This window comes from Trematomus bernacchii, unplaced genomic scaffold (assembly GCF_902827165.1).
Source record: "Trematomus bernacchii unplaced genomic scaffold, fTreBer1.1, whole genome shotgun sequence".
In the NCBI taxonomy this organism is placed as follows: Eukaryota; Metazoa; Chordata; class Actinopteri; order Perciformes; family Nototheniidae; genus Trematomus; species Trematomus bernacchii.
Window position 1 is genome coordinate 1,415,317 of NW_022987709.1, and position 72,089 is coordinate 1,487,405.

At 41.6% G+C, this 72,089-nt stretch overlaps 1 protein-coding gene across 2 annotated transcripts; it reads left to right on the top strand.

The window, feature by feature from the left end:
• The first annotated feature begins 9,693 nt into the window (after positions 1 to 9,693).
• tprg1 (tumor protein p63 regulated 1) lies at positions 9,694 to 48,988 on the top strand. 2 transcript variants are annotated; one of them, XM_034140913.1, is made up of 6 exons: positions 9,694 to 9,803; positions 9,991 to 10,237; positions 11,306 to 11,397; positions 33,009 to 33,185; positions 47,665 to 47,818; positions 48,364 to 48,988. In XM_034140913.1, the coding sequence occupies exons 1-6, from the start codon at positions 9,736 to 9,738 to the stop codon at positions 48,556 to 48,558; spliced, it is 933 nt and encodes a 310-aa protein (XP_033996804.1). In that variant the 5' UTR covers positions 9,694 to 9,735; the 3' UTR covers positions 48,559 to 48,988. The 2 variants fall into 2 exon arrangements, with proteins under 2 accessions (XP_033996804.1, XP_033996805.1); XM_034140914.1 differs by lacking the exon at positions 9,694 to 9,803 and having other exon boundaries at positions 9,816 to 10,237.
• The last annotated feature ends 23,101 nt before the right edge of the window (positions 48,989 to 72,089 follow it).

Below are 72,089 nucleotides of genomic sequence, written 5' to 3' on the forward strand. Positions count from 1 at the left end.
TAGGCAGCCAGCCAAATTCCCAAATAATCGACACCAGAGTCAGGATATAGCATTAAGCTCCAGCTTTACTATGGACTCAATGGACATGCCGTTACAGCAAAGGAGTAAAACCAGTGGCGGCGCCAGAGTATTTTTGTTGGGTAATCTATGGTAGGGCTAACCCATACAGTGGTGGGGCTCAAGTCGGTATTTGCAATGTAATTACATACACGCTATATCGCCCCCCTTGACAGTGAAACACCACGCATGAGGTTTAGATTATTTCCCTGTCTCAATCAGAATGGAACTGTATGAAATAAAACTGCACATTTGTCTTGTAGTAAATAAAAAGGGATCACTGTTAACGTGACGTATCATAGTACACGTTGAAGATCCAATGGGGATACTGAATGGCGGTTCCGATTGATCTCTTCAGTTTTGGTTGAAGTGCAACCAAATGCTGCTGCGTTTTCGCATTTGGCTCATTTTCCATCCGAAAAACACGTCGTCTATCTGTCCCGTACCACTTGTTATGACTTCTCTCTCTCTCGTATTCCGTTAAGACCAACCCCACCTAACTCCTCGTGCTGAAACCTACCAATCAGAGTAGGGGCGGGTCTTCACAGAATACGTTTGGGGAACAAAATCAAGCTTTTTAAAAGGCGAGTGGATTTTGGCAGGCAGTGAGTGCGGACCAACGATTGAACGATAACAAGAACGGCTCTCACCAAGTACGACTCGGTTCCCCTCGTTCGTACCAAAGAGCCGTTCAAAATAATCGGCTCGTTCGCGACCGACACATCACTAACAGGGACTCTGCCTGCTCAGTTCATCCGGGGGAGATAACTTGAACTCGGCCGTGTTTGTTTGTTCTTCATGCTTATATCGAACTATTGTGACTCGCTCTGCGGTTAAAACAGACGGTGCATTAATGCGGTTTTGTGGTAAGTGAAATTCGAGTACTTTATTTATGTGTTTATGATTTCAATCAGCTACGTAATGAATGTTAAGGCTTGGGTTAGCGCAGTGGTTCTCAAACTTTTTCTGTCAGGCCCCCCCTTTGGAGAAATAAAACACAAATAGTTACGTAATGGGCCAAGTTAACATTTATTAAAATACATCAATATGAACGTGAGCATTCCTTTAAAAAAAATAAAATAAAAATCACTTTGCTAGAACAGTGATAGTAAAACAATGCTCCATAAGTCTGTGTGCTCAAAAAAATAAATACAATTGTGCAATCCCTTTGCTAGAACAATAAGTTATAATACTTTGCCACTTTGCAATCTGTGCAAAAAAATGAAAAGAAAGAAAATGCTGATATTTGGCAGAAAAGTGTGTCTTATCACAGCATTAGTGGCTGCAATGAGCCTGTTTTGCACTGCAGACTTCTTCAAAACGGGGTTGCAGGCTCAGTGGCGGCGCCAGAGATTTCTTTTGGGGGTGCTGTGGGGTAGCTTGAAGTTTCATAGAGGGTGCTCAAATATGAAGGTAGATATGGTGCAAAATGCGAGAGCTTGTAAAACCTGATGTGAGCACTTGCAGAAAAAAAATCTGAGCTTGTGTGCATAAAAATGTACACGTGAACCAAATTTGAAGCCACAGAAGAAAAAAAAAGTTTTGTAGCTTGTAGAAAAAAAATGAAGTTAGTGATGAAATGTTCACTTGCAGAAAAATATATATTTTTTAAATATATTTTCCATTACAACTGCAACTTGGTTATTACAACCTCTCAAATCAGTCATTACAACTTCACGAATCTGCTCTGTGGCAGTATAAATCGACAAATCTGCGGCCTTGACTTTTGCTACACTTCTTGCGATGAATGTGTCGCAAAAGTAATTTTCACCTGTAGATGTGGGGGGAGGAACATGGGGAGGAAGGGGGGTTGGAGCGAAGGGGCGGAGCTATCAGAACGAGGAGGCGCAACCTCGGATCAGTCACAGCCATGTCAGGTCGAACCGGATGACTGCGGGGCCCTGCATGTTGCCCCTTTCACACCAACGCCATTCCAGGGCCGGTTCGGAGCTTGAGCGTGATAAGCACCAGTTTGTCCTGTTCACGCCGCAGCGGAGACGGCTCTTTTCCCCGAAAACCGGTTCTTACCAAGCTCGAAAAAAGTAGCATATGCAAGAACCGCATACGTCACGCTTACGTCGGAGGGGTGCGAGATTAACCTGAACTAACAGTTTATGGAGAGTAGCCTACTTCAAATAAAAGTTTAAACAAGCAGTAGCGCTGAGCAAAGTGACTAGAACGCATTTGTAAAATAAACACACTTTATAAAGTCAGGCCACACTAACCAGTAACCAGGCTTCGTGTGATTCTGTTTATTTGACCATCCGTTCGCTGTTATTGATCATTGTGGAGGGGGCAGATGTTTTGTTTTGTATTATAGCAGCAAGCATCAATCTGGTGCACTTTGAGAGCAAAATGAAGAGATCTATGGATACATCTCTCAACACCCATCTGAAACAGAACTGTAAACAGATTTACTTTTTCTTTATGGATATTTTACAAATCACTCCCCTTTTGAACTGTATTCTTGTTTTACTGTCATATAGTATTTCATACCTGTTTTTCATTTATTCTCTTATTTTTTTATACCTATAATGATCATATAAACGTGTGCCTCGGAAATAATTGTTTACATTAATCGTGACCAAACCGTTTGAGACCCACTGAGATAACTTAGACTAAAGTTAACTATCTAAACACGCAGAGAGTCCTTTAGTTTAGTTCACTGAGACTCTCAGTCTGACAGGAGAGGACTCTCCTCCACCTTGTTGTTGAAAAAGCTCCTTATATCCGTTAGCGTAGCTCGCTAGCACCAGAAGCTAACAACAACGATCTCCGGTACCGGTGCGCTTTCTCTCTCTCTCTCTCTCTCTCTCGCGCATGCACACAAAATGGTTCGTTCCACACACACACACACACACAGAGCCGAGCTTGAATGAAACACAGAGACCCAGACGTTCCTGTACTGCAGGGCTATTCAATTGGCGGCCCGCGGGCCAAATCCGGCCCCCGGGTGATATTTACTGGCCCTTTGAGTATAATGTTAAAAAGTTTAATTTTTAAAATAAAGTTTAATTTTTTTTTTTTTTTTTTTTTTTTTATAAATGTTTTGGGCCAGAGTGACTTTATTCCAGAGAGGGTGTTAAATTGAGAGATAGAGGGGAAGACATTGCTTGAAAACTTTGGCGGGCTCGGGTTTCGAACCCACCTACTAGCTACTGTAGTGACAACTCCTGTCATTTATTGCGTCTCTGCGCGCGTCCTCGCGGCTCGCGTTGCCCTTCACTACAAGCTCGCGCACCTTCAACGGTTTCGCGCCAATGGTACGATTCATCAAACCTGGTCAGCATAGTTGGATATCAAAATGTCTCTTTCTACGTTAAAAAAACGAAAGGTTGACACCGAAAACCGGCAATTCAACAGCGAGTGGAAAGAGAAGTACTTGTTTGTAAATGTCAGTGGAAGGCCCGTGTGTTTAATCTGCAATGAGTGTTTATCGGTGTGTAAAGAGTACAACTTGAGAAGGCATTTTAAGACAGCTCACGCCAACTTTGACGCCACTTTTCCAGCGGGCTCTGATGCTCGCCGCCAGAAGATTTTGGGGTTAACTTTGTGCTATGACCAAAGACGTAGCTCCCTGTTTCGGGCTTGCACTGACCAAGAGAGAGCTACCGCAGCATCCCTACGAGTGGCCTGGATATTAGGCAAAAAGAAAAGGCCTTTTACGGACGCAGAGACAGTCAAAGAGTGTATGCTTGCATCAATTGAGGAAGTGGTTGCAGATGAGAAAATCCGAAAAAGCGTTATTGACTCAATTAAGAACATTCCGATTTCTGACACGTCAACATCAAGGAGAGTGGAGACCCTTGCATCGGACGTTTTTGAGATTCTCTTGGACAAACTGAGAAAGGCGGAGGTTATGTCGCTAGCTATTGATGAATCCACTGACAGCAGCGATGTTGCACAACTGTGCCTCTATGTTAGATTTTTTGATGGTGAGTGCTTTCGGGAGGATCTACTTGGATTAATTCCTTTGGATGGACACACGACCGGTGAGGTGATGTTCCACAAAGTGGTTTCGTTTTTCAAGGAGCACAAGTTGGAATTGGATCGTATTAACATGCTTGTAACGGATGGGGCACCTGCGATGTCGGGCCGAACACAGGGACTGTCCGCTAGGCTGGCAGATGTGGCTCCACAGCTGAGATCGCTTCATTGGCTCATCCACCAAAGCCTCCTGTGCGCAAAACTAAGTGGTGAGTTAAAAAACACAATGGACTCTGTCATGGCGATTATTAACTTTATTCGTTGTAACTCCAGTTTACAGCACCGCCTTTTCCGCCAGATGTTGTCAGACATGTCAGCTCAATATAATGATTTGCTCATGCACAGTGACATTAGATGGCTAAGCAAAGGAAACGTCTTGAAACGATTTTGTGAACTTAAGGAGGAGATCATGGCGTTTCTCCGCAATTCAAAACACAAAAAAGCCAACGCCTTTCTGTGTCTGATAGAGAATGATGAGTTTTACGCTGCCGTTTGCTTTTTGAGCGACATTTTCCAACATCTGAACCAACTCAATTTGGAGCTGCAGGGCAGAGATAAAATGGTCACACAACTTGTGGAGAGACTCCATGCGTTTCAAAAAAAGCTCACACTTTTTTCTACGGATTTATGTCCAGGCAAAATGCTCCATTTTCCAACACTGCGCACTGCAGGTTTACAAATCACCGAGGTGATGACTGGATTTATGGACGCATTGAAAACCAACTTTGCCGCGAGGTTTGAACATTTCAGTCTCCCGGCTGAAGTGATGAGATTTGTGAAGGACCCTTTCTCTGTGAATGTAGAGGGGGAGTTTGCACTGAAAGCAAAGGAGCTGATTGTGACATTAAATGAGGCGTCTTTACAACTCGAACTCATTGACATTCAGTCATCAGATGACCTGCGACAGTCATTTCAGCTGGCAGGTTCTGAAAAGTTCTGGACTCATGAAGTCAGCCACGAGAAATTCCCTCATTCAAGGGGTCTTGCACTTTTTGTCCTCACAATGTTTGGCTCGACTTACACGTGCGAATCGGCATTCTCACACATGAATGCCATAAAAACTAATAATCGCGCATCCCTCACTGACCAGCATCTGCATCACTGTATGCGTATTGCCATGACAACGTATACTCCCGACTTCCCTGCTCTTGCTAAATCGAAAAAATGCCATTTCTCTCATTAGATGGCACATATCTGCCAAGTTGGTTGCAGACTGTATGTCAGTTATCACTATGTTAATCAAAAAAGGTTTGAGTTTTAAAAGGCTGTGTGTTGTGGTTTTGTAATTAATACAAGTCTTTTGATAATTGTTTTTGCTTTTAATTAAGCAATTGATGTGGTATGGCTCACATGTCTTTATTTTTATTATACCATAATATGCACTGTTGTTTGTGTATGGCCCTAAATTGCTATTTTGTGTGAATTATTAGATCATTTAATCTAAATCCAATGATGTTGATGGTTATATTAGCTTCACATGTACTGAGTTCTGAACTTGCCATTTATAAAGGCCTTGGGGCTATGTTTGATTTAATTAAACAAAATATATGCACTCCACTATGCTGTTGTAGTATTTACTGTATCTGAAGCTCTTAATATGATTGCTCATATTTCAAGCCATTTTTTTTTTCAAGCCGGCCCCTTGCTTTCGATCATTTTCATCAACCGGCCCCCATTCTAAACTAATTGAATAGCCCTGTCCTATACCATTAGGTATATTTTTAGGGGCACTGATATATGTTAACTTCCTATTCTTAAATACACTTGCAACAAATATATGTGTTTTTGATACAATACACCAAGTCGTATTTATCTTTTAATGACTTAGAAAGGGTTATTAACGCCTTTGTAACCTCGAGACTGGACTATTGCAACGCTCTGTATGTGGGTATGGACCAGGCCTCAATTAAACGCCTGCAGCTAGTCCAAAACGCAGCTGCACGTTTGTTGACTGGCCACAAAAAGCATGACCACATCACCCCTATTCTGGCCTCACTACACTGGCTTCCAGTTCGGTTCAGAATTGATTTTAAAATAATTAAAATTAAATTAATTAAATTAATTTAAATAAAAAAATTAAAATAATAAAAAAATTAAAGCACTAAATGGGCTGGCTCCGGCCTATATAGCTGAACTCCTCCAGCGCTACACCCCAGCCAGAGCTTTAAGGTCTGCTGACCAGCTGCTGCTGGTAGTGCCCAAGACCAGGCTTAAAACCCGAGGGCACCGAGCCTTCGCAGCAGCTGGCCGTAGGCTCTGGAACACTCTGCCCCTCCATGTGAGGTCGGCCCAGACCCTAGGGGTTTTTAAATCTACACTAAAAACACACTTCTTCTCTCTGGCTTTCTAGTTAGAGCGGAGCACGACTCCTGACTTTTCCTTGTGTTTTTTTTTATTTTATTTTTTATATATATCTGTTGTAATTTATTGTCTTTTATTGTGATTGTAGTAATGTGTTTTTATTACATGTACAGCACTTTGGCTCGACCAAAAATCGCTTTTAAATGTGCTATATAAATAAAACCTGATTTGATTTGATACACTTACAATACAAGAACATTTACAATATTTTTAGTATCACTTATAATAATATGAACCTGTCTACATTATATTAATTGTTAAGCCTTCATCATTGCCTATTTTGCCTCAAGCGCCTTGGGCCCATGGCAAGTTGTTGTGTCAGCTGTTTAAATGTTTCCTACTTAACAATTAAACAGAGGCAGAAATAAGAAAATTGGTGATGCGGCCTTCGTTAATTATGCCCCAAAGCTGTGGAACACAATACCGTTAGACATCAGGGAAGCCTGCTCGGTCTAAATATTCAAGAAAAAGCTAAAGCTTTAGATAGCTACTTGGACTGTACAGAGGGAGCTGAGGTGGAAAATCAGAGAGGGGAAAAACAGCTACAAGAAGAGGATGGAGGAACAGCTGCTGCAGAGGAACGTCAGCGGAGTCTGGAGAGGCCTGAAAACCATCTCTGGCTACAAAGAGCCAGACTCCCAGGTCCGGGGGGACCGCCAGTGGGCAAACAAACTGAATATCTTCTTCAACAGATTTGATCAGTCATGCGCCTCCCCCCCCCCCCCCCCCCCCGACCCATTGTCCCCTGCTGCACCCCCCATTGTCCCCACTGCCTGGAAATGGCCCTGTCACCACTCGCACCTCTACTCAGCCCCCGGCCATCAGCTCACAGACACCTCTCACATCAGCCCCTGGTTCTTCTCCACCCGCTGACAACACCTTGTCCTTCACAACCAACCAGGTGAGGAGGGAGCTGCAGAAGTGTAAGGCGAGGAAGGCGGCGGGTCCAGATGGCATCAGCTCGAGGCTCCTAAAATCCTGTGCGGATCAGCTGTTTGGGATTGTGGAGCTTCTATTCAACCTGAGCCTGAAGCAAGGGAGGGTACCACAACTGTGGAAGAAGTCCTGTGTGGTACCTGTGCCAAAGACCCCTCATCCCAAGGAATTCAACAGCTACCGGCCGGTGGCGCTGACATCACAGCTGATGAAGACCCTGGAGAGGCTGGTCCTTGGACACCTTCGGCCCCTTGTGAGACCATCAATGGACCCGCTGCAGTTCGCCTACCAGCCTGCCATCGGGGTGGATGACGCCGTCATCTACCTGCTGCAGAGGTCCCTCTCCCACCTGGAGAAGGCTGGGGGCACTGTGAGGATCATGTTCTTTGATTTCTCCAGTGCCTTCAACACCATCCAGCCCCCGCTGCTGGGGGACAAGCTGCAGCTCTCGGGGGTGGATCACCACCTCACCTCCTGGATCCTGGACTACCTCACCAACCGCCCACAGTACGTGAGGACTGTGTTGTTGCACATCAGATTGTCCTGATTTTATCTGAGTGACTAGATGGGGTGTCCTGCTATCACCCTGAAGTTATATTAGTCTTTGATACTGGAGGGTTTTTGTTTTATTCTTATCTAAAAACAGAGGGATGATAGCTCATATATGAGACTTCAAAGATCTTTTATTTTGAAACTGTACATCAGATTGTTCTGATTTTCTCTGAGTGACTAGATGGGGTGTCCTGCTATCACCCTGAAGTGAAATAAGTATTTGATACTGGACAGTTTTTGTTTTACTGTTATGTAAAAACAGAGGGATGATAGCTCATATATGAGACTTCAGAGATCTTTTATTTTGAAATTGTACATCAGATTGTCCTGATTTTATCTGAGTGACTAGATGGGGTGTCCTTCTATCACCCTGAAGTGATATTATTATTTGATACTGGACAGTCTTTGTTTTATTCTCATCTAAACACAGAGGGATGATAGCTCATATATGAGACTTCAAAGATCTTTTATTTTGAAACTGTACATCAGATTGTCCTGATTTTATCTGAGTGACTAGATGGGGTGTCCTTCTATCACCCTGAAGTGATATTATTATTTGATACTGGACAGTCTTTGTTTTATTCTCATCTAAACACAGAGGGATGATAGCTCATATATGAGACTTCAAAGATCTTTTATTTTGAAACTGTACATCAGATTGTCCTGATTTTATCTGAGTGACTAGATGGGGTGTCCTTCTATCACCCTGAAGTGATATTATTATTTGATACTGGACAGTCTTTGTTTTATTCTCATCTAAACACAGAGGGATGATAGCTCATATATGAGACTTCAAAGATCTTTTATTTTGAAACTGTACCTCAGATTGTCCTGATTTTATCTGAGTGACTAGATGGGGTGTCCTGCTATCACCCTGAAGTGAAATAAGTCTTTGATACTGGACAGTTTTTGTTTTACTGTTATTTAAAAACAGAGGGATGATAGCTCATATATGAGACTTCAAATGTATTTTATTTTGAAACTCTACATCAGATTGTCCTGATTTTATCTGAGTGACTATATCGGGTGTCCTGCTATCACCCTGAAGTGATATTAGTCTTTGATACTGGAGGGTTTTTGTTTTATTCTTATCTAAATACAGAGGGATGATAGCTCATATATGAGACTTCAAAGGTCTTTTATTTTGAAACTCTTTAAGTTTTACATTCAGTCAGTTATAATGTGGTAGTTATACGTAGTTTGTCTTACATTATTATTGATCACATTAGGCCTATATAGTACATATTTCAATATGTTTGCTAAAATTGTTATTGACCGAGTAAGCACTTTTATTTTGAAGGCAGTTTTTCCAGACCGCTACCGTAATGCATAGGATATTCGCGCACCGCAAAACAACGCGGATGCTGGCTTGACTGTGTTTTCCGAAGTGGAGGCTGGCTTGACCGCAGTCCAAATGAGTTCAATTTATGGAAACTTCATTTTTAGGAAACCTGGCTGCTTTAAAATTCTACAGATGGCCAGTCCGCCCCTAAAAAATGTCTATGCACACGTTATTATTAAAAATAATAATTAAAAAAAAATTCTAAAAGAAAATAAAAAAATTAAATGTTTTACATTTTTATTTTGTAATAAAAAAAAAGACCCCCAGTTTGGGAACCCCTGCCTTAATGTACCTTAATGAACTGTGGTCTAAGCCCCGAATGTTTCCAGGTCCAGGAAACGCCCCTGAGACTGTATGTCAGGTTAATCACATAGACTATAAGGGTAATAATATATAAAGGTAGTAACAACACAGACTGTATGTCAGGGTAATAGCAGCTGTGTGCCTCACTGAGATGAGCACGCCCATTAAACAAACGTTGGAGTCGGAACAGGAAGTTAATGCTACACCTGTCGCTGCTTCCTTTAAATCTAGCTTTCAACACCTTCTGCCACATCGATCATTTGTTGTAAGTAAATACTTTGTATTACAATAAGTTTGAACCATGTTGACTCAAAGGGATTGAGAGATTAAATACATGTGGAACGACTGACGTTTCGATACTAGGGACGTCACAGGAGGAACTTGACAGGTCGTTATAAATCCTGCCTGCTGTTCAGTCAAGTGTTCTGAAAGAAGTGAGCCGTCTGTTACAGTGCTGTTGGGGTCTTTACGCCCACCATGCCAGCAGTCGCGGAGGAAGGAGCACCCGGTGAGGAGGAGCAGCCCCCGCTGATCTGTTCTCCCGTGGGCCCGGAGCCCAGTCTGCCCGCTGCCCCCACAGAGGGCGCGGAGGAGCGGGCAGAGGAGCGGGCAGAGGAGGAGGCAGCGGCCCGCCCCCAGCACACCTCTGCGGAGCCCCCTCTGGACCAGTTCCGGATCAGAAAGTTCTTCGTGTTGAGGGTAAACACTTCTACTGTATGGTCTTGTTGGTGAAATGAAACAAGTTTTAGAAATGTCCCATCACGTGCAGCTGACATGTGTGAAAAGTCTAGAAGAATATTACTAAAGCTAAGCAACGTCGCGATATACTGTACCGGAGCTAGCTTAAAGCTAATGTTTTATCTGAAGTGCACGCACGCACACACGCTCATTTTTCTGAAAAATACTTCCTTTACCACTGTTTCAAATCCAAAGTGATTGCTCTTTAAAATAAACCTACATTGCATTTTATATATTCAAAGACAGAAAGATTTAACTTTTCCCGCAGGAATTGCCCATTGTTTATTTCGAAAACCCTGATAAAACATTGGCAAAATACTGTAGTCTACAATGCAAATGTCTATGCAAATGTTTTACAACTTCCCTTTCCTTCAAATCAAGTTACCTAGCACTGCACCTGGATTCATGCAGACTGTAATGTCTAAAGAGATAAACCTCTATATTACATAATATACAGTTAGATATAGACCAAAATATCCATAGTGATTAATAAACACCTACAGTATATGACACATCATTAACAAATGGAATAATATCAGCACCTCACAGTATGTTAGTTTTGGGGTCCCGTGTTTCCGACTCAGCTCCATGCTCACATTGCTGTTGAACTGTCAGCAGCCCTTATGGACTCCTAATATCTTTAACTTGCCATTAAAATAATAAAACGTGCAAAGATAGAATCTAAAATGACAGTTTGAGTGTGGATTGCATTAGAAAATGCTCAAAGCTGACAATTGGATGTGTAATGTATTATGTACAGAAGCTTTCTCTTCTTCAGTAGTTTCTCAGATTTATACACAGTAGCTGCACACTCAGCTTTCTTCATTTGCAATCATTTTCATATGCAGCAGAGGCTTTGTTTTTTGTTTATTGTCATTTTGTTTGACACAAAGACATGCTAACATTTTGTTGGAGTACGAGTTCCATCTGCCTTTCTGCCTCAAAGATTGCCCCTTAAGCGTTCTGTGCACTGATTGTTATTGTCACAATGGAAATGTAGACAGTGACACTGTGCATTTGTCTCCTCAGCCTGGAACTCTGAGTCAGGGCGTGAGAGACGTGGAAGCTCTGGTGGATGGAGAGGTGGATGGCAGTGTTCGTGGCATCTGGCTGATGGCAGAGTGAGTTTTTAGCATTTTATCCTTATAGAAATTCGTATTACACCATTATCAAATGAATTGAAATTTCATTTTTTCCGATCAACTAATCGTTTGAGTTCTAGTTAACGTATAATTGTACAAAAAATATTCAAATCATAATTTTGATTCTGTGACATTAATTGTCAAAAATGGTAATAATCCTTTATTGATCTTCATCAACTGCCTATACTAAATGAGGGCAGTGGTAACATACATTTATTTTTATTTAACTGTTCAAAAAACCTTACAAATCTGGGATCATTCAGCTTAAAAAAATAAAATGCGCTTACCTAACCGGAGTTACAAGGTTTTCACATGAGTGATGACCATAATTTCACAGTTTGTATCATATGTTGCTCATCCATAATCCATCATTAATATATGTACTATATAACCGTGGAAACCCTCCTGCACATAAGGAGAGTGGTCCCTTCTTCTTAAAATCTTCACATATGTGATTTTACAGGCCATTTTGTCCAGCATGATGATAAGGCTTTCTCATTAATTAAGCTTAATATCAATGTTTTTATAAACTCTAAAATCCTAAGAATATTATATAAGTCAAAGCAGAGGAAGTGAACTCTCTGCCTCGAACGCAGAGCAAGTTGAAGTGACTACAGGACATTTACCAAGTGCACTTACAGATGTCGGATTGTATCACTCCTGCACAAGCTTTCAGGAAACATTTAAAAGGCTGGCCATGTGAGGATGAATAATACATCCCGTTTATGCAGCTCCGTCCGACTCACGTTAAAGTTTGTCCTACATTTGGTCGCAGTCACTGTCGCCACAGAGGCAGCCGCAGGATGGCTGATGTCAGGAAAGCACAAGGAAATCCTCGTGGTTTTGCTGGTGACTGCCGCTGACTTTAGAAAGAGCAAGATGATCTGAATTGATCTGCTTTTCCAGCTAGCAGGGAACATTCTCACAACTTTGGCTAACGTTACCTACAGGTTCTAATAATGTTTTAAAGAAAATGTTTTCATCTGATGTTCAAAGAACCTTTTGAGGATGTTTATTATTTCAAATAATGTTTCTATATGGTTTAAGGTTAACTAAGAGATAACGTTTTAACTGCAACATTCAGAGGATGTTTTGAGGATGTTATTAACCTGTTAAGCCCGAGAGACCCCGGTGCCGGGGTACTGCCGCAACATCTTGCAGGAAACAGTGTCTGAGGGCATGTTCATTTAATAAAACTATGAATGTTTTATATCCATGTAATGGGAAGAAACTCATCTAACTGATAATTTTTTTTTTTTTTTCAAAATAAAACCCACAATGCTAACACTGAGCCTCTGAATTAGCAACGAGCGAAAAATGCTAACACCTTACTGCACCGAAAATCACTCACAAAACCTTATTATTTATCTTTTCACCACATCCAACACATCATTTCACATCGTGAGGTGACACAGAATCGATTGACACCGACATTACCACTGAATTATACGTATTTGTGACATTATAAGCAAAAACGGACATCAAAACAGGTGACACTAGGTAGCTAAAAATGCTAACATTTTTACCTTGGCTCTGTAGTCTTCAATGGCATTAAAACGATAAAAACGCTGCTGAAGTTAATCCATAGGTTAATCTAATGTGTCTGTGTCCCTTTGAAATTATTTCTGATAATCCATAAGCATTAAAACTGCTTTTCCGTTTCCAGATGTCAAAGCTAGAGATAGGTTCACTCTGATGCTAAATTACATGCGCGAAGCCCCCACCTTTTCTCTTCACAACGTGTTTGTGTGGGGGACTCCCCCTTCGATTCTATTGGCTCTAACGGTCAGAAAGAGGTGTCAACCATCAAAATCGAGCAAGGGGGGCCAGAGATATGGAAAATCCACCCAAATGACCCCAGAAGTGGTTTCTTTTTGCTAAATCTCTCTAAAAAGGTCAAATGTCACTTGTTTTGCATCAATCTTGATACAGGGTACTTATTATATGTTGTATTTTGGATTCCTAAAGCTTTTAGTCTACTAACCCATCATCCAAGGGTGGTTTTCACTATAAGTAAAAAATAATTTTTGGACGGACACTATAATTTACAGTTTTTTACTATGTAAAATCTGAATTTTCTTTAAAATAAAAAACATCTATATTGATTCTGACTTCTCTACATCCAACTCACAGGTTTATCATTACTTTGAGAAAAAATATTATTAATTTAACCCTTTTAGAAGGGAAGATATGGTCATTTGTTCTGGGAATGTCATTTTCGAGCCTGAAACCTGAAAAACAGGCTCAGGGCTTAACAGGTTAAGGCCTGAGATGACAGAACGTTTTTTATAAAACTTTCCTTTATTGTGATATGTTTACAAAGGTGGAACGTTTTGCCTGCAACATTCTGAGGATGTGTTTTGGACGTTGTTGGGGTAACAGATTAAAGATGTTCTTTATAAAACGTTCCCTCAATGTTACATGATAACAAAAGAAGAACATTCTCCAAGCAACATTCAGAAAATAGGATTTTTATTTTAGATTCTTCAGAGTAGCCCCCTTTTGCCTTGATGACAGCTTTGCACACTCTTGGCTTCTCTCATCAGCGTCATGAGGTCGTCAGCTGGAATGGTTTTCAAGTAACGGGTGTGCCTTGTCAAGAGTCAATTTGTGGAATCCCTTGCCTTCTGAATGTGTTTGAGAACATCAGTTGTGTTGTGCAGAGGTAGGGTTAGTGCACAGTGGAAAGCCCTATTTGACTACTGTTGTAGTGTCAATATTTCGCATCACGTTCAAGGTTTTTATTTTGTCATACGAACATAGCTACAGTGTAGTATGACGATGAAAATCTTAGGTCACAGGCTCCTCCAACAGTGCAACATAATAAAACAGATAAACAGAAAAATATAGTGCAAGTAAATAGTAAATACAAAAATAAATAGTTTAAAAAAGTGAAATAGTGCAATAAGAGAGTATATGCAAGTTATTCGAATATGATATATTAGATAAATAGATAAATAATTTCTAAGTAGCAGCCAGATGAATGTATGGATGTTGTCACAGGAACATTTATAAAAAAGAATAGCCTCCTGAAAACATTTTCTGAATGTTGCTTGGAGAATGTTCTTCTTTTGTTATCATGTAACATTGAGGGAACGTTTTATAAAGAACATCTTTAATCTGTCACCCCAACAACGTCCAAAACACATCCTCAGAATGTTGCAGGCAAAATGTTCCACCTTTGTTAACATATCACATTAAAAGGAACATTTTATAAAAATCTTTCTATCATCTCAGGCCTCAATTACATCCTGAAAACATTTTCTGAATGTTGCTTGGAGAATCAATCAATCAATGTTTATTTATATAGCCCAATATCACAAATGTTACATTTGTCTCAGTGGACTTCACAGTTTGTACAGAATATCAGTATGACAATACGACACCCTCTGTCCTTAGACCCTCACATCGTACAAGGAAAAACTTCCTTGAATGTTCTTCTTTTGTTATCATGTAACATTGAGGGAACGTTTTTTAAAGAACATCTTTAATCTGTTAACCCAACAACGTCCAAAACACATCCTCAGAATGTTGCAGGCAAAATATTCGACCTTTGTTAACATATCACATTAAAGGAACGTTTTATAAAAAACTTTCTGTCATCTCAGGCCTTAATAACATCCTCAAAACATCCTCTGAATGTTGCAGTTAAACTGCCACCCTAAAAAATAGCCTTGCCCCCCCGCCTGCCACCCATCTTTGTTTTGAAAGAAAAGTTGTGGCTCATCGGACATTTATGAGAGAAAATCTCTAATGTCCGAGTGCAAGTGAATGCAGCACAAGACGCGAGTCTTGTAACCCCTCCCTCCCTCCTGGCGCGAGCTTGGAAATATGATTGGCGGCGTTTTCATTTGAACGGGGGGGGGACGGCGCAAAACGAGAAGCATTCGGACTCAAGTAGACGGAAGGAATGAGGTATTTGCGGTCTACAATGACGGAGAAGAGACTGCCAAGTTTGGCTGTACTCAGCATTGAATCAAAACGCACTAAAGCTGTTGATCTTAATAAGTTTGTGAGGCGTTTTGCTGAACAAAATGGTAATCGCCGCATTCAGCTGTAATAGGCATGCCAACTTGATGCTCTGCTCTCGGATGACTCGATGAGCATACAAAACGGTTAAGATGATGACCTTGTATGTGTGTATATATTTTTTTTCTTTGTGGGGGTCTGCCCCCAAAAAACAGTTTTAAGTCCTGAGAAAGTCAAATAAGACGGTGTGCAAAACTACACTGCCCAGCCAAAAAAAAGTAACCACTTTGATTTAACTAGGCCAGTAGGTAAGGACTTTCCACTGGATAATAACTTACTGCAGCGATGTATATGTTTTAGCTGAATACACGTTTTTTAACCCTAACTGATGCAGTTAGTCACTTCTTTAATGTTTGTTCTTTCTGATGTAAAGTCAAGGTTGTAACTGTTTGCAGTAAAGTCGTGGGGCGCTGAACTGTTCCTTTGAATCTTTTGAATTTTGATACATATAATAATAATAATAATGAATTACTATACAATACAATACTATACTATACAATAATTACTTGTCGTTCAAATTTGAAGGAGGGTGAGCAAGCATCTTGAGGAACATTCATCATTAACTCCTCCAAAAAATATAGTTTATTCAATAATAAATGAATATGTGCATCATAACAGTGATTGACAGCTGATAGGAATAATATGATTGTTAATAGTATCATATTCATTCAGACAAACATCGATGAGACAGTTAATTAATGTACTTATTGCAGCAGTCTTCATAGATTTGGTACCCCTGCTGGTCTAAGAGTGAAACAAACTCATTCAGTTATTGTTAAGTTAAAATTCATTAAATTATGTCTGCCACCTTTATATATTTATATGTAAGGCTTTACTGATGTGCCACAATAATGTCACCTATGTTATTGAATTAAAATATTAATATTGTGGCTTTCCAAGTTAACATTGATTGATATGACTGCGATTAAATCAGCATATACTTCTGCCAGGGGATGCCACCCCTCAAAATCTCCTGCCACCCTCTTGCCACCCCATGAATATTTGTCTAGATCCGCCCCTGGTCTTAGTTAACCTGTTAAGTCCTGAGCCTGTTTTTCAGGTCTCAGGCTCGAAAATGACATTCCCAGAACAAATGACCATATCTTCCCTTCTAAAAGGGTTAAATTAATAATCTTTTTTCTCAAAGTAATGATAAACCTGTGAGTTGGATGTAGAAAAGTCAGAATCAATATAGATGTTTTTTATTTTAAAGAAAATTCAGATTGAACATAGCAAAAAACTGTAAATTATAGTGTCCGTCCAAAAATTATTTTTTACTTATAGTGAAAACCACCCTTGGATGATGGGTTAGTAGACTAAAAGCTTTAGGAATCCAAAGTACAACATATAATAAGTACCCTGTATCAAGATTGATGCAAAACAAGTGACATTTGAGCTTTTTAGAGAGATTTAGCAAAAAGAAACCACTTCTGGGGTCATTTGGGTGGATTTTCCATATCTCTGGCCCCCCTTGCTCGATTTTGATGGTTGACACCTCTTTCTGACCGTTAGAGCCAATAGAATCGAAGGGGGAGTCCCCCACACAAACACGTTGTGAAGAGAAAAGGTGGGGGCTTCGCGCATGTAATTTTGCATCAGAGTGGACCTATCTCTAGCTTTGACATCTGGAAACGGAAAAGCAGTTTTAATGCTTATGGATTATCAGAAATCATTTCAAAGGGACACAGACACATTAGATTAACCTATGGATTAACTTCATCAGCGTTTTTATCGTTTTAATGCCATTGAAGACCACTTTGGAGAGACTACAGAGCCAAGGTAAAAATGTTAGTATTTTTTGCTACCTAGCGTCACCTGTTTTGATGTCCGTTTTTGCTTATAATGTCGCAAATACGTATAATTCAGTGGTAATGTCGGTGTCAAACGATTCTGTGTCACCTCACGATGTGAATCGATGTGTTGGATGTGGTGAAAAGATAAATAATAAGGTTTTGTGAGTGATTTTCGGTGCAGTAAGGTGTTAGCATTTTTCGCTCGTTGCTAATTCAGAGGCTCAGTGTTAGCATTGTGGGTTTTCTTTTGAAAAAAAAAAAAAATGATCAGTTAGATGAGTTTCTTCCCGTTACATGGATATAAAACATTCATAGTTTTATTAAATGAACATGCCCTCAGACACTGTTTCCTGCAAGATGTTGTGGCAGTACCCCGGTACCGGGGTCTCTCGGGCTTAACAGGTTAACCTTAAACCATATAGGAACATTATTTGAAATAATAAACATCCTCAAAAGGTTCTTTGAACATCAGATGAAAACGTTTTCTTTAACCTGTTAAGCACCAAGCCTGTTTTTCATGTTTCAGGCTCGAAAATGACATGCCCAAAACAAATGACTACAACTTAACTTCTAAAAGGGTTATATGAATAATTTCTTTTATCAAAGCAAGGTTACATCTGTGAGTTGGATGTAGAAGTATCAGAATCAATATAGATGTTTTTTATTTTAAAGAAAATTCAGATTTTACATAGTAAAAAACTGTAAATTATAGTGTCCGTCCAAAAATTCTTTTTTACAGATAGTGAAAACTACCCTTGGATGATGGGTTAGTAGACTAAAAGCTTTAGGAATCCAAAGTACAACATATAATAAGTACCCTGTATCAAGATTGATGCAAAACAAGTGACATTTGACCTTTTTAGAGAGGTTTAGCCAAAACCACCCCACCTCTGAGGTGATTTGGGTGAAAATGTTTTTTTTTTCCATATCCAGGGATGCAAACTTGTCACCTTTCGGCGAAATTCGCCGTTTTGAATCCAAAATAGGTCGTTTGTGTGATTCATGTAGATCTGCAATAAAAATATTTTTGGGGTATGGGGGGGGTCTGGGACCCGGAGTAATCTGCGGCCGCGAGCTGTTATGTGCCATCATGACACGCATGGTGTTATTTTTTTATATATTATAATGAAGCGAGAGCTGTGTGCTCGAGTCTTCCTGCCTGTCGGCTCTGCTCATGGATGTATAATAAGGCTCTGCTGCTCCGGGATGAGGGTCTAGCTTCAGCAGCTACATTACCTACGGGTGCGTTCGTTAATATTAACTGTGCGGTCCGGAGTCACTGTGGCACAGACTGGACCGCTGGTGAACAGCTGTTAGAACGGGCCGTTCAGGTGTTCAGAGCAGAGCTCCCTGTCGGAGCGACAGAGCGTGATGTGCACTGAAAAGTGTTCCTGTCGCAATATTATTTAATGAATCGTTGAGCTAGCTAACTAGCATACATTGTCACTATCTGCTAACGTTAGCTTTAGCCTTCGTTTTCTAATAGTTTTTTTCATAGGCTATAAACGGAGGTGGTATAAGTATAGCTCTTGTACTTGAGTAAAAGTAGAAGCACTCAGATCTTGTACTTGAGTAAAAGTAGAAGTACCAGAGTGTAGGAATACTCTGTTACAGTAAAAGTACTGCATTCAAAATGTTCCTCAAGTAAAAGTATAAAAGTATTATCATCTAAATATAGTGAAAGTAGCGACAGTAAAAGTAGTCATTGTGCAGATTGGTCCATTTCAGAATAATATATATGATATGTTTTATAATGATTGATCATTGAAGTGTTATCAAAGCTGGTAAAGGTGCAGCTAGTTTGAATGACTTTGTATACTGCAGGGTAGCTTGTGGATTTACTCCAGGTGGAACTAAAGTCTGATTTAACACTTGATTAGATTTCACATCATTCATCCACATCTGTAAAGTTACTAAAGGTATTAATACATGTAGTGGAGTAAAAGTACACCTTTTACCTCTGAACTGTAGAGGAGTAGAAGAACAAAGTAGCAAAACATTGAAATACTTAAGTAAAGTACAAGTATCTCAAAATTGTACCCAAGTATAGTACTTGAGTTTATGAACTTAGTTACTTTACACCACTGGCTATACAGATAGAAAGACTAAGCCTTACACAGAGGCATGAAAATACATTTTCAAAATGCTCAACAGTGCTGCCAAAATTATACATGTAAACTGACTGCTACACAATTAAAATAAATGCTTTTATATATTTCTATTAAATGTGACTCTTTGGCGTTTCTGTTATTATTAACTGCTTTAGTTGTTCTGACTGCTAAAATCCTATGTTATTCCTCATTTTAAAGCCGATATTCCGTGGGGTCGGGGGGCTCGGATCCTTGTCACCTTTTTCATACCTGATGAGTTTGCATCCCTGCATATCTCTGGCCCCCCTTGGTCGATTTGGATGGTTGACACCTCTTTCTGACCGATAGAGCCAATAGAATCGAAGGGGGAGGCCCCCACACACACACACACACGTTGTGAAGAGAAGAGGTGGAGGCTTCGCGCATGTAATTTTGCAGCAGAGTGGACCGATCTCTCGCTCTGACATTTGGAAACGAAAAAGCAGTTTTATTGCTTATGGATTATCAGAAATCATTTCAAAGAGGACACAGACACATTGGATTAACCTATGGATTAACTGCAGCATCGTTATCGTTTTAATGCCATTGAAGACCAGTTTTGACCAAGGTAAGCCATGTTAGCGTTTCTAGCTACCTAGCTCCACATGTTATGATGTACGCTTTCGTTTATAGCGTCGCAAATGTTTATCACTGAGTGTTGAGGTGGGCACCCCCAGATTCTGTGTCTCCAGGAGATGCAAAACGAGGGGTTGGCTGTGCATCTAGGATAAGTAATAAGGGAGTTAGGAGTGAGTTTAGGTGCAGAGATAGGTTACATTTTTTCGCTCGTGGATAATTCAGAGGCTGAGTGTTAGCATTGTGTTTTTTTTTTTTATTGTTTTTTTAAAAAGATCAGTTAGCTGAGTTTCTTCCCGTTACATGGATATAAAACATTCATAGTTTATTAAATATTAAGATTCCTTAGACGTTGTTTCCTGCAAATGACGCGTTTATCCGCCCGGTACCGGGGGGGGCGGTGCGTAACAGGTTAAAACATTATTAGAACCTGTAGGTAACGTTAGCCAAAGTTGTGAGAACGTTCCCTGCTAGCTGTGTACAAGCTTGATGTTTTTCCTCTAGATCAGCGGTTCCCAACCTTTTTCAACTCAGGGCCCACTTAAGAATCTAAACATTTTTCGTGGCCCACATTCAACCATAAACAATGCGGAGGCTAAATAAAGTACTTTTTATTTTAATTAGAAAAGGAGCTGGCCATCAGTAACAAACTGACATTTGTATTACATGGTTTAGTTGAATACTCGATTCTGATTCAATTTAGAAACAAGTTTATTTATGTGACACGTTTTTAATCCAGTAGTACAGACCGCTGTCAAGGACTGTAATCCCAGTTTGCAGGGAACGTTCTCACAACTTTGACTAACGTTACCTACAGGTTCTAATAATTTTTTTAAGAATCTGATGTTCAAAGAACCTTTTGTGGATGTTAATTATTTCAAATAATGTTCCTATAAGGTTTAAGGTTAACTAAGACATAACGTTTTAACTGCAACATTCAGAGGATGTTTTGAGGATGTTATTGAGGCCTGAGATGACAGAAAGTTTTTTATAAAACGTTCTTTTAATGTGATATGTTAACAAAGGTGGAACGTTTTGCCTGCAACATTATAAGGATGTTTTTTGGACGTTGTTGAGGTAACACAGTACAGATGTTCTTTTATAAAACATTCCCTCAATGTTACATGATAACAAAATTAGAACATTTTCAAAGCAACATTCAGAAAAGGTTTTCAGGATGTTATTGAGGCCTGAGATGACAGAAAGTTTTTTATAAAACGTTCCTTTAATGTGATATGTTAACAAAGGTGGAACGTTTTGCCTGCAACATTCTGAGGATGTTTTTTGGACGTTGTTGTGGTAACATATTATAGATGTTCTTTTATAAAACATTCCCTCAATGTTACATGATAACAAAAGAAGAACATTTTCAAAGCAACATTCGGATAATGTTTTCAGGAGGTTATTCTTTTTTTATTAAACGTTCCTGTGATGGCAAATATTAACACGGTCATGGTCAACGTCAGATTTATTTGTAGAGCGCTTTAAAAAACAAACTTGTTGCATTTGTTTGAAAAGGATGTTTTAAAAAATCTGATGTCACCACATTTTCCTTTTGAAAAAAACAAACAAGCACGTAATGTCATGATAAGCTGTAAGCAGATATTGCATGTTTGCGGTGGCATGTGTGAGTTCCCAGCTAGACATTTTTGGTTCTAAAAACATTCTGAGAATGTTACCATTCATTGTTCTAGGAATGTTTTCAGTGGGACGTTTTATTTTGGTTCCCAGAATGTTCTTCTGAAAGGTAGGATAACGTTCTCTAAAAACATTCTTAACATTTTTGGTGATAACTTTCTTAAGATGTATGAGCGCATTGAGACAATGAATAGGACGTATAAAAACACATTTGCATGCCAATCAGGGCTCGAGCTTAAGGGCGTCCCGTCGTCGAAAAAAATAGGGTCGAGGAGGATAAAAAAAAATGTTGGGACGAGAGTTAAAATAAAAATACCCTGCTAACTCTACTACGAACGGCGATGAAAATGAAACTGACTGCACGTTTTGTGTAGCACACAGTTATTAAACCTCCTTGTCAACATAAACACACACGCACAAAACATTTAGCAACCCGCGAAATACACACACACACACACACACACACACACACACACACACACACACACACGTACAGCGGCACAGCTGCCCACAAATTCCTGGCCCGCGAATAATGAGAACTCTCCATCGCATTCAGTCCTTAGCAATATGCTGCGCCTCTCCCCATGTATCATCATCCCCGGTATCAAACGGGCCCCGGGCCGGAATTATTAAAGAACGTGGTACCGTTAAGCTCCGACGTTATGGTACTGGAGACATTTAAAAAATATAAGTCTTATGTATTATTGCTACATAAACATTATCTCGCAGTTTTAGTTTCGCCAACTCCGTTTCTAATATGCAATAAGACTACAAAATGCGTCTATGACAGGGGTGGGAAATTATTTTTTCCATGGGGCCACATGAGAAACTGAAAATATTGTGGAGGGCCGGGCCAAAAGGCTGAACTCAATTCTGCATAATATTAATTGTATTTCTTTATAAAAAGCAGTACATAGCATTGTTTTGACAAGCTGGTAAGAGTATATGTTATAGTTAAGCAATGAAAAAGTGAGGTTGCCTTACAAAAAAATGTAATTTATTAAATCAAATTTCCCAAAACAATGGTAAACAAAATGAACGTTTTTCACCATTTGTGACTCATATTAGTGAACATTTTCAGTCACATTCACTCAAACACATTTTGAGTTTCATTTACTGTTGGAAAGAGGTTCTTAGCATTCTAAAGACATCACAATATTGTCTTTGTACTCCAAATATTAAGCAAGATACATCATATTGAACTGTCACTAAACATCACTGAACTGTGATTTTGAGAAAAAGGCTTCCAAAGAAAGTGTCCCAGTTCACTGCTAGTTGGTGCCTTTACATGCCAACATTTGTAGTCTAACCACCTCATTTGGTGTTTTTAAGTTCTCTTTTCTTGTTCAGTGAGAGAAATCTAGTCTCTGCTGGGCTTTAACGAGTGCATCAAAGTCAGGTTGAATGTCTGAGGTGGAGATGCGAAGCACAGCTGACAGATGATCATCAGTGAGAGAGGATCTATACCTGGATTTCGTAAACTTCATAATTGAAAATGTTTGTTCACATATGTAGGTCGAGCCAAAGAGAACCAACATCTTCTGAGCATGTCTCCTCATGTTTGGAAAGTTCTTCTCCTTGAGAGAAGAGTAGAAATCCAGCAGAGATCCTGACTTAAAGTGCTCTGCCAGTACTGCATCAGACTGCAGGTCGATGAGTTCCAGCTGAACATCACTGGGTGCATTATCCACACTGCAGGTAAAGGGAGAGGAAATCAGGTGCATTTCATCCTCGATTTTTCTGAGATCTTCAAATCGCCTTGAAAACTCACCATGCAATGCTCCCAACATGGATGAGTACCTGCGGAGGTGATCAGCTGATGGTGTGACTTCTTTCAGGGTTTGCATGTGAGTGAGATTGTTGCTCTCCAGTTGGCTTGAAAGAAACTGCATCTTTGTCATGAAAGCCTTCACCAGGCTGTGCATTTCATGAACAAAAAGGCCCTTGCCTTGCAGTTTGGTATTCAGTTCATTCATCAGTGCAGTCACATCAACAGCAAATGCAAAATCTGCCATCCAGTCCTCATCTGAGAGCTCTGGGAAGTCTTTGCCTTTCTTCTCACAAAACTCTCGAATCTCTGCTTTCAGGTCCCAAACTCTTTTTAGCACTTTGCCCAGGCTGAGCCATCTGATAGCTGTGTGGTAGCCGATGTCACGATGCTCAGTCTCATGCTCCTCCAAAAGTGCGATAAACTGTCTGTGGTTCAAAGCTCTTGCCCTGATGAAGTTTACTATTTTAGTAACAACATCAATAACATGGTTAATTTTTAGCACTGACTTGCACAACACATGTTGGTGTATAATACAATGCAAAAATACCAGTTTCTGATCCGCGTCGATTTCAGTCACTTTATCTTGCATACGTTTCAAAAGTCCGACATTTTTTCCGGTAAGATTTGGACAACCGTCCGTTGTGACACCTGCCAGTCTGTCCCATTTCAGTCCCAGCGTGTCCATGCACTCGTTTACCTCCGTGAACAGATCGCTCCCTGTAGTCGTCCCTTTCATCGACCGCATTGCTGCCAGCTCCTCCGTAATCTTGAAGTCCGGTGTTATCCCGCGGACGAATACGAGTAACTGGGCTGTGTCGCGGACATCACAGCTCTCGTCCAAAGCCAAGGAGAAAAAGTCGTAACTTGCCACTTCACGTTGCAGCTGAAGCTCCAGATTCCCCGCAATGTCCTCGATCCTTCTAGTCACGGTTCGCCTGGACAGCGGGACTTGCTCAAATGCGGCTTTTTTTTCAGGGCATATTAGTGCTGCAGAGTCCACCAAGCACTCTTTGACAAACTCCCCCCTCCGAGAACGGCTTACTGTTTTTAGCAATTTTGTGGGATATCACAAAGCTGGTCATGGTTGCTGCATCACTGGATGTGTGAAGCTTGGTAAAAAAGCCTTGCTGCTTTTGCAGCTTAGCTAGCAAAGCTTCCGATGTCCGCGCCCTTTCAGCGTCAGTCAAGTTTTTATATTTCTCCGCGTGTTTCGTCTCGTAATGTCGACTCACATTGTACTCCTTAAACACGGCGATCTGCTCCCCGCAAACTAAACACACGGTTTTACCTCCGACTTCAGTAAATAAATACTTAGCAGTCCAATTTTTGTTGAAAACCCTGCATTCAGCATCTACCTTTCTTTTTTTAGCGGACATTTTTTTGAGGGCTAAAGTCGTCTTGTGACAAGGATCCAATAATGTGCACGTCTTGATATACGTATTGCGACATTATGCACGTGAATAAAAAACAACTTCAAAATAAAAGCAATGCAGCTTTAGTCCATGCATGAGGTAAAGTTAGAAAATATGTTTATTTTGTAATTTCCAATTAGCCTTACACGGGCCGGTCAGAGTCAACCAAAGGGCCGTATGTGGCCCGGGGGCCGTACAATGCCCAGGTCTGGTCTATGATGTATTTTCGATCTTTCCAATCCAGACGAGAGATCTCTCTCTCCCGTCTGTGTGCGAGGGGGCGGGGCAGTTTGTAAAGGTCTCCTGACTGTGTTATAGACTGTCATCCTGGTTAGTGGTTACTCTGGGTTCTGTCTTCTGTCTTCAGGACAGAGTGTTGGATTTTTTTTGTTAGTTGGATGGGACTTGATTGGATTCAATATTAGAGTAACTTTCTCGTTTGTGTGTTTTAAAAAATATATATTTGGCCTTTGTTTCTGTGTTTGACTGATTTCCTCAAATAAAAAGGTTGATGAATTATCATCTAGATTTGTATGATGTTTTATTTATGTTAAAGGCCACTTTGAATGATTTTAACTAATGATAATGTAGAAAAACTAATATTTTAAATTCGGGACGGTCCACATTAATTTTGGGATGGCTTAGATTGTATTTCGGGACGGTAACGGGAGGATGGTGAAAAAAGTTAGTCGAGAGCCCTGATGCCAATATTCACTCACATGCACTTATAATCACACAAGGCCCACAGTATTCATAATATCATATGTGTAAAATATCGTAAAATAGTCACACTTATTTTCTGACTATAAAGGTTGTGTCTCGTATGTAGGTTCTAACTGTTAGATAAGCTATGCCGTGTGTGGTTTGTGAGGGCTGCGTATAAACAGTGTCCGCCGTTTATGCATAGTGGATAAAAATCGTTATTGCACCCTTTTAGATTTGAGACCGACAGACATATAGAAGAACGGACTGACTGGCCGTTTCTCAATGTCGAGTAAAGCTGCTCCAGAGCGTCATATGAGAGGCCCCGCCTTACATTTTCCGCCACAGATTTGGGGAAATTGGTCCGTGCGCAATGTATTGTGGGGATTTTAAGACCGCGGAGTCTACACATGTGCAGCCTCGAAATTTCTCCAAACGAAGTACGCCGGGCTCGGTAGGATTCCAAGTATGCTGGACATTGGAACAGTACTTTGGCGGCACTCGATGACGTAGTATGCTTGAAATAGTGGCTCTGGAGCAGCTTTACTCAAGATTGAGAAACACCCCCTGTGTGTCTCTCTCTCTCCCTCCCCTGCCTGCTGGTCTGCTCTACACGGCTGGGAGCAATCTCCAATCAACCACACCTGCAACCTGCTCATCAGCCACACTATGAAAGCCTGCAGCCTGCACTTATTCCCTGCCAGATTGTTGTCGTGAAAGGTTTGTTGCGTGCCGCTCTAGCTTTTTGCCAGCAGATTTTTTGACAACTTTGCCTGCTTTTGCCTCACACTCATTTTTATGTATCTCCCAGGAGGAATCCAAGGCCTGCCACACTCTCAAGACCAGCCAGGCCTCTCTACCCACCCTGGAACAACTGTTTCCCACTGCTGCCATAACCAACCTCCACTCCCAGCTCCCCTTTTCTAATAAACAAATGTTACGCTCACCAGCTGATTCCGAGTCATCCTTTTACATGTGTTAATAGTCAAATTCCAATAGTTAAGTAAACTATCATTACATTTTTACATTTACATTTAGCTGACGCTTTTATCCAAAGCGACTTACAATTACCAATTACAGGGACATTCTCCCTGGAGTAACTGAGGGCTAAGTGCCTTACTCAAGGGCACACTAGTGGTGGTGTTCCAGGCGGGATTTGAACTCACAACCTTCCGATCTTCAGCCCACCTCACTATCCATTAGACCACCACTACCCCACTACTATCAAAATCATCCTAGTGACCACAGTGGTCAGTCCACTTACCCAGGAATTTTGAGTTGAAAAATTACTGGAATATTATGTCTTTATGTTCTAATAATGTTAAAATATTTTTGTAAATTGTTACCACAGAACATTTGCATAATGTTTTAGTAAAGCACGTTATCCTGGCAACATAAACAAATCTAACTTGCAGCTGAAAACGTTTTAAGAACAGTAGGGCATAATGTTCTAACAATGTTAACAAAAACATTTTAAGAAGGTTATCACCGAATGTTTTTAGAGAACGTTATCCTACCTTTCAGAAGAACATTCTGGGAGCCAAAAGAAAACTTCCCGCTGAAAACATTCTTTTCTTTCAGAATGTTTTTAGAACCAAAGATTTCTAGCTGGGTTATCACTTTAAATATTTTTCCGTGATTGTGTTTATCAGAAAGGATACTTTTTTACTTTATTACAAGAGACCGGCTTGTTTAGTTAAAGGGGACCTATCATGTAAAATGCACTTTTGTACGTCTTTTATACATGAATATGTGTCCCCGGTGTTCCAGGGAACTCACCAAGTCTCAGAAAACACAACCCTCTGTATTTTCCTCCATACCCAAATCTCTAAAAAAGGGGCTGCACCGGATCTGATAAAAACGGATCCAGATTTGAACACTGTCTTGACGTCAGGACGGTGGCGCTACGGCTATTGGGCCAACTCTCCACCTATCAGGGGAATGTGGGGTTGGGCCACGGCCACGGCCATTGCCCAACCTCTCATTCGCATATAGGCTGTCGGCAGGCTCCCCCAGTCACATCTATGTTTTTGCGTACTCTAACAATGATGTCGTCCAAGGGAGTTAAACGTTGTGCTGTTGTTGGCTGCAATAATCTGGACAAGGGCAAGGTACTGCATGCACTGCCATCTCTGGAAAAAGACAGGAATCTGTGGCTAGAGTTTATTTTCCAGGGACATGTGCCAGAAGACTACAGCAGATTTCTGCTTGTGTGTTCACAACATTTTGCCCCGGACATGTTTATGAACGTCACTCAAGTCAAAGAAGGATTTGCCTCCAAACTAAGGCTAAACCCGGGATCAATACCCACCATCCGGGACCAGGCCAGTGAGGCCACATCCAATTTGGAAGCTGTAAGTTTTTATTTAGCGGTGTTTTTCCTGATAAAGCTATTCTAGCTTGTAGCATGTAGCATGTAGCTTCACCGTATCAATGTCGCCTCAAACCCAAACAGTAATCGGTTAGGTGTTTATATGTTTTTGTAACATTTTATTTTATTTTGTACGCTCCGCTGTCTTTGCTTTTATTTTAATTATCAGGCATTTGATAACATGCTCAGACATACTGCCGCAATGGCGATCTGTGTGAAGGCTGTAAAGCCACGCCATAGCAGATAACAGAAGTATTTATTCTCGTATTTATTAGTATTTTGTATCCTCTAAAAACATATAAAGTAAGTTACAATAACAAACGTAATCTTCTGTAGCTAAGTGCCGTTTTTTGCAGCGTTATATGTACAAGCTTTTGTGATTGTAGTCTGTAAGAATGATCAGATATCATCGGATCTGTAAGCTACGCTACGCTAATGAGACACGCCGTTTTTTGCAACGTTATATGTAAAAGCTTTTATGTGTTTACTTGTTAGCACACATGAATTTAAATGGTTGTGTGTGTGCACGACTGTTAGGATCTATGGGGGAGGGGGGAGACACACCACGAGTAAAACCGAGCTAAAGCACCGTTGGTTTGTTGTTGTTGTTGTTGTTGACGGGGCCTTACCTCCAGCATCAGGCTAATTAGTGGCTAGCACTCATTACAGTCAGTCTACTGAGCTCAGCCCCTCTCCAACACATCATCTGTATCCTGTCAGAAACACAGCATGCACGTTACGGTTCCAAACTAACTCGGATTGGAAAAGGCTAAGCAAAGAGCTTTGCTAAATAGACAGTTTTAGCCCCCATCTTTTGGGATTTCAGACTATAATTATCCAAATAGTATTTTCTCATCCTGAATACTAAGTTGAGATGATTTTGTTCTAACTATGTTTTCTTCTTTACAGGCCAGCACCTCACATGCTACCAGCAGATTATCTGTGATGATAGATTCTGCATGTCAGACTGACTCACCGAAGCACCGTACTGTTCGTACACAGCTATCCTCGAGGACTCTTCAAGGTTCATGTCGAAGTACAGGTTAGAAGCACGTTTTTAAAATGTTCTTTGGATACATCTTGACATTCTGATGTTGTAGCCTTGAATTTGTGTGCTTGTAATTGTTGTACACATTCCGTAAGTTTTAAAAATATTTATTATACAACTATTTACAACCAAAGAGTAGACTTTCATATAAATTCGGACGCAAGCACATGAAAAATAAATCTATACATCTATTGAAGTGCCAGTAATATTCACATTTTTAAAATGAAGTATGTATTCCACAACAAATTATAAAATAAAAAAAATAGAAACAACTTTCAGTGTTTTACATGCATATAAAAATCTAAACCAAATATTTGTTTTGCTTTTTTTAACAATGCACAGGCTACGTGGCCAACTTGATGGACCTCATCTTCGACCAAGTCTTTGTGGACCCTGCACCATTCACACAGGAGCTTCTGAAGATACCCATCCCAGAGGACCTGTGTTCCCAGTATGAGCGACCTGACAGGGAGGAGGTCATCGCCGGTTATGCTACACGGTTCAATTTGACTGTCTGAACCCAACATAGTTGTTTTGCGGATCAGGAAACTCCCTGTGAATCCTGAGGACAACGCAGGCCGGAATGACTACTCTGATCTTGCGTCCAAGGAAGCCCCAGCACCAGCTCACAAAGCTTCTGTAGGCTAGATACCTGTGACGCCTGAAATAATTGCAAATAATATTTAGTGAAAAGCCTATTTAATTTATGTAAAATACCGTTGATTTTGAATAAAGTTCCGACAGTTTATATCAAATGTGTCATGATTATTCATGTTTGGATGGGTAAAGTATATGCTGCTTTCAAAAGCATAAGGTTGTGTGTGTGGACTTTTTTTGTCGTACACATGGGTGTGTTATGCCATTGCTGTGTAGTATATCATAATAGTAACGCCATGTACAATGACAGAATGAAATGAAAGATTGCAAAAAACCATATACATCAGTATTTATTTTCATGAACAATATTAGCAGACGTTTTACAATTTCAGTCAAAACAAACAAACCACTCACTGCTGTATTTGCCTCATCTGTAGTCTCCCATGTTCAGCTCTGTATATATTGAAAGCATTCTGCAGGGAGAACACATTTAGGCACAAATGCTCCAAACCAGGATGGTCCACCATACAAGGCACAGAGTGCTCAAGTTCCTGCATCCGTCTTGACACCTAGTGTGATAAACATATTGAATGACATGTGAAAAATGTATTCTCTAAACAGAGAACTTAGTGAAGCTATCAAAAATGTTACCTGTGGTATCTCCATGCAGCACACATTCTCTGGTTCAGACGGCATTGCAGCGCAATTTGCACATGTACACCTGTAGAAAGAAGTCAATAACTGAGCTTTTAAAAACACATATGAAAATACACACATTGCTGACAACTGAGGTGTTTAAGCATCTGGAGTTATACTTTTTATGACCCTAAGTTATTGAACTTTCCAACGGTAACAGTTGTTGCACGATGTTGGAAGAAAAGGACTGTATATTATTAATAAACGCAATGAGGCCATATGCTGAAAATATGAATGTCTCCCTATGTAAATATATATATGTACCGCTGTTTTTGCGTTACAAACTCTATGTTACAAACTGTACACATTGCATTCTTGCTAATTAGCCAAAATATGAACGGAAACGGATCAGGTGGTCAGCTGCAGCTCACAGAATCAGACCGTAGACAGCAAACAGCACATAGAGCGAAATGAGGCATGGCTAAAATGCATGATCTGTTTGGTATTTTGAAAACAGAAACGTATAAATATACCTTATATAGGTATGGCCCTACAATATATTATTCAAATATAGCATGATAGGTCCACTTTAAGTTGGAACTAAAAGCCGATCGCGTTCACACCGGAATAAGTTCCCTGAGGGAAGATTACGCAAATGAAGCCGCTGACGTCACTTCTTCTTCTGCTTTGGGTTTACTGGCAGGCCGCAAACCACTTCACGGCGAGTACAGTAGCGGTATGCACCTTAAAGTTGTTTGCAATCCGCCAAAAAACAGAGAGAAGAAGAACTTCACGGCGTATACTGCCACGCCCACCCACCCGCTGTACATAAGGCGTCTGTTTACATTCCGACCTCAGACATGATGGAGATGGAGTTGACTGAAGTTGTGGTTTTTGTGCTCATGTTATACAGTTCTCATCCCGTGCCCACTTTCCTAAGAGGAAAAATAAGCAAGATACAAGATCTGTTTAATCGCCATGTAGTTTTACAACATACTAGGAATTTGTTTACTAGTAGGTTGTCAACGGAGACAACATTGGACAGGGTAGAGACAGTGTACAAAATGCAGGTGTATAGTAGAAGATAATATTGGATCAAATAGCATAAAATATATATATATATATATATACACTTTGTGTGTGTGTAGCTGACACTCAAAGTGCCCTTATTGTTTTGTATTTTTGAAGAGTGCTTAATGTATGCTTGAACATTGTTAAAAAATTACAAGTTTTCTTACCGGAAGTTATGTGACCTCTAGCCCGGATGTTTACAATGTTTGTGAGAGAGTAAAAAGGGCGCTAAAAGTGTAAACGCCGGTCTAGGCGAACACGTTATCACGGTGTTTCATAATTGTACCAAGAAGGAAATAAACGTGATTGTGCTATTCAATGCGTAACGTTCTCTCAAGACCAAGTTACACAGTGTGTGTGTGTGCGTTTGGTTGGTGGAAAGGGAGACGAGCAAGGGCTGGTGTTGCGATCTGGAGGGGAAAGCTCACTCGTTTCTTATCCAGATAGTTGTCCCGCCTGAAACACACGATGAGTGCCATGAGTTAGTGAAGCAAATTACCGAAACATTACACACTTATTCACAAGTCAAAACGTTTTCATAGCGGCCGAGAATAGCTAGCTAGCTAACAGTGTTAGCCAGTTCAGCCTAGCATGGCTAGCTCGATCTACTGAGCAAATAAAAATACATCTGAGATCAGTATTGTGCAGATTAAAACCCCAGTGCATGTAGTTTATTTTACCTTCATCGTCGTCGTCGTCGTCGTTGAACTGTTCACAGGCCACTGAATCCGCCGTTTCAGCGGCCTCCCACACCAGCATGCCCAAATCGAGGGTCGATGCTGTGCCGGAGAATGAAGGTCTGTGGCCGAGCAGAGCATCCAAGCGCTCGTACCATTTGCTGGTCTTCCAGTCGTTACCGCTCTTGTTATTGTGGTCTTTTATTTTTTTGTAGTCCTGCCTGAGTTGAATCTTCCTGGGGGGGGCATACCCCCGGACCCCCCTAGAGGAGGTGATGTCCACCCCCCAATTAAAACATGTTAATACGATACTGAATACATTTGAAGCCATTTTGACATCTATTACCTATGTCAATAAGTTTTTGTTTTTGTAGTGAATTTGTCTTTTGTAGAGATTTTTCATTTATTCTTTATATATAAAATCTCGCCTAGGGCAGCAAATTGGCTAGAACCGGCCCTGGTACTAGGCCTCAAGAGCCTTTCTTGTGCTGGCAGACACATAGAAACAAATTGGCGGGGCGCACTTCGCACACACTAAAAAATTCCATGCGCTCACCTTATGCTGGGCCCACGTGCCTTAGCACCGCTGCTATGACTCCATCCTAGGGGAAACACTGGGCTTCACAAAACCTTTCAGAGTTTTACGGGGCGTGGTTTGCAATTCGCCCAGCCAATCAGAAATTGGAACTTTTTTCTCCCCAGGAAAGTACCACCTCTCTAGCAGGCACTAAAAAAGGGGTAAAAGTTCTCATGAACTAAGTTCTCTTTTTGGTGTGAATGCAAAATCCCAGGAACTATCGGAACTAAACGGGAAAAGTACGGGGAAAAGTACCCCGGTGTGAAAGCGCCTAATATATGCACTCCACTATGCTGTTGTAGTGTTTACTGTATCTGAAGCTCTTAATATGATTGCTCATATTTCAAGCCATCTTTTTCCCGGCCCCTTGCTTTGGATAATTTTCATCAACCGGCCCAAAGAGAGTATACTCATATTTTACAACAATGTGTGTTCATTTATGGCTCTGTAGTTTAAGAGGAAATACGGCATGCCTGTCTCAAACCGTTTCAGAGTGAATCAATATATGATGACATGATTTTCCCCCCTAGATCTAACAAACTCTGTCTCTTTTGGTGTTTCAGGGTGGATCACTGGAACAATGAAAAAGAGCGTCTTGTCCTCATCACAGACAACTCTCTCCTTGTCTTCAAGTACGACTTTGTCATGTTCAACTGTGAGCAAATCCAGAGGATCGCGCTCAACTTTGTGGACCGCATCTCCTGCGGCAAATTCAGCTTCCCAAAGCACTCCCTGCTGCAGTAAGTCCCCCCCCATTAGCTTTACCCTCACAGGTTAGTATTGTCCTGTAATGTGTGGTGTTTACCAGGAAACACTTAAACACTTATAGAGACATGTTCATTAACATTTTAAAAGTGTGCAAAGCTTATTGTGTTCTAGTGAAACCTTTAGATCTCTGGTGTCCCGTCTGATTTTGAGTAACTGCTGGCAAGTTATTTTCATGGAACTGTTAAGTTTTAATAGAAAAATCTCTGATAATTACAAATGTTAGCCCAATTTTCTGCGCTGTGCCCACATTTGCTTCATAAAAGGAAAAATCCCTTTAAAAAATCCCATTCAGCTCTAACACAAAACCTGTTCAATCGCCTGTTAGTATGTTATTGCTTCATAACTATTCTAAAGAAAGGTATCATACAACGCATACGCAGGGTTTTTGGAAGAGGTAAATGTGTAATGAGGACTGTAACATGCAGTCTTTTTAATGACTTGGTTCAAATGATGCATAAAGTATGCATGGTTTACTTCACAGTATTGACAGTGATTGGTGTTGTCAGGGCTGACAGTGACACGATGCTGAGGGCAGCGCTGTGCAGGGACACATGCGGGGCTGGGGGGGGGGGAAGTTAACTGGGGACACATGGAACAGCCTGAAAAAGGCACGGCAGCGGAACACGTTTTTTGGGGGTAAGTAGTGCATAGCTGTCACTTGGAGCTGTCGCTTAACTGATTAGTGGCAAAATTAATGTAGTCCTTTCATCCAAACCTTTTAAAGACGGCTCAAGGGATACCAAACGAACTAAAACTAATTTGATGAATAAAACGTAATGCGCTGTGAAGAGCTTAGAGAGCTCGGCCTTTATTGGAGGCTTTATCTCTGCACATTACGCTGAATTATACATAAAACGCTTGTGAAAGCCACCCGGGAGTCCCAACAGTGAAGAGACAGATTCAAATGAGAAAGAGTCAAACATTTCCTCTCTCTGTCTTCATCTCCTCCTCCTCTCTGTCTCTCCCTCAGGAAGTGTCTCCTTTTGTGCGTCAAGGTCATTCTGTCTAATTTTTTACAGAAAGTGATATGCAGGAATTTCATGGTTATATTAAAACGCATCCCCCTCGCCGCTGTAATAGTGCATATCACTTCAAAAGGCAGTGTGAAAGAAAAGTAGGAGAAGTCAGGCTGTGAACTTTATTCAGCTGCTATCTGTCATAATCTGTCAGGGTTTCCTGTTTTATTTAGAAAATCGTTCTTTTTCACTTCCTGTCTTTGTGTTTTCCCGCCTTTGTGATTGTCGGATTCTTTCCACCTGCTGCTTTCTGTTTCGCCTTGTTCTATTTCGTATATGGCTTCGCCCTCTAAGGCTATCGCTATTGGGTAATCCCCCTGCGCACCCGCGCAGCACTGAAACACTTGTAGTCCACGCCCGCCCGCAAGGTGGGCCCCACCCTCGGGCTCCCTTCCGGTATAAATAGGAAGGAGGCCCGACAATCTGCTCCCTCTTTTTCTTCAGCACCCCGTTACTGAAGCACAAGAGACACTTAGCGATATAACAGAGAACATGAGCAACAATTGCGTGAGAGACTGTCCCTCATGTGGATCCGGTTATATTATGAGCTACGATCAGCACACTGTATGCGAATCCTGCCTGGGGTCAGAGCACGCGTACGCGGCTCTCAGCCAGCAGGTCGCATGCACGCACTGTGCCCGTCTCCCCTCGGACGACAGGAAGCGTAGAGCGGACGCTCTCGCTGCTGCGGCCGAGGAGGACGATTGGCCCGTCCAGGTTTTCGAGCCCGTGGACGGCAGCCTCGTGTCCCTGGAGCCGAGTGCCGGGCAGGAGTCGGACGACTCCTACCCCGTCTCCCTCCACGGTTCACCGTATGGTTCTCCCCTCCCTCCTCTCCCCCGGACGGGGGAGACAGAGTCGGAGCAGGGTCCCGACTTGGCGGCCGAGCACGCGGTCCCCTTCTCCGTCACCACGGCGCTGCCGGCGATAGGTGGCATCTTGGGGGACCTGCCAGGGATCATTTGCAAGGCGGCCGCCTGCAGAGGTCTCCCCGTTCCCCTAGCTCAGGAGAGGTGTGTGTTTTTTCGCGGGTGCAGACGGTCAGGAGTGATCCGATCTGGCCACGCTTCCCCGCCATCAGGAGGTACCAGGAGGGGGCGGCGGCGAACCCAAGGACCCTGAAGGCTCCGGTGGCCACATTTGTTCCCCTCACCAAGGTGGAGGGATTTACAGATGCTGGATTCCCAGCCACCCCTTCCCTGGAGCCGGGCCTGACGGCGTTTTTTGGGGTGAGGCAGGCCAACATGATCGCCGGACGGCGCCCTACGTTGGCCTCCCCCAGGGACCAGAATGTCGCCCGCCAGGCCGACTGGGTGCACCAGTGTGCCTTTCAGGCGTTGGCGGCGGCGAACAACATCGCGCTGCTCTCTAACTCGGTGGTGACGCTGGTGGAGCGGTCCACCACCTTGGCCGCTGATGAAGCGGAGGAGATCGCCAAGGCGGCCAGCACGGCGCTCACACTGTGCGCGTCTGTCGCTGTCTCCCAGGCAAGGATCGCCGCGTGGGTGACGCAGATCCAGCGCCACCTCTGGCTGCAGCAGGCGTCTGTTACAGAGAAGGCCAGGAAGGTGTTACTGGACGCTCCAATCAGCCCGGACGGGCTGTTCGGACCCCAGTTCCACGCCATGGTGGAGTCCATGAAGGCGGCTGCAGAACAGGCGGACGACATCCGCCAGCACGTCAGCTGGCTCTAGCAGGCAGATTTAGTAACTGTTTTAATGTGACTGTTGAAACTCAGGTCAGAGTCCATGACTACACCTAGATTTCTGGCTTTATCTGTTGTTTTGAACATTGCAGACTGAAGCTCAGCGCTAACTTTTATACGTTCTGCCTTGGCTCCAAAAACCATTACCTCAGTTTTATCTTTGTTTAATTGGAGAAAGTTCTGACACATCCAGTCATTGATTTGTTCAATGCACTTACTCAGTGTTTGAATTGGAGCATAGTCTCCTGGTGAAATTGTTACGTAAATTTGTGTGTCATCCGCATAGCTATGGTAACTTATTTTGTTGTTCTTCATTATCTGAGCCAGTGGTAGCATGTAGACGTTAAAGAGAAGAGGCCCCAAGATGGAGCCTTGAGGTACCCCACATGTCATATTTGTCAACTCAGATGTGTATTTACCTATAGAAACAAAGTTGTTTCTGTCCTTTAAGTAGGATTCAAACCAATTTAGAACTGTTTCCGAAAGTCCCACCCAGTTTTCCAGTCGGTCTAGTAATATGTTGTGGTCAACAGTGTCAAACGCAGCACTGAGATCTAATAATACTAACACTGAAGTTCTGCCACTGTCTGTGTTTAAGTGGATGTCATTGAAGACCTTTACAAGAGCAGTCTCAGTGCTGTGGTTTGGACGAAAGCCTGACTGGAACACATCCAAACAGTTATTTAAATGCAAGAAGTTACTCAACTGTTGAAAAACAACTTTTTCAATGATTTTACCTAGAAATGGCAGGTTTGATATGGGCCTGTAATTGTTAATTACACCCGCACTGCCTGGGGTCTGCCTGTCAGGAAGTTCAGGATCCAATCACAGAGGGCGCTGTTGAGCCCAAGGTCTCTGAGCTTGATGACCAGCTTGGAGGGCACAATGGTGTTGAAAGCTGAACTGTAGTCAATGAACAGCATTCTCACATATGTGTTCCTCTGGTCCAGGTGTGAGAGGGCAGTGTGGATGGTGAGGGCTATGGCGTCGTCTGGGAGGTGATGAAGGTTTTGACTAACCGCTCAAAGCACTTCATGATGATGGAGGCGAGTGCTACTGGGCGGTAGTCGTTGAGGCTGGTGGTTTTAGTCTTTTTGGGGACATGAACGATGGTGGAGTGTTTGAAGCATGTGGGGACTACAGACTGCAGCAGGGACCTGTTGAAGATGTCTGTGAACACCTCTGCCAGCTGAACTGCACACACCCTGAGAACACGGCCAGGGATGCCATCAGGTCCAGGAGCCTTGTGTGGGTTAACCCTTTTAAAGGATTTGCACACATCTGTCCTGTTTAAAACAAAAGGGCAGGGCTCCTGATCCTTCTGTGCCTCCACAGCCTGGCTGCTCTCGAATCGTGCAAAAAACCGATTCAGCTCATCTGGGAGAGATGCGCATGCAGACAGTCGCGCATCACCCCCGACAGCTCCTTTGTAATCTGTCATTGTTCTTAGTCCCGCCCACATGTTCCGGTTGTGTTACAGCTTTTGAAGTCAGACTCCACTTTGTCTCTTTGCACTGCTAATTGCTCTCCGGAGTTCATACCTAGATTTATTGTACTCATCTGAATCTCCACCTCTGTGCGCGATAGTGCACGCTTTCAGCTTGGTATGCACCTCGCTGTTTATGCAGGGCTTTTGATTCGGGAATGTTCGTACAGTAACCTTCGGTACCACGTCATCGATGCATTTCCCAATGTAGCAAATGACCGTGTCCTCTGCAGTTGGTGCGGTCGGCTCGCATGTTTCGGACCGGGTTAAAAGCACACTGCAAAAAGTAAATAAACAAAAAAATGTAAAAAAAATGTAAAAAGCAAAGTTGGAGAGGAGCCAAAGACAATGCAGCCATCTTCACCGGGGCACCATTGTGATTACCATTGTGTGTATTGAGTCCTGTCTTCCATTGAGCTTGTTGTGTGATCGTCGTCGATGTCACCTGTTCCTGTCTGTGAGTCTGCTCCTGTTCCTTGTGTCTCCTGGTTAGTGTTTGTTATTTTTTCTTTGTGTTTTTTTTTTTTTTACCTTACCCGCTCTGGTCCCTGTTTTGTACCAGCTTTTGAATAAAGCTCGCTTTTTGTTTACACTTTGATACCCGCCTTACCTGTCTCTGTACTGCATTTGGGTCCTATTTACCCCAACCTTGACATGCCTGGTATATAACAAATTGTAATGAGGTGATAAGCAGCTATATACTTTAGCAACTAAATAACAACTACAACTCCTGTAGGGACCCTTAAGGCGAGACACGGCAGGCAAAAACATCGGTTTTCCTGCACTGGTCAATTTTGAGATTTTGTGCTATTTTGATTCCATAACATGTTTTCTTTCAGGCTTTTGGAAGGAAAACGTACAAAATACACATTTAAGTGTTTATTTTACTATAGTTTGTCTATTTGCGTCTGTAGATTTCTCCTAAATTCACCAAAAGTTAGCATTCTAACGTAACATAAAGTACCGCGACCGCTGTTTGCACCATGTCATCAGAAGTATCGTTGGAAAGCTCCGTCTCTCCTGCACAATCTCATCGGATCCAAATATGGTCATTTCCTTTGTATCAGCAACCAATCGTGAAAGTGCAAAGGGGTCTTAAACCAAGAAACAAAATCTCATTGGCTGGTGTCAATTTCTGACAACGTGATTCGTTCAGATGCGTCACGTGGTGTGCTAAAGCACTTCCTGGTTAGCTTTCCGCTAGAAATTTAAATCTGAAAATGGCAAAATAACGGCGAAAAAAACGTTCACAGAGAAGACAACAACAATTGTCACTTGCACAAAGCAAGGTTATACAAAAAACAAATGACCCCGAACATGAAATACCTTCACGGAGTGCGTCGATGCGCAAGCTATCATCCAGATAACAGGAGGGTTTAGCTAGCGTCACACTGCAATCGTTAAAGGTCGTTTTCTCAAAATGAGTTTTTTCTCCTACTCTGAGTTCGAAATGTCCACTTCAGTAGCAGTTACATACACCAAACCTTCCAGTTATATTCCTATCAATATTATGAAGGCTTTTACAGAAGGGTTTGGTCATATATAATTCATAGCCTGAATTATATAACGTTTTATACCTAAAAACATGGTGAAAATTGATATTTTCTGATTTATGGAGTGATACAAAGAGATATCCAAAATCCCTTGTGTAAAAGCCTTAGATACTAATATGACTACAAAATGAAACAATAATTTTGATCCTGGCTTTATCCAAAGTTCAGATTTCGGTTCCTGAAATGTGTTAAAATATGCGCATATTTCATGAGATAATGAGTCATTTGCATATTTAAACATGCTATTTCAGAAAACTTGTAATACAAAAAACAATTGCCTTATTGTAAGTAATTAACTGGAGAAATTACTAGCTGATATCTTTAAGTTAAAAAAAATACCCTATTCACCTGGGGTGTCTCGCCTTAAGTGGAGACTGAACATAAACACATATTGAATTGGACTATAGTAATCTAGTAGGATTTGTTTTATAGAATAACTTGTATTTTTATTTTTTTACCGCTGTACATCAATAAACACTTAAACTGTCCTTATATTTGCTCACAACTACATTGTGTTATAAAGCCTATTAAATGTATATAAGTTATGAATAAATCCCCATGAAGAGTTGCACTATCCAAATGCTGTGGCGACAGACTCAGAAAGGAAGAAAACTAAGGCAAAATAAGGCTCTCTCTGTTTCTCTTCTGTCTGTTGATTTCTTAAATAGAAAGTTTGATTTAGAACCAAGAGAAGCGAGCAGGCTGAGAAGGAGTTTCTGTGTGTGGAGTCAGTGCACGTTCAGTACCATGGACAGCACGCCACACACTTCACACAACGACTGCACACAATGAACCGCATCAATTGTAATTTATTCTCAAACAACAGCTAAGGCGCCGGCCACACGAGGACGTATACGGTAGTTTCCGTTACAGTTTTGTGTCATATAGACCGTTCGGCCACACTAGGACGACAGAATATGGCAGTAAACGACTACGGTAACGATAAAGGGTCCGAGGTGGATAGAACGGCATACGCAACGCTCTGGGGGGTCCAACGGCTCCGTTATTACGCCCTATACGATCATTTTCTGATAATGATGACGCAATAGCCCCGCCTCTCCCCACCTCTGCTGCTCACCCCCGCGTCAAAGTAAACTGCACACTGAATTCAGATTATTTATCTTTCTCTCGATATGGACATAAACGCGAGTGAAGTCTAATCTGACAGGACGGAGACACGCAGCTCTGCTCACCTGCAGCTCCTCCCGCTGTGATGCAGCGGTGAACGGAGCAAAACACACACTTCAAGTCAGATCATCACCCTTAGCTTACCTCTAGCTTACCTCTCAAACTACCTAAACTAGTTATAAATATGTTTATTTTTACTGTCACTCATTACTGGATCAGCTGCTGCATGAGACAGACACTGACGCTGTCAGAAGAGAGGGAGGAAAAAGAGAGGCTCCGTGTATTTTATTATTATATTATTATATAGAGTCGTTATTCATTTGTTTTAAAGCTCAATAAATAACAAAGAAGACATTTGACCGGCACTTTCATAATTTTTTAAAGATTTAAACTTTAACACACGTTGACCGGCGAAAACCTCTTCCCGGTTCCCTCGGCCCCCACCAAGGAGAATAAACAGAAGGGCAACCATGGCAACCATGACAACCATGCTTCTTCGCTGCTTTTGTGGAGGAAGTTACAGCGCGACGTACAGGCTCGGCATATGTACTGCAGCTTTTCCAGCGGTTGGAGCTAAACGGAGCTGTCTCGTGTGAACAGACACTTTCCGGTGTCTATTGCGTGTGGACGGAATTGCGTTTGCGTATGCGTTTTACCGTATGCGTCCTCGTGGGGCCAGGGCCTAAGTCATAGTCACTTGTGTCATAGCCAATTTTTTTAAACAGGGGGATCAATAAGCACAAAAAGAGTTGACTATCAATCGGGGACATCATTAGTATGGTGTTTAGGGAATGGAATGTAAATGGAAGATTGGAATAAAATCCACGTTTAATCCCGGCAACATTTAGACGCTGCTTTTGATGATGTTAAAAATATATTTGTTTTATAAGGGAAGGACCCTAATTACACGTCAAGTTTAATTAAGTTGGACATTCTAAGAGTTGTTTTTGCTTTTAGTCAGGAGTATGATGAAAATCTTGATGTGGCTGTCACATCTTTGCACAGAGTAGGAGCTGGAGCCAGCAGCTGATTATATCATGATCCTGATGTATGTATTTTTCTTTTGTTAGAATACTCTCCTTGGCCGTGTTTCAATTCAGGGGTTTCATCCTTCGAAGGGTGCATTCGTAGACCGCATACGTCACTTCCACCGAAAGAAGGCTGTCCCAATTTAAAAAAAAGACGAGACTCCTCCGAATGCGGCCCGCGAATGCAGCCTACTTTTCCCCAATTTGAAGGATACATCTGATGTACACTGCGTGGCCTACCATATCCCAGGGTGCAATGCGCGCAGGGAAGAGTGAGTTTTTTTCAAATGAAATGGCTTCCGGTCTCCCCAGCAGAGTGGATTTAAAAGCAGCAGCAAGCGGAGGAATCACTAATGAATGTGAGTATTGGGTTTTAACTTACTTTAAATTAACTAACGTCACACACGTCAAACCCAAGGGGCATTAAAACGTACATTTTTGTTAAATAATACGGATAAATATGTGACGCTAACTAGCTAGCTGGACGTACTGCACTATTGTTTACACTAATTTGTAATTCAATTCAGAAGTTTACTAAAGTCATACAGAGATCTTGGCTCTGTTATAGATAAGTTATAATTTATATTACATAAATAGACCAAAGTGAAAACATTTAGACCGGTATAGCCTACCGGTGGGATTTATAAAAGGCTACCCTGACGTGTAGCTGCTGTTAGCTTTATTTATTTCTCTGACATGTTGCAATGTTTTACTGTTTATTAAACTTTGGGACAACATTACAACCTTTGTGTTCAGCTCATGCTGCTTTGAGGTAGGGCTAAAAGAAAAGCCTATTTTAAATATTTCCACCAGATTTGATCATCTTTTATAAGGTTAAAGTTTATTTAATGTATCCTAATCCCATAATAATAAGACAATCACAAATAGACAGCAGCCTTTTGCTTGATGTTAGTTTGTGCCGTGCTGTCAAAGGGATGCACGTGTGACTGTCATTTCATCTCTTTAGTTTTTAAAAAACCAGAACAGTACATCATTTTAAATGATCCTTTAGGGATTGTTTGTCTGAAATGCTTAGAGTTAACATTTTGCAATAATACTTCTGCAACCCTGTGTTTAATATGATTAATTCACTTTTTTCTTTTTCTCTTGTTTTTCTCTGTAATTAGGACAATTCTGGAGAAATGGATCTGCTGGAGAAGAACCCCTAATCTGAAAAGTGCACAGCAGATCATCAGGACAGAGCTGCCATCCACCTGGACCCCCCGTGGTGCTGGAGAAAGCAAAACGGCGATCAAGAACATCCTCCACCCAGACCTCTGCTTACTGCCGTCCCTACAGACTTGTGTCTTAGTTTCAGAATTAGATTTTGTATGTGTCCTTTCTTTCAATAGATATGTAACGATTATAGCTTGAGTCTGTCTGATTCCCCAAACAACTGCTTCTATATACTTGCTGCACATATAATACAAATAAACAACTCCATAAACACACTTTTGCTGATATTTGTTTTACTGCTGATGATGTTAAATAACATGATTGATTTCCTCCGTCTCAATGATGAAAGTTATAATAATAGAAGACATGAAGCTGCAGAGAGAGGATGGATATATTCTTACCTCTACTTTGTGATAAGATGAAAATACAATATTAAATAGTAATTGTTTTCATTTGATTTCATTTACTGAGGTTTTAACCATTATTTCCAACATGTGTACATAAGCAGTGGAATAATAGGATATCTCTAGGTCATTAAACTGTCTTCAGTTTAATTTTATTAATACAAAAAATAGGTCATAGAAAATGTTTAATTGTGTATTTCAGCAGAGCGGGGGGTCACGGTGCTGCTGGACCTGGAGGTGCTGACCTGGGGTCAGTGGGACATCATCTGGGCAGGTTTAGGGGAAGAAGGAGAATATAAACTGTTATGATCACAGCTATTAAGATTAGAACACTAATATTGTTAAGAATCAATCTATACAACATGCTTTTGTTAATTTAAAAAACATATTGTTTTATTAGTACAGAAAAATTAAGACTTATTTTAAATATGAATATATCAGCTATATATAATGTACTTGTGAACTTACTAATGTAACATTACTGGGGGCTAAAGGAACAGCTTCATCTTATTTACCTGGCCATGGTCCTCTTTAATTCATCGCTGACGGTGATCTTCAAAAAATGTAAAAGTAACGTTTCTGGATCCTTTTCAGCTGAGTTAGCTTGTAAGCTATTTTGCTAGCAGGCTGCTGGAGCAGCGCAACCGAACAGCGCGTATCACGTGACGTAAATACGAAGCCCTCCGTAGGCTAGACCATCTCATTTCGTAGGCCGCTCGGTCCAGCCTACCCAGTCTACGTGGGCTGGGTCCTCCGTGGACCGCGTAGGCTGCGTACTCCAAAGGGTACAGCCCCTGAATTGAGACACGGCCCTTGTGTCCTGTCTGATTCCACTTCCTGTCTTTGTGTCTTCCCCCCTTTTGTGATGGTCTCCCCCGCTCTGATTCTTGTGTTAAATGGAACGAGCCCATTGTCTGAAATGTTGAACTTCATGGTGTTCGCGTGCATGTAAAATCTGTGAGCCTCTATATCTCTGTTTGCGTTTTTCACATTGAGGTGTGTGGTTGTATCTACATATGAAGTTAAAGAAGGCCACAGTATGACTTTTCAAATACAAAGAAAGGATATTAAAGATGTCTTCAGGTGATATATCAAAAAGCTCTGACAGTGATAAAATAATCTACAGTACCTTTGCTAATTAAAAGCAAATACATATGACTACAAACTTTAGAATCTCCTTTTCTCTACATCAATATATGCATCTACTGTATATTAAGCTGCTTTTTCCTGACACTTTTCTATGACTTGTGTGAGAACACAAGATATCTTCAGCAGCAGTCACCTGACCGCTCGCTGTCAGTGTGCAGCCTCACTAGAAACGGTTCTGAGCAGCAGCAGCCATCACATTTCTTCATCAGTTTGAAGCATTAATCATTGTTGCTAGAAAGTTGGTGCTCTGTATGGGCTGCATGGAAGATAGAATCTTCACAGTCATAAAAGTGGAGCCATTTTTGGCTTCATCTAGGCATTAAATATAATTAATATTGCACAATTGTTCCGAAGCATTTTTCACTACAGCAGTCTTGATGGACGTTTTGCTAACGTCCGTTGGTTGTAGATCTTTAATCCCTTCAGTTTTTTTAGCAGTCATTTCTTACAATATTTGGTGTGAAAAACATAACATGCATCTATAATCCTTTGTTGTTGTATTTTCTCTTATCTTTGATAATACTGTGCAACACTGTGCAACCAGCACTTTAGTGGATATTTGACCCCAGTGTTCCCTGGCCCATAGCTTCAGATCAAAGAAAAGACCTCCCTCTATGGAGGACGTGATTTTCCGTCAGGACCCTCGTCTAAGCTCCATCAGTCTCCACAACCTGCATGATGCCAACAGAGCTGTTAAGGGAGCGTCAGTATTTTTAGTGCTAATGCTTTGGTTCTCATTGTGTTTTCTCCAGGTGCGCCCATGATGAAAAAGCATCTGTGGGGAAGGATGTGTTTTAAGAGCCTTCTTTCCAAACTGTCTAGACAAGCTAATTACCCAGCACATCATCTGTTTCTTTATTCCTGTCTGAGAGAGATGGTGCTGAGGCTTAAAGAAGCCGCACTAGAGGCTGAATTCAGTTAGGAAATACTGTATATATCTTTACAAAGGTTGGAAATAATCTCATGGTTTTAATATAGCATCAATAGGGTTTAAATCTGTAGTTGAGACAGTCGTGGTATGAGTTCCTTAAGACATGGTTTACAAACAGTCATCCTCCTCACAGTCACTCCAAACACTCACACACAAACCAGAGCAGTTCACACACTCAGACAGCAGAGAGCAGTCAGTACTCAGCAGACTTTATTTCAGTCAGAGCTACATCTGTTGGGGTGTGAAGCAGGAGAGTTAAATGCTGAATGCAAAGGAATCTTTTTCTACCTTTAGCATGTATAATGATTGTCACACACACAACCAATTCTCTTGAAATGAGCACTTTCACTCTTTTCTTAGTTCCTTAACCACATCAAACTCCTAAACAGTATTTGGGTGAGCTCCCAGGTCAGTGGGATGGAAGCTCTGCTGGGTATTCACATTCATTAAACAGTTGCAAAGGTTTCTAAGAGAAGTTTGTCTTACTGTGAGTTTCACTTTACGGGTTACACAGCATCTCACATCTCAACCCCTGCTCAGTAATCTGCTGAAGGAGACACACCCCATACTCTTCTTATATATGGTTTGGACAAACTTTGGATCCTAGATATCCCATAATGCAACTCAATAATATCTTTCAGAGACATCACACATCTTTTTATAAAAGCTGAGTATAGTACTTCTTGATAAAGTAAACTGAACTTTATCTGTAAAGTCAGCACAATGTCCCTTTATTATAAAGTATATTTACTTTGTTTAAAAACATAATAGTTTTAAAACCCTATTAACGGTCTTCAACGATAGTGTGTCATTTTGAACATTTGTCATACAAGGCAATTTTATTAAGTTGCCAATTTGTGTGAGCTTTAGGACTTCTGGTAAATGTCCTTAAGTGATGTGATTTGAGTAAGTGTCTGTTGGTGCTGATGACCACATGTAATAATATAGAAATAATCTGGCGCTGTGAAGTTAGACCCCTGTGCCAGTTCCTTATCTCTGATGATTATTAATTCATAGATTTTCAAAATAGTGGCTGATTCTTTTTCTGTTGTGCAGTGCAGTGAGTGGACGTGATGGTTTAGCTCTACTTGTATCTTTGCTACATGAATATGAGGCCAGTTATAAATATGACTGGATTTGCTTTTCAGTATGACATAGAGGTCGGTGTGGATGTCAGGCAATTATTAAATGTATCTATATGTCCCTATTCTGTTGGATCCAGTGGATCACAAAGGCACAATCAGTAGAGCCACTAAACAAAATAATGTCCATATCCAGTCAGGGGATATAGGAGACTTCTCCTGAAACTGGTACAAAGCACCAAGGTAAAATGATCATTAAGTGTGGTGTTGATATTTTGTACATATCAGAGACTTCTCTCTTATAAATACACATATACTCTTTAGTCTGCGCTACGGTTAACCTGGCCCAGCAATAGATCTCTCTCTGAACAGTGGCTGTATTCCCCACAGATGATACAGGCTCAGAGATATAACAGCTTGATGTCACATGAGTGACAAACAGAAAATAGAGGGCTGATTAGGATCTTCACAGCATACATCAACACCTGCCAGTGATCTGAGGTCTTACTGGGCTGAGGGCATTTTCAATACAACATAAGATATTTACTTTAATATCTCAAACACATTATATATTTAATGCCATTCTTTCATTTTTATTGCATCGTAACCATTGAGGTCCAATACTGTATTTCCCCTTTTGGGGATAACTGATGTTGAAGCAAGATTAATGCTACACTAAGGTATGTTTTTGTTCATACCAGGAAGTAGTTATTCCTCTTCTTTTGTGCACCCAATTACTGTAAGTACTAAAAGGTAGGGACATTTTTACGTTCTCCGGCTTGCACAATACTAGCGTAGGGTGTAGTATACTGTATGTCTCAAACTCAAATAACTCTGGCACTAAGCACTAACTAAGCATTTCCAGCCCATACATAGTTTTCTTAGTACTTAATTGTGATTTTTGTCCTCTGGAAAACTTACAGAGCTCTGGGAGATAAGGATATGGATGCACACTGCTGTTGCTCTGACATTGTTTGCCCGTTAGGCGTGAGGTAAAGCGCTGCAGCTAACAGCAGGACAGTATTTACAGTTTGCATAAGTCTTCTTTGTTTTCCTCCTTCAATGTTCTCTTCCATCCAACTGCCATGATATCCGCACTGAAAACACCCAGTGAGTTTCATCTATAGCAGGTGGTGTTGTTAAACCGTATGCCTCCTCATGGGTTGTACCTGCTCACCAAAGGTTCACAGTGCAATAACAGGCTCATTGCAAATAAATCATTTTTATATCTCTTATTCAAAATTCTAACTATAACTTAATATGTTTATATAAATATTAGAATTTTATTTTATCTTTTAATTGCACATTCTTACTTTAACTTCATGTGTTTTTTACATTTTAAAAACATGTAATTGTAAAAGCACCTAACTAGCGGTCTTACTTTGAGAGGTCTGGTGCAGAGACCTCAGTCTGAGCAGCGTACCTGCAACACAGCTGCACTTTGCTTTCTCTTTTGTAGCTCTGTTTACAATTACATGATGGCTTTCCTTCATGATGCCTGGGATAAAAGCTCTAAGCGAGAACAAATTCAAATCCACATAAGTGTCACTTATGAATGACAGCCTTTAAGTTGCAGCTATTGTGGATGTGGCCGGAGGCAAAGGAAGCATTTATATTCAGTGTTTGGTGAATAATTCTCTGTGGGAAACTGAAGAATAGCTTGTTTGTAGAAAGCAGTGAGCAGTGTCATTGAAGTGGTGACAACATGAACTGTGGAATCTGAATCATGTTTGACTTGTCACTGACAGAAAGACACTTTGTCTTCATGTGTTCCATTGTTTCCATGTGTTCAGGAGAGATGGGGAGGGGGTGCGAGTGTTCTGGGACCGGCTGAGAGAGCCCTCCTTCACCTCCAGGTGGAACCCCTTCGCCGCGGACTTCCCATTTGTCACGTTCACCCACCACCCCGTCAGGACCGTCAGCGACTCTTTCTCTGTTCTCTGCGACGTGAGTCCATCCCCCAGTGATTACAGTTTACTCAATCCTCATAGACACACTTTCTTATTTACCTCTGCCTTTTCCCTTGTGTAAAGCAAAGTGGCACGAGTGTGAGCAGCTTTGATGATTCTGAGCATGAGATCCGTGTTGCTGGCTCAAATGTGGTTAAACACTCCTCTTTAGTGCTCAAATCATTAACACCATGTTTTTATTTTGTTAAAGAACTACAAGGCAAAGGGTTTGGAGCAAAAGGTTGAACTTCTGCCATGGTTCAATCACTCACTCTATTCCACATGCATTCATACTGTAGATACTCTTGAGGCGTGTTGAAATCCAGTCTGTCTATTTAGGCTTCTATTGAGCCTCTCCACATGACTGAATTCCATGACTTGCACTCATGAGTTGTGTTTTTCTTGTTGATAAAAAATAATCAAGAGTTACTTTAAAACAAGTTTAAGATGTAATGCAGATGACACCAAGGAGAAGAGTAAAAGAGACGTAAACAGGAAGTCAAGAGTTGTCTGATATCTTCCTGATCCTCTCAACTCCCACAGATCCAGAAGTTTCAAGAGCAGCTCAGGGCTGCAGCGCAGAAGGTCCATGCCGTGAAGCCGGTTCCTGGGAAGGCCAACGGCGTCATGGTCCTGAACGAGCTCATCCACATCGAGGCCTACGTGGGCCTCATGTCTTTCCTGGGGAACCAGAACAAACTGGGATACTGCATGGCTCGAGGAAACATTGGCTTCTAACCATTCTGCATTTATACAAGGTAGTTTTGTTGGAGATACGTTTGTTCACAAAGAGTTTATTTAATTGTACAAGGATGATTTTTGATTAGATTTTTGTGTGTCACATTGAAGCATGGATTTTCAGGATGTTCTGTATAAGGTTTGTAAACCCCCCCTGCTGCCCTCAAGGCGCTTTGTGTTTGCTCCTCAGTGATATGCTAATCTAACTCGTTCACAAAGGGACCTCTGTTCTGTCTCTGTTAAATGCTCATTCTCATGCCATTCGGCCCCTCAGAGATTCACATTTTATGCTTTAGTTTGATCATATAAAGTGTGTTTTTACAGTGCATACAGTGCTTCGTGTGTTGACTGTGTCGCTCTGCCTCTTATTTGACATCACCTGTTTCTCTGTTGAGCCTGATAGACAAGAAAATAAAGGCATGCATATTTGGTTCTGTTTCCTTTGTTGTGGAATAAAATATGGAGATTTTGAGAGCAATTTCCATGGACAGAATGCATCATTAACGCCTTAAATCACAGCTGACTGCAGGAGAGAGGAGAACAGATTTAAAGTTGCACTTTAGCACAATGATTGTGGTGAAATTTAATTGGTTAAAGAGAACACCCATGATGAGCTTATTATATACAGCTGTGGAGTGAATGAATGTATAGCCAGCACTTAGCTTCATTTGTTAACATTTTTGTCAGTGCTAACCTCACTGACAAACACAAATCCCAGTTTTTAATGTGACTGATAAACATAAAAGCCACCCTTGTTTGGGCAGTTGAATGCTTTTAATGTGAATTCTTCACAGGTCCAAAGATTTGGTCCTGAACCCGCAAAGAAGTGGAAATGTACTTCCTGGAAAGGAACTACACCCTGAAAGAATCCATTAATGTAATATATACAATTTTAAAACGTACCAGGTTCTGAGTGGCGACCTGGGTCCTAGTGTTTGGTGAAGACATGAAGACCTTTAGTGTGAAGCACAGGCATGAACAGTTTATTTATATATATAATTAAGTTATCTTAAGGTGTTAAGAAAAAAATGTAAGCCCTATTTGTAATCTGCACATTACTCTCCAGAAGTATCCTGGCAGGATAGAGAACAAGCTGACCCCTAAACCTAGAAACAAGTGTTTCTAGGTTTAGGGTTTGATGTTCCTTCTAGGAACTTTCCAGATTGAAAGCACTCGGGCAGCTCCACTTCTTCGTCCTCTCAGACTGGACGCTGCAGTGACTCTCTTTCGCCTCTTGAGGAAATTGTGAAGGAAAGGTTGAGGCTAGCTGGTTAGCATGCTAATTTCAGTAGATATCTTTTCAAAAAACAAAAATGTCTTTGAAATAACGTCAATGCTGTAACCTTTATTTTTGTATCCACAGTTCTGGCCATGGTTACACATTGCCCCTTCAACAGGAGTTCTGTTGGAGACATGGTGCATTATTTCAGGTGCCATTGGAAGTCTCCTATGCCCCTTTTCCACCAAACCGGTTCCGGGCTAGAGCCTGATTAAGCTCTGGTTCTTCCTGTTTCCACCGCAGCGGGGCCGGCTCTAAGCACCGAAAATCGGTTCTTAGCTGGCCCCACTTGGCTGCCCGGCAAGAACCAAGAACCAATACTTCACGCTTACGTCTGAGGCAGGGGGCGACAACAATTCATAGCGAATACGGCAAATAAAAGCAGTAGCGCTGAGCAAAGTGACTAGAACGCGACCACACACTTATAAAAAAAACACATTTTAAAGTCAGGCAACACCAACCAGGCTTAGTGTGATTCTGTTTATTTGTACCTTACTTTGACCATCCGTTCGCTGTCATTGATCATTGTGGAGAGCAGGCAGACGTTTTGTTTAGTATTATAGCAGCTATCGGATGGGATCAATACATGGGCTACACAGGTTGTCATGTCCGATGTAAGAAATTAAAATCAATGTTTATATGGCGTGATTAAATATTACGGTTTTAATTAAAGCTGTTTTATTCTGGAAAAACCGGAAGTTCACACACTCTTAATTTAAAACTTTTATTCTGAAAATTATTCATCTCCGGTTAGCATTAGCATGTGGCTAATCTTACGTTTTTTGAGAAAAAGTTAATTTAAAGGGGACCTATCATGCAAAATGCACTTTTGTACGTCTTTTATACATGAATATGTGTCCCCGGTGTTCCAGGGAACTCACCAAGTGTCAGAAAACACAACCCTCTCTATTTTCCTCCATACCCAAATCTCTAAAAACGGGGCTGCAACGGATCTGATACAGACTGATCCAGATTTGAAGACTTCACTGACGTCACAGAAGTGACGCTACGGCTATTGGGCCAACTCTCCACCTATCAGGGGAATGTGGGGTTGGGCCACGGCCGGCCATTGCTGCTCGAAAGCGCTGGAGACGCTGTAGTACATATGCCAGGCCTGTAAGTGGCGCTGTAGTCTGCCACAAAAGCAGCGAAGAAGACTTCCCGCCCATAGTTACCATGGTTACCCTTCTGTTTATTCTCCGCTGTGGCTTTTTTTCTCCCTCCCCGAGGCAAGCGTTTGCTCCCGCTGCTTTAATTCAATGCAATCCCTCCCCGTCGAGGCAAGCACTGTAATTCTCTCCGGTATAGTCCACCAGCAGATGACAAACACCCACCTCTCCGCCTCTTCCAAAGAACGAAGGGACCGTGCGGCAGAGTTTCAGTTTCAGTTTCTTTCGCCGGACAAGATGTCCGTTAAAGTTTAAATCTTCCGGACAAAATTAGAAAAGTGCCGGTCAAAGGTCTTCTTTGTTATTTATTGAGCTTTAAAACAAATGAATAACGACTCTATAGGCCTATAATAATATAATAAAACCATAGATTGTATATATAAATAAAACACGGAGGACGGAGATCTTTTTTTCTCCCCCTCTTGACTTGATCAGAGCACGGCTCCCCTCTCCTGCAGGGGGGCGTGGTCAGCTGCAGCTCATAAAATCAGCCCCGTAGACAGCAAACAGCACACAGAGCGAAATGAGGCATGGCTAAAATGCATGATCTGTTTGGTATTTTGAAAACAGAAACGTATAAATATGCCTTATATAGGTATGGTCCTACACTATATTATTATAATATAGCATGATAGGTCCACTTTAAGGTCTTATTTTGAATAAGAAAAAAGCTTTGGGGGTATAAATATTAAGCCTGACAAAGTACTACTATATTGCTTTCCTGCAATGTTAACTACTGTATGTTTAAGCACTTATTTTAACTGATATTATACATATGTATTATACTCTTATAAGATGTATGTAGATAGTATAAGAAATGTGCAGAATACGACAGTTTAATGGTGGAGGTATACACACATATTGATCTATGTCTTGTAATGCACTGTTGAGGAACCTGCGACCCAAGTTGTTCATCTCCGACCTTAGGCGCGTTCACACCAAGTACTTTTCCCACAATAGTTCATCAGAACTCTTTTAGTTCTGATGAACTAAAGCAGATCGCGTTCACACCAAAATGAGTTCCTGGGGGTGGATTAGGCAAATGAAGCCGCTGACGTCACTTCTTCTTCTTCTGCTTTGGGTTTACTGGCAGGCCGCAAACAACTTCACGGCGAGTACAGTAGGTGGCGGTATGCACCTTAAAGTTGCAATCCGCCAAAAAACCGAGAGAAGAAGAAGAAGAAAAACCTCCCGCGTATACTGCCGCGCCCACCTGCTGTATATGGCGTCTGTTTACCTTCCGACCTCAGACATGAGCTTCGTCTGAGTTATTTAAGCAAACACAAATACAGATCGTCGACCAGTCAAATGCAATAGCAATGCTGATTCGGAAGCGAAGGCGGTTAAGAAGGATTGACAAAAGGATTGGACGACGACATGCACGCGCTACGCTACGTGTGAAATGAATAAACTGTGCCAGGTGTGTCGTATGCACACTAAATAGGCTGAGCAGCTAACACACCTTTATTATATATCCTCATGAGAACAACTGCATCCGTCTGCCATGAACCCTACAGAAACCTACGTGTTAGTTTTGGCCCATAGTGGCCTCCATTTGTGTCGTGTAAAATGGGGGAAATCAAAAGTTAGCAAATCCCCATGTCATGTTCATAAAAACATTTAGTTTTAGGTCAAATAATTATTACACTGCTCTGAAACTCACTACACTAACTCCTAAGATGTTCCCTTACTATAATTAATTAAAAATATTGAACTCACAACACTGGTAATAACAAACTTAACCATTTCTCTTTCTATAAATAAATAGTGCTTGTGTTGGACGCCATTTTGAAATACAATGAAATTATCTTTTTGAAAGCCACAATAAATAAAGCTTCGCCAGTTTATAACCGATGAAACATGATGGTATCAGAATAATCACTTACATGTGATGTATAGGATGCTACACAGGTCACTGTAAAGATAAAGTGTCAGAGGAGAAATAAGCAAGCTTAGTTACATGAAATGTAATGAAAAATGTAAGATACAGGCTCCGTTTAATCGCCATGTAGGTTCTCTTTTATTGCACACTCAAGACAATATCAATAACAGCATCGCGCTCAGTGGCGGCCGGTCCATAGGGGCGCTAGGGGCGCCGCCCCACCTCTTCCCATATTGAAAAAAATAAAAATAAATAATAATTAAAATTAAAATAAAAAAAAAAAAAAATGTTTAAAAAAATATATATGTTTTTATTTTTATTTTTAATGAACAAGGTAAATATTATATAATTGGTATCAGTAAAATGTATAATCTACAATAAAATCTCGTTTAAAATTGTGTTACGATGTCTAAAGTTACTGATAAGTCACATGTTTCCTGCCTGGCCTTGCCCATGCACCTTCTCTCGTCTGGGCGCTAAGAGAGGAGCCTTCAACCAGTGCAGCAGCAGCCACCAGCAGCTGACTGTTGCTATCTGTAACGTGTAAACTATGCCGCGAAAATATAATTTCAGCCAATCAGCGTCGTCAAAGATGACGGTCACCGGGCGCCAATGTCAGCGCCCAGTGCAGTCTGTGAGTAGTTTGGACAGTGACTCGTATCCGGTTGACGCAGTAGTTGATGAGGATGGCTTCGTGTGCAGGTGGAGTCTCCGGACCTCGGTCCGCGCCTAATTCTGTTCAAGAGCTAATCTCCAATCCTTTCGAAAGGAGAAGTTTGGCAGATAAATTGTTGCTTAAAGACCTTGCACCGGACCAACCCGATTTGAATATATCGCAGCAATCTCGTGAAAAAGACAAAACGTAAACACGAGGCTTCACAAGTAGCTGGTACACAAGAAAGGCTTGGCTAGCTGGATGCAAACAGGTAAATGCTGTCTTTTGTTTCCCATGCTTGGATATCACTTTATATGTAGAGAGGAGGTTTCCCATGGTTGTTAGAAGTTTATTAATAAGTGGGCATTTATCACAGAAGTGATTGTTCTGTCTCCACGTTTGTTGCATTGTCTGTGATGTATTTTCCAACGGTTATAGCTCCTGTTCTGTCCCAGCAACACTACACGGTTTGCAGCTCCACCACATTTTTGGTTTATCTTCGGTGTCGCTTCAAATCTGCTTCCCATCGGACTAAAACCTCCACGTAATCTGAAGACAGATACTTGAAGTTATTTAAACCTTTTGCAAACTTTATGTTCTTTCTTGCTCTAGCCTTGCCAGTTACATTGTACATAACACATATATTATCATTATGCTAACTGGTTGTTCGTGTTAGACGATGTAGCTTTTTCATTTCTGAGTTATTGCTGTTTGTAAATAATCCTCAGAGAAACAAAGAAAAAACACAATTTATGACATTTTGTGCTGTGGTTATTTTTTTTAAATTGCATTTATTCACAGTTCAGTTTGAAATGCTGTAGTGACTTGTATTGAACCACTTAAATATTTATAATTAATGCTACTGAAAAGATGCTATTAATTTTATATCTCACATGCAGTTCACTGTAAAGCTACTTGGTGAAGGTGTTGGTTCATAAAACATGAACAGTTTTAAGAAAGAAAAAAACAGACCAGTTCTGAGAACACAAATTCCTGGTAAAGTAGTAGATGTTCAGGTTGATAAATAATATTTTCCACACTGAAGATTATGGAGGTATTGATCAGTCTTCTCATATTTTTAAGCCTCGATTTCTCCTTTCCCCCCCCCTCTAACATCACCAGAAGTCATCATTTAAGGGGTCATTTCTCGAAAAAAAATTTCGGGGGGAAACCCCCCGGACCCCCCGGACCCCCCGGGTTTAATCAGGGTTGGGAGGGTTACTTTGTAAATGTAATCGGTTACTGAATACTGAATACATGGCTCTGAAAGTAATCCGAATACAGTTACAGTTACGTGTCTTAAAAAAGTAACGTATTCAGATTACTTTTAGAATACTTTTGGAATACTTTATTTTTCCATAACAGATGGGTATGTTTTGGTGAACAGGAGACACTTATTTTACTGTTTTCATGGCTTATCAAGAACTCAAACACAACATCTTGGTGTCATTCTGGACAGCTCCCTCTCATCTGCACCCCACATAAAAAACATCACCCGGACTGCATTATGTGTACTCTCTTAAACCTTTCCTTAGAATATGTTATGAATTGTCAGGTGTCCTTGGGTGCTTTGAAAGGCGCCCCTAAATAGAATGAATTATCATTATTATTTATTATCTGAAACGATGTAATAACTTTTAAAACTGTTTCCAGTCACTTGCCCCATGCATTCAGCAGCAGCAGGCCATTCACTTTGATTTGATCCCGTTATGAAATGTCATCATTTCGACAATAAAGAAATGCTACATAAACGTTATCTTGCACATTTTATCGAACCATCTCCGTTTCTAACTTTCAATATATTTTAAAAGAGATCTCTCTCTCTGATCTGCGTGCGGGGGCGGGGCCTCACAGACACGCTGCATCTCTCTCTCGCTCACAGACACGCTGCATCTCTCTCTCGCTCACAGACACGCTGCATCTCTCTCTCGCTCACAGACGCGTTGCATCTCTCTCGCTCACAGACACGTTGCATCTCTCTCTCGCTCACAGACACGCTGCATCTCTCTCTCGCTCACAGACACGCTGCATCTCTCTCTCGCTCACAGACACGCTGCATCTCTCTCGCTCACAGACACGCTGCATCTCTCTCGCTCACAGACACGTTGCATCTCTCTCGCTCACAGACACGCTGCATCTCTCTCGCTCACAGACACGCTGCATCTCTCTCTCGCTCACAGACACGTTGCATCTCTCTCGCTTCACAGACACGCTGCATCTCTCTCGCTCACAGACACGCTGCATCTCTCTCTCGCTCACAGACACGCTGCATCTCTCTCTCGCTCACAGACACGCTGCATCTCTCTCTCGCTCACAGACACGCTGCATCTCTCTCTCGCTCACAGACACGCTGCATCTCTCTCGCTCAGACACGCTGCATCTCTCTCGCTCAGACACGCTGCATCTCTCTCTCGCTCACAGACACGCTGCATCTCTCTCTCGCTCACAGACACGCTGCATCTCTCTCTCGCTCACAGACACGCTGCAGCGCTGTGCAGTGTGCACACAGTTCTGCTGGTAATGACTATTACATTTTATGAGGAAACTTTTCCACCAATAATTCCCATAAGTATTCCAAAATGTATTCACTTCAGGTTTACGAAAGTAACTGTAATCAGATTACTCGTTTTTCAAATGTAACGCCAGCTGAATACAGTTACTTGATTTTTGTATTCTGCTTGAGCGCCACGGTCAATGAACAAATGAGACACACTGGTTCTGTGCTCCCAGTGGGCAGGATGAACATGAATGAGTCCACTCAGGGTTAAAAGCTCTGTCCTCACTGTCCACTTTCCTCTTCTTGGAGAGCGCCATGTGTCATTATTTGTCTCTCCCTGTCTGCCGCTAACACGCCTGTTCACTCTCCTCTCCGCTTCTCTCCCTGTATCGCTAATTATTCTCTTTACTCACTTTCCTCTCCGCTTCTCTCTGCCGCTCTCTCGTCTCTTCTTCTGTGTTTCTCTCCCTGTATCGCTCACTCGTCTCTTTCGCCCCCTGTTGGCAGCGGTTAAAATAGATTCGCCCCGTCAAAATTGAAATCCCCTATTAATGTATTGATTATAGGTCCGGGTCCGTATAGGTCGGCGTCCGGATCCGGACCGCGGTCCGCCTGTTGCCGACCCCTGGCCTAGTAGGTTGTCAACAGAGACAACATTGGACATGGTGCAGGCAGGGACAGTGTACAAAATGCAGGTGTAAAGTAGAAGATAAGATAGGATCAAATAATATCAAATAAAAAATAAATATCAAAGTGCCCTTATTTATTGTTTTGTGCTTAATGTATGCTTGAACTTTGTTTTATAGGGATTAGTGGACATCAGTTCGATGCGTAGCCTTCTTTCAAGGCCAGAGTAGTTACAGTGTAAGTGGATTGACATCTAACATAACATGGCTGAGTACAATTATAACAATCAATAAAAAAAAGGAAAATAAATTGAATTTCAATTACATTTTTATTTAAATGTGCAAAATATTAGAACATCAGTCTTTGTGGCATGCAGGTAATCCAACTGTTTAAGCTTTTACCATTAACATGTAGAATGAATGTTGCAAATTACTTGAAATTATAGCAACTACAATGTATTGTTAGAGGTAGCATTATGTCCAGCTAGCATGCTAATTCCTAACGTTATATTATCGTTTCATCCCGGAGGGGAAAGCTAACTAGTTTCCAATCCAGAGAGAAACACCTCGCCTGAAACACACGATTAGTGCCATGAGTTAGTGAAGCAAATTACAGAACATTGCACACTTATTCACAAGTCAAAACGTTTTTCTAGCGGCCGAGAATAGCTAGCGAGCTAGCTAGATGTTATTAGCTAGCTCGGTTCCGGCCTGCTAACAGTGTTACCCAATTCAACCTAGCATTGCTAACTCGATCTACCGAGCAAATAAAAGTACATCTGAGACCAGTATTGTGCAGATTAAAACAATGCATTGCATGTAGTTTATTTTACCTTCCAGGCATGACTGCGCTGTGGACGGTTTTCCAGGTCTGCTAACTTTACTGAACCATGGACATTGCCTTCAGTAGAAGCTTCTGGATCGCGTCCTCCGAGTAAATCGCCAGAAGTGCCGACACATCCTCATCACTCCACCGCTCCGATGATTTATTTAGTGTTGCTATAATAACTGCTTTCACAAAAGTAATCTCTTCGGGTGCGCTGCCCGAAGCGAGCAAATACAATGGCCGCTTAAAAAGCGGGTCAGATGAACTAATTTGAACTAATTTAGTTCCTGGGGCTTTTTGGTGTGAACGCAAATATATCGTAGTTCTGATGAACTATTGTGGGAAAAGTACTCCGGTGTGAACGCGCTACTTGTCAGGTATTGAACATTCAATAAATAAAGAACACAGAATTATTCAATATAAAACACAGAATTTGTGTGATTATACTAAATGATTTACAAATAAACACCACTGCATATTTACAACTGTTACACATGCTGATGTAACGCAAATGTTTCCAACTTGGGATCAATAAAGTATATCTTATCTTAAGATGATCGATGGCTACTGCCATATTTGCAAAATTTGCCTCTGAACCTTGACAAGTGCATGTTTCAGGCTTATCAATTTACAACAGGAGGGGTCACAGACATAAGACCAGCTGTTAAATAAAGCTCTTCTGACCTTAGCTGTCATGTGGGTATATATTAATGCTACCCATTATGGGCACAAGCAATTTTCACCCATTTATTAATTATATGTTTTAAATTTGAGTGTTTCCTATCCCCTAAACCTCCAGGGATGTACACAGTTTAATACTGGCAACTTCTTATTATAGGAAATATGAAAACGTCTTTTAAAACTACAATTCCCAGCAGAGACGTGCCATAGACAGGGTTCATACACTTTTTCACCAATGATTTTCAATGACTTTTCCATGACCTTTACCTAATTTTCCATGACCAAAAACATTACTCTTTCTCAGCGGTACCACTGAAAATGGTTTATTTTAACATGGAACAGGAAAATAAGGTCTGCATATGAAACATGTTGTGCCTATCTAAAACAAATAGTAGGCTTAAAGCAACTCAAATCTCTCACCAGCAAAACACCTAGTCAGTTAAATGTAATTTTACGTTTCATTACTATACGATACAGTATTTATTATCATTATAGTATTACTATTTCGGCGATTAGCTAAAATATAAATTATATTTGATGCAACTTTAGTTACATTTCCATTACTTTTGGGACGGGGTGTACCCGTTCAAATCCAGTTTTGGACAGTCTGTCGTGGTTCCATCCTATTTCAAAGTGCTGTTTGACGCTCGGCGTAACCCTCGGCGCACACTCAAACATCCAATCACAGAGCTTGAGGACTATCACGGGGTTTGTCAAGCGAAGCGGAGAGAATACTTACTTCCGGGTGTAAAATTCTCTAAAGCAACTACTATGAGCTGCTCCGACCCTCGGTCCTGACGGACTCCAACTTGTGTTTTTAATCAAACAAATAAATAAACACAAGGATAATTATGTCTTATTGTTGAGTAAATAACAGTGTGTGATTTAGAAAATAATACAAAATTAGAAGGAAAAAACGATGAAACAATACAGATTTCAGTATTCTGAGCCCCTACTCTCCCCCTAACTGACGGCAACAAAAGTCCTACATTATTCAATTAAAATGAAGAAGTAAAAACAATAAGTGTGGCTTGATATTGAGTAAGAAAAAGGTTGATAAACGCTGTGAGAATGGATCTGCGGAGAGCATTTCGCCGCGATCCCAACTTGTCTATTACCAACGTTCAGGGAGCTCTATGCAAGTCAATGAGACGCCCTGCGGGTTGAAAACTGACTCTCAAGGGGTACCCTGTCCGTAATAGAGTGACGGGGAGGGGCCCTGACCGACCGTCAACATGTGACGGGTTGGGAGTGAGAACGTGTTGCTATTACAGCTGAATGCGGCAATTACATTACATTTCATTTAGCTGACGCTTTTATCCAAAGCGACTTACAATTAGCAATTACAGGGACATTCTCCCTGGAGTAACTAAGGGCGAAGTGCCTTACTCAAGGGCACACTAGTGGTGGTGTTCCAGGCGGGATTTGAACTCACAACCTTCCAATCTTCAGCCCACCTCACTATCCATTAGACCACCACTACCCCAAAATTACCATTTTGTTCAGCAAAACGCCTCACAAAATTAGTAAGATCCAAAGCTTTAGTGCGTTTTGATTCAATGCTGAGTACAGCCAAACTTGACAGTCTCTTCTCTGTCATTGTAGACCGCAAATACCTCATTCCTTCAGTACTTGGGTCCGAATGCTTCTCGTTTTGCGCCGTACCGTTCAAATGAAATCGCCGCCAATCAGTGGCGGATCTAGACAATTTTACATGGGGTGGCAAAGGGGTGGCAAGAGGTTTTGGCAGGGGGGCATGGGAGGATGGATGAATCCACTCCACAAAACACTAAAACACAGACATACATTTAAACTATTTATTGTTATAGTATCCCAAAGATGAACATGCCTAGTAATCAAACAAAACAAGACTGTGCATATTTTGAAACATAAAAGTTTCAGCAAAATTAAAATAATACAAGAATTACAATAATTTCTCAATAAAAAATATACAACGGCAGGCAAAATACAAGTAGATTATATCAAATTTGACACAGTACACACAACAGTGAAATTACTTTTGGACAACTTAAGTCCTTGGATGTAAAGACATCACCTATCTATTTTAAGATAGCTTGAGGCGCCGGTTGTTGTGCTGTGCAGCAAAACGTTTGACAAAAATATCCATGTCTAGTGCTTTTGCACGCTCTTTCTCAATGCTGAGAATCGCTAGATTCCTCAGTCGGTCCTCTGCCATGGTTGTGCGCAGGTGATTTTTTATAAGCTTCAAAGTTGAAAAGCTTCGCTCACACCCTGCAGTACTCACTGGCAAAACAATAGCAATCTTACATAAGCGAAACAGTTCAAAGAAAACCTCTCGAAAAGGTTCCAAGAACTTCACAAACTCAGTCAGACTGGACGGGTTTACTTTGCCATTTGTTCTGTTTCTTTCCAGAAGTCTTTTTGCCTGGTGTATCTCAGTTTTCAAGTCACCAACAAAACAAATTCTTCCTTTAAGAAACCATTGCTTGACGGGTTTAAAGCTTGTATACCCCTCATTATGTTGCTGCTAAACTTTGAAAAGCGCCTGTCCATCACTCTGATCATTGAGTCAACGACGGGAGTGAATATACCTATTCTGAAGGAATCTTTGCTGTCAATATGTGTTCTCTGTTCGACTGTAGATGTTACAAGACTATCATGTAGTCTGCTAGATGTGTGTCTGGTTCTTTTTGATTTGGCAATGGTAGAAATGTTGCAGTCATTGCATGTTTTAATGACTGTATTCCACAGCTCATTAAAGCTCTCTTCTTTGCGATATTCTTCAAAGGTCTGTCTGAGGGTTTCAGTAAGGTCAGCTGCTTTGGTAAGGTCAACATTAGGTGACTGGAGCATCTCAGATAAAAACGTTGCTTCACCTAGCACTTTTCTGAAGACAGCTAGGAGACCTATGAAATTATGATCAATTTGAGAACGTAGCCCTCTTGCGTCTACAGCTCTCTGTGGATTGGCCTCATCTGAAATGTCATCCAGCACTCTTATGACTGCAGTCAGCCTGTCCATGAGGTTTCTACATGCAGCATAGCGACAGGCCCATCTAGTGTCACTAAGTCTTGGTAGTTCCCGTGGGGCCCCAGTGAACATTTCTTTCTGGACATCCATCCACTTATTGTGAACATATGAGCCTGACATGAATGTATACAGTCTTTCCAGCAACATGAAAAAACATGCAGCTTCTGGGACACTCTTCACACAGTCAACAATGACAAGATTCAAACAATGTGCGTTGCAGTGAACATAAAATGCATATTTGGCCACTTCCTTAACCCTTGTTTGCACACCAGAGCACCTGCCACTCATGACTGCAGCCCCATCATAGCCTTGGCCCACCAGGTTCTCTTTGTATTCCAGCCCATACTTCTCAAGACAGGAAATTATTTTCTTTGTCAAACTGGCTGCATCCAAGTGCTCTGCTTTTTGGTACTCAAGGAAGCTCTCCTGAACCACACCATTATAATAATAGCGTACGACCAGAGACAGCTGCTCAATTTTTTTCATATCTTTAGTCTCATCTGCTAAAATAGAAAAGTGTTCACTTTCTTTAACCTCTTTTATAATGTCCTCTCTTACCATTTCTGCTAAGCATTCTAACATTTCGTTTTGAGTGCCTTTGCTGGTGTACTTTGCATTCCTGGGACCCTGTGACAATCGTCTTTTAACTAAGGGATCGTGTTTACTTACAACATCTAAAATCTCAAGGAAATTTCCCTTGTTTTTGGAAGTTTCAGACTCATCATGGCCACGTTGGGAAATGTTTTGAGTAGCTGTCAAAAGTAAAATCTCGGCCAAAGTTTTTATGTATTTTTGATTTTCGGTTACTTGTTTTTGATTTTCATCTCCCATCATTCCAAGAATAGTTGTATTTCTCCCGGCCATGCTTTTGTATTCTGTCCATGCAATCATGGCATTTACATGTGTGTCTGATCTGGCATGTACACTGAACCCACTATCTTTGGAAGTGGCCTTCTTCCAGTTTGAATAGCCATGTTCTGCTGTGAAAACACTTGCTTTTGCAGAAGCAAAATGTCTGTATGCTGCATCTTGAGAGAGGGAATACTCAAGCCATGGCCAAGAACTGTACCACTCCTTGTGAAAGCCTCTCTTTGCTGCTCCATGTAGTGTTTTGGGAAATGTCTTAAGATTGGGCTGCACAGCTGCATCACCTTTGCATTTTGATATATCTAAAAGAAAGATATAGAATTGGTCAATATAATTATCTAATGCAGGCCTAAAGTTGTTCTCTATCATAGCATTTGTTTTATATCTTTGGTTTGATCATAATCACTAATATAATAAGATGCATTTGTAAATCTTTACGCAAGTAATCCTATATAACACATAAAACAGAAAGTAGGAATTGACATGTTATTTTACATTATGTTGTATGTGAGGGACATGCCTTGCTATGCTACTGTAATGGATGGGGAATAAAAACATACCATGTGGTCCAGCTAGAGTGGTAACTGCCTCCCTGCCATCTGCCTCAGCCTCCTTCTCACTTCCTGCCTCTTTCCCTCTTTCTGAGTCTGAACCCTCTTCTTCATTTCTCACATCCACTTCCTCTCTATCCATATCTTCATCTCCTTCTGTGGCCTTCTCATGTTCTGACCCTCCTGGCCTCTCCACTGTACTCTCCTCTCCTTTTTCATTTCCCTCTCTCTTGTCCTCATTTTCAGTTCTCTGACTTTTTGTGTTAAAGAAATAAGTGATATTCCCTTTTCTTTTCATTTTTATTCCAACAACTCCAGGCCTGCAAAAGTCAAGATGTGAAGCACTGGTTAAAATCCTCATAATACATTACACTGTCTGGTCATTTAGAAATTCAAAAAACTTAAATTAAATCAGAAAAGTAAAAATCATTAAAGCATTTGTGTTCAGACTATTTACTAGTTTGACGGTACACCTCTATTTACAGTCTATGCGGTAAACATTTGCGATGTAACTTGTTTTCATTTGTTAATTCATTGCTGTGACATGTAAGGGTAACCTACGTATTTTTTAAACTGCTTAGCTAACAAAATTAAAATGATCGATCACCTAGCTAGCTAGCACTGTCACTGTGTAATGTGTTGTTGGCTAACGGCCTGAAAAGGAGACCGTCCGTTAAACACAATACAAACACGCCGTTTTGAATAGTGTGTATTAAAATCTTTGTGTCTTTACTTACAATAATACAAGCTTACAATACAAGGACAAAATGGTCCGAGGGGTAGGCTACGTAACGGTCTTCACCTCCAGATGCTGGGGACAGCTCAGTCGCTGCTCTCTCTCTCTCTGCAGCTGTGTCACCCGGAGTCTGTGTCTACACGCTGCGCGCGCATGATGCAGGACCGTACCAAATGTTTTAGGGGGTTTTAGGTTGAAACGTGGCGTGTCATATGCACGCAAAACTCGGCCTCAGATCTCAATGGGAATGGTTAGCGTATCATATGCACGCAAAATCAGACTTCTGCGTATCTATTGCACGCATTTCCAATGTGTAAAGTCGTGTCATTTGTACGCAGACTGAAGAGAGTGGGTTGGTTTGTAGCCCTCGGTGCGGGCCCCCAGTCCTCCGATGGTGTGGATGTTGGTCCTGTTGCTAGGCCAGCAGCCGTCAGCGCGAGACCACAGAGACCCGCCGGCAGAGCTAGCTGTTCAGCTAGCCGGCCTCTTCTGAAGCCAGTCCGGTGGTGTCCGGTGGAGTCCGGTGGTGCGAGAATCTCCGCTGCTAGGCCGCTAGCCCTCGGCTCGGACCCGTAGTCCTCCGATGGTGTGGGTAGAGGTCCTGCTGCTGGGTCGGCAGCCGTCAGCACGAGACCGCAGAGACCGCAGAGACCCGCTGGTGGTGCTAGCTGTTCAGCTAGCCAGCCTCTTCGGAATCCGACTGATGGCGTGTGGAGCTCAGCGGCCGCCAGCCGTCAGGTCGATGGAAACGACGCCGGGACCCGGACACGGGTGGATATCTCCCGAGAGCAAGAGACACAGCAGAGCCAATAGCCCAATATTCTCCTCTTTTCGTTTTAGACCCTTTTTTTTGTTTCAGAGAGTCTGCCAGGAGTGCCAGATGAATGAACTGTAGATAATATGCCGACCATGGTCGAAGTGCTTGATATTCAACGATGTTGCTGGTGCAGATAATGATGTATCCTCAACATGTTGTTTTACCATGGGGGCAAGATGAGTGGTGTAGCTACACAGAGGTTTGACATTTAGGACAATCATGCAGATAGATTGCTGCCACTGCGCCAGAACTGCCTGCCGCCATCCTGGAAAAAAAAAGATGATGTGGTCTTGTTACATGTGCCAAGTGCAAGGACTGACTTAGGTACGAAAGCTTTTATGTGCCCAGCTCCTCTTGCTTGGAACAGTCTTCAAAAATAATTGAAACTGAGCAATTTGGTTCCACTGCATGTTTTTAAAGCTCGGATAGGTGAAATGCTCTTTGATACTGTTGGTACTTGTAAATGTCCATAGTGTTGGAGCACCACCCTTTGGAGTGGTTGAAGGTTCGAGCCCGCTCTGCGCCGTTCGTTGATGAGTGGTCTGCTATAAGAAGAAGGACTCAGACACCAAGATATGAGGTTAACAATAAACTGATTTAATGGTAAAAGCAACAGTACAATAATACGAAGTACTTCGGGCTCTGGTCTTACTACCGTGTGATATACGTATCAGGACAGTCAGTCAGAAGAGAGCCCCGAACATGAATATTGGGGCAGTTTACATACAGATTCTGTGGGAGGAGTTGTGTCGGTTGCTCCTCCCTTCATATTTCTAATTGGTGGCATCACTCCTGGGCGGGCCCTAGGCAATGAGTCAGCAGCCGTTGACTCCGTCTGGTTCGCGCCATCTCCTTACAAGGAGATGGCTGGCGCTGCTGGGAGTCGTATTCAAGTTGCACATAACCGATGTTCGACCCGCTGTGTCCAATGTTTGACCCGCTGTGTCCCAATGTTTGATATTTCATCTCTTCATATTTCTAGCTTCCTGTTATGCAGTCTGCTACTAAAGATAGGGATGTTTCACTTCTCATATTTCTAGCTTCCTGTTATGCAGACTGCTATTAAAGAGGAACCAGTGTAATTAAGCACACACATATTCTTAAGCAAAGTCATAGCTGAACACTGTGTACACAGGTTACTTTAATAGGTATGTAAATGTAGCCCTGTAAATATGATGTATGATGTCCTTTATTGTTTTATGTTGTTTTAGGTTTCATGTGTAACCTACTTGCTGCAGGTCTCCCTTGAAAAAGAGATCAATAGCCGCGTTCACACCAAGTACTTTCCTGTACTTAGTTCCGGCACTCAGAGCCCCGGCGCTTTTTACCCCAGGGCACTTAGTACAGATCGCGTTCACACCGGAGTACTTTTCCCTGAGGGAAGATTACGCAAATGAGCCGCTGCGTCACTTCTTCTTCTTCTGCTTTGGCTTTACTGGCAGGCCACAAACCACTTCACGGCGAGTACAGTAGGTGGCGGTATGCACCTTAAAGTTGTTTGCAATCCGCTACAAAACAAGAGAAGAAGAAGAAGAAAAACTTCCCGCGTATACTGCGACGCCCACCCACTCGCTGTACATTAGGCGTCTGTTGTTTACCTTCCGACCTCAGACATGATGGAGATGGAGTCGACTGAAGTTGTGCTGTTTGTGCTCATGTTATACAGCTTTGTAACTGAGTTAATGCAGCCTGAGCAACTTGCGTACAATAACAAACAAGCCGAGCACGAGTGGTGGTGGAGAACGCTTTTGGCAGACTGAAGGGCAGGTGGCGGTGCTTGATGAAAAGAAACGACTGCAAGATGGACAAGATCAAAATCCAGGTGGCAGCATGTTGCATATTACATAACCTTTGTGAAAGTAATGATGAGTACAGGGACGAATGGACTGCCTTACCGGCGACCCAGCTTGATGGGCCAGCGCCAGCCATTGCCGAGGCTGGGGGGCAAGACACGCGCACAGCCCTTGAGGCATCTGAACAGCGTGTAAATTGTACATTGTAAACATTTTGACAATAAAGCTGATCTTTTGTACAGTGCTTTTGTTTCTCTTTTATTTTCCAGTCAAGACAGGCAACATTACAATAGTGTACAGTGTGGCAATACAATAACAATAAACTGTGCCAGGTGTGTTGTATGCACAGTAAATAGGCTCAGCAGCAAACCCACCTTTATTATTTATTATATATCTTCCTGAGACCCACTGCATCCGTCTGCCATAAACACTATGGAAACCTACATGTTAGGTTCGGCCCGTAGTGGACTCCATTTTGTGTTGTGTAAAATGGGGGGGGAAATTAAAAGTTTGCAAATCCCCATGTCCTCCTCAGAGGACAATCATAAAAACATTTAGTTTTAGGTCAAATAATATTTAAAATTATATAAATTATCATATTTGTGTATGTGCCCCTGCCATTCCTCCACAAGGTTGCTACATTGATGATAAATGACAAATAAAGCTTTGCCAGTTTATCACCGATGAAACATGATGGTATCAGAATAATCACTTACATGTGATGTATAGGATGCTACACAGGTCACTAAAGATAAAGTGTCAGGAGAAATAAGCAAGCTACAGGATCTGTTTAACAGTAAATAGAAGTTCACATTTTTAATGTAAATAAAATAGAAGTTGTACATGTAAATTAACATTATCAATATAAAATAAAGTGTCAGTTGTATCAAGACTATATAATAACAGTAATAACAATAATATAAAATGAACTGGTGAGCATCTTGTCCTCCATTTCCTGGGCCTTGGTGAACAGCACCATCTGATCCCCGTGCATCGACTCTTTCACCACGGCACGCCGGTCCTCCAACGCCTGGACGGTGTCAAAGAAATTCGCATCCCGTGTCCGCTTTCCTAAGAGGGGAAAATAAGCAAGATACAAGATCTGTTTAGTCGCCATGTAGTTTTACAACATACTAGTGTGTGTGTGTGTGTGTGTGTGTGTGTGTGTGTGTGTGTGTGTGTGTGTGTGTGTGTGTGTGTGTGTGTGTGTGTGTGTGTGTGTGTGTGTGTGTGTGTAGCTGCCGCTCAAAGTGCCCTTCTTTATTGTTTTGTATTTTTGAAGAGTGCTTCATGTATGCTTGAACTTTGTTTAATGTTGTTGAGGCAGACATTTATACCAGATACAAAGGGAAGTAGGAACGGGAAGCACTTGGGGGAGTAGTAGAAGAGAACAGAGCATTAACAGCAGGATACAATTGGGTCACTCTGGATTAAACTCATCACTGCATCTGATTGGAAAACATCCAAATGGCAATTGTAATGGTTGCCAACAACCAGAGACAATACATCATGTATTTTTTAGCTGCCCGGATTATAACAGACAAAGACTCATTCTGAAAACTGCACTGGAACAACTCAACATCAAGGACATGGATTTCAAGTCAATATATGAAAGTAAATCAAGAAATGAAGCAAACAAGCTGATCTTCAAATTCCTCAAAAGCACTGGTCTGAGGACAAGGATTTAATATAAACATTTAATAAATCAACAGTAGGTGGCGATATATGCTCCAAGTGGAAGCGATTTCTTACCGGAAGTCATGTGACCTCTAGCCCGGATGTTTACAATGTTTGTGAGAGTAAAAAGGCGCGAAAATTTGTAAATGCCGGTCTAGGCGAATACGTTTTCACGCTGTTTCATAATTGTACCAAGAAGGAAATAAACATGATTGTGAACATCAGTTCCATGCGTAACGTTCTTTCAAGACAAAGTTACAGTGTGTGTACCTTTGCGTTTGGTTGCTGGTAAGGGAGACGAGCAAGCGCTTTGATCTTGAAGGCAAAGCTCGCTTGTTTCCAATCCCGAGAGTTGATTTTCCTCGCCTGAAACACACGATTAGTGCCATGAGTTAGTGAAGCAAATTACATTAACACTGCACAGTTATTCACAAGTCAAAACGTTTTCATAGCGGCCGAGAATATCTAGCTAGCTAGATGTTATTAGCCTGCTCGGGGCCAGTGTTAGCCAGTTCAGCCTAGCATGGCTAGCTTGATCTACTGAGCAAATAAAAGTACATCTGAGACCATTATTGTGCAGATTAAAACCCCAGTGCATGTAGTTGATTTTACCTTCGTCGTGGTCGCCCTCTGAATCCGCCGTTTGAGCGGCCTCCCATACATTCGTGCCTGAATCAAAGCTCGATGCTGTACCGGAGAATGAAGGTCTGTGGCCTAGCAAAGCATCCAAGCGCTCGTACCATTTACTGGTCTTCCGGTCGTTAACACTTTTGTTATTCCAGTCTTTAATTTTTTTGTAGTCCTGCCGGAGTTTCTTTATTTTTAGCCGGCATGCCATGGCGCTGTGCAAGATTCCAATCTCAAGTAACTTCTTCGAACTACGATCGAACATCTTCGAGTTGGGTACTGCCTTCAGTAGCATTCCCTGGGTCGCGTCCTCGGCGTAGATCTCCAGAAGCGCCGACACCTCCTCATCACTCCAGGGTTCCTGCAGGTTTCGCCAACTCAAATTTAAGACTTTTTAAGACCTTTTTAAGACCACTTTGAATAGAATTTAAGACCTATTTCACGGCAAGAAAGTATGAAGGAAAATTGCTATGAAAGAAGAAATACGTCCCATAAATGTATTCATGTTCAACATAAGAACAATGACTGAACATAACAGCATAACAGTACAGAACTGTGTTAGCGTGTTAGACAAAAAGTGTGTATGTGTGTGTGTCTCTGTGTGCTTGTGTGTGTGTGTGTGTGTGTGTGTGGGCTGTGCAATTAATCATATTTTAATCGCAATTACGAAACAACATAATCGATTATTTTGCTTTGCTAGGTTGTGACAGTGCACTACAACATATTTGATTAATTAATTTTAGTCTAATTTATTTTTATTTATCATATTTGTATATGTTTAGTAGCTTGTGGAAGTGCGCTCCAAAATATTTGTTGATCTTGTTTATTGGTATTTATTATTTTTGATATTATTTATTTAAATGTATCATTTATTTAATTTATTTTTTCAGTTGAATTATACGTTCAGGGTAATCAACAGTTAAAAGATACTGTCCAAATTATTATTTGTTTTAAAGTTCAATAAATGGATGTTTTCAAAGTCAATTAATAATTGTATTTAATAATTGTGATATCAATTATTGACCAAAATAATCGTGATTATGATGTTTGCCATAATCGAGCAGCCCTAGTGTGTGTGTGTGTGTGTGTGTGTGTGTGTGTGTGTGTGTGTGTGTGTGTGTGTGTGTGTGTGTGTGTGTGTGTGTGTGTGTGTGTGTGTGTGTGTGTGTGTGTGTGTGTGTGTGTGTGTGTGTGTGTGTGTGTGTGTGTGTGTGTGTGTGTGTGTGTGTGTGAGAGAGAGAGAGAGAGAGAGAGAGAGTGAGTGACAAGAGCTATATTCAGAGCTCTGCTGCCTTGGCTACAATCTTTCATCGTTGCTGTTGTATGATTGGTGTTTAGCTACGGTATTTAGCGTCTACAGCACCTCCGCTTTTAGGGTTGACGTAGACCCAAACGTTGCCCGGAGGTCCCAATGTGTTGTTGCGGGAGCTGCTGCACTAGCTAACGCTGCACTAGCTAACGCTACATTAGCCAAACAAATGCTAATTTATTTTGCAAAAGGTGCAGCGGGCTTTAAACACGTTCCCCTCCCCTGGTTTCAACCAAGCACTAAATTCGATGTTTTCCAACCAATAACGGTTGAACTTACACTTCCCCATATTTATTCGAAGATACATGAGTTTCTGTCTGCCGCTAGCTGAAGCTTGGTTGCTAGGTTACTAGCTGGGTGTTCTCCAATAAGGGGCCGGCGGAAACAAAGTTAGTGATTACTGGTTCCATGTTGATTTATTTCAATACAAATTGTTGGGGGGAACTGAAAGGCTATTACCATACTGGTTACTTTGCAGCCCAGACATTTCCCCCAAAACACATTTAGACGCTATCGCAACACAGAAGTACCTTTCAAATCCGATCATTTTTAAGACCTTCTAAATCATATTTAAGACCTTTCTTATTTTTTTGGCCATATTTAAGACCTTTTTAAGGCCTTAAATTCATATTATCAAATTTAAGACTTTTTAAGACTTTTTAAGACCCCGCGGGAACCCTGTCACTCCACCGCTCCGATGATTTCTTGATGCTTGCCATAACTGCTTTCAAAAACAAACTACTCTCCGTCGGTGCGCTGGGTTTTTGTAGCGAGGAAAAACAATGGCGGCTCTACACAACATTTTCACAGTTGTACGGGGCGTGGTTGGCAATTCGCCCAGCCAATCAGCACTGGGGCACTTTTTTCCCACAGGAAAGTACGATCTCTCAGCGGGCACTAGAAATGGGGGTAAAAGTTCCCGAGATTAAGTACTCTTTTTGGTCTGAACGCGACATAAGGGGTACTAACGGAACTAAACGCGAAAAGTACGGTGAAAAGTACTCCGGTGTGAACGCGGCTAATGATCTCAATGGGACCTACCTGGTTAAATAAAGGTTTGAAATGAAATGAAATGTAGCCTCCCAACTAAAATCACACCTCAGCTCCAATAACCTGTTTGAACCCTTTCAATCCGGATTCCGCACAAAACACAGCACAGAAACTGCACTTCCTCCAGTGCTCCTCTGTCCCAAGGCGTCCCCCAGGGTTTCGGTGCTTGGTCCCCTCCTCTTCATCCTCTATATGCTCCCCCTTGGAAAAATCATACGCCGACACAACCTTCAGTATCACTGCTGCGCGGGTGTCATCCAACCTTACATCTCCACAAAAACCATGACTGCCACAACCCACTCCAGACTCACCAACTGTCTCTCAGAAATCAAATCCTGGATGCAAACAAACTACCTTCAACTGAACAGCGACAAATCAGACATCATCATAATCAGACCCACATCCCGCACCAACACCACCCAGAACTTCAACCTCACCCTTGACAACGCCACGCTAACCCCCTCTCCTCACATTCACAAACTTGGAGTAATTTTTGACAGCCAGCTCAAATTCAATAAACACATAAACCATATCACCAGGACTGCCTTCTTCCACCTCAAAAACATTGCCTGCCTTCGCCCCTCACTCTCCTTCCCGGCTGCTGAAACCCTAATCCACACATTCATCACTTCAAGACTGGAGTACTGCAACAGCATCCTGTATGGCTCATCATCCAACATTCTAAATAAACTGCAATATATCCAGAACTGCACTGCCCGCCTCCTCACCCACACCCGCTCCCGAGACCACATCACCCCTGTCCTTCAAAACCTGCACTGGCTCCCTGTCCGTCAACGAATACACTTCAAAATCCTTCTCCTAACACACAAAGTTCTCAACAACCAGGCCCCCCCCTACGTCACTGACCTGCTCCACCACCACACTCCCTCAGCCTTCGCTTATCAGAAGCCAACCTGTCTATCCGCACACGAACCAAGCACCGGACCTGGGGGGACAGAGCCTTCTCCATCTTTGCCCCCACCCTCTGGAACTCCCTCCCACAACACATCAGAGACTGCACTGACCTTCAAAACACTGACCAAAACATTCCTCTTCAGACTGGCTTTTAATGTGTGAATTATGTTGTGTTGCTGTTTTAATATTTTAGTTTTATTGTATTTCTTTTTTATCACCACTGTAAAGTGTCTTTGAGCACAAAGCACTTAGAAATTAAATGTATTATTATTATTGTGTTTATTCTTTCTCAACAGCTAAAACATTGCATATTTCAGATATGGGAGAGTCATACATTCTCAACAACTCAGCCAGATGGTTTATTACCTTGGAAGGGTGGTAAGCCCCGCCCCCTTCTTCACACAGACAAAAGACAACAGAGACGACCAAACTCTCTCTAATAAAACATTTCGGGGACGTTTCTGATTCTATTTTCAGATACTTTGTGAGTCTCCTTACACACCGGGGACACATATTTATGTATACAAGATATAAAAAAGTGCATTTTGCATAATAGGTGACC

Bases quoted from the DNA above. Each gene is read 5' to 3' on its own strand.
- tprg1 (XM_034140913.1), top strand. From the start codon at position 9,736: ATGCTACACCTGTCGCTGCTTCCTTTAAATCTAGCTTTCAACACCTTC. The intron at 11,398-33,008 runs GTGAGTTTTTAG...TTGGTGTTTCAG, and splicing joins GGCATCTGGCTGATGGCAGA to GGTGGATCACTGGAACAATG. The intron at 33,186-47,664 runs GTAAGTCCCCCC...CCATGTGTTCAG, and splicing joins CCAAAGCACTCCCTGCTGCA to GAGAGATGGGGAGGGGGTGC.